Source organism: Pagrus major, chromosome 19 (genome assembly GCF_040436345.1).
Source record: "Pagrus major chromosome 19, Pma_NU_1.0".
Taxonomy (NCBI): domain Eukaryota; kingdom Metazoa; phylum Chordata; class Actinopteri; order Spariformes; family Sparidae; genus Pagrus; species Pagrus major.
In genome coordinates, this window is record NC_133233.1 from 21654983 (window position 1) to 21727071 (window position 72089).

At 41.4% G+C, this 72089-nt stretch overlaps 2 protein-coding genes across 2 annotated transcripts; both read left to right on the forward strand.

Moving 5' to 3' along the window:
• Positions 1-7468: 7468 nt before the first annotated feature.
• On the forward strand, positions 7469-21589 carry pxdc1b (PX domain containing 1b). Its single transcript, XM_073488469.1, has 5 exons — positions 7469-8096; positions 18175-18266; positions 18416-18533; positions 18626-18737; positions 20296-21589. The coding sequence occupies exons 1-5, from the start codon at positions 7841-7843 to the stop codon at positions 20417-20419; spliced, it is 702 nt and encodes a 233-aa protein (XP_073344570.1). The 5' UTR covers positions 7469-7840; the 3' UTR covers positions 20420-21589.
• Positions 21590-24911: 3322 nt separating this feature from the next.
• LOC141014410 (protein disulfide-isomerase TMX3-like) lies at positions 24912-57986 on the forward strand. The gene is made up of 16 exons (XM_073488177.1): positions 24912-24974; positions 25252-25309; positions 26531-26570; positions 28420-28543; positions 29371-29416; positions 32443-32523; positions 32977-33076; positions 33318-33395; positions 33716-33782; positions 38999-39097; positions 41954-42011; positions 42211-42264; positions 45783-45839; positions 49697-49826; positions 51312-51380; positions 56419-57986. The coding sequence occupies exons 1-16, from the start codon at positions 24941-24943 to the stop codon at positions 56683-56685; spliced, it is 1362 nt and encodes a 453-aa protein (XP_073344278.1). The 5' UTR covers positions 24912-24940; the 3' UTR covers positions 56686-57986.
• The last annotated feature ends 14103 nt before the right edge of the window (positions 57987-72089 follow it).

Sequence of the window (72089 nt, forward strand, 5' to 3'; positions counted from 1 at the left end):
AGACATTAGCTATTCCATTAGGTGGGACCTCTGTCCCCAGAGAGCCCAGTAAATCACAGACCTGTACAGTGTGCGGTTAATGCTGTGCAGTCTGGAGAACACACCGTCTGACTTAGTGTCACACAGTTTGTGATTTATAACACTGACGAAGCTTTTGTTTGTACAATGTACTCCAAGCGCTAACTCAAAAATGACGACTACAAAGTTGTATTTACTGCACGTTTCACAAACAAACACCATGTGAAGTTTGAAAACTGATGAGGAGGTAAAAAGGATTTGTTCACTACGTGTGCCGCCATCTTGCTGTGATGTCATCTGTGTAGATGTCGGCGGGTACGTGGATCTTGCCTGAGTTGGAAGTCCAGCTTGGACGGTCTTCCATCGCACTTTTCCATTGCAAGTTCTGAGTACAATGGAACGCACCATCATACGAGAAGATCAAGACCACTCTCGTCTGTGAAGTACAAGGTCTGAGCCAGGAGGCAGTTAGCTTAGCTTAGCATGAAATTAAGGGGAAACAGCTAGCCTTGACCGACACATAATCCTCTATAAAACCATAAATACTTAATTAGTGAGCTTTCAGGGTGCTGGTTGGTGGATTTTATTACTTTTGAACTAGCTCACGTTAGAGGGTTTACGCTGTCTAAAAAAAGAGGATTTTGAGGAGTTTTCAGAGAAAAAGTCACAATCGTCTGATTCCAGCTTATTAAAGGTGAATATTTTCTGGGTTCTTTACTCCTTTATGACAGTAAATTGATTATCTTTGAGGGTTGTGGACAAAGCAAGACATTTAAGGATGTCATCTTGGGCTTTGAGAACCACTGATTGACATTTTATAGACCAAACAACTTATTGATCAATCAAGACAATGAAAATGATCTTTAGTTGCTGCCCTCATGTCAGACTTTCTGCAATTGGAAAGAGTTTCCAAACGATGAATTCAAAAGTTTCAGGAGTTAACTTTGTGCTGCTGAACTAACTTGAACATTGCCCTCTGCCAGTAATTTACCACGGTATAAAAAACCATAAAGTCAGCATTTCAAGTCAGTTGGTGCAGCAAAAACTGTGCTCACATTACTGATGGAACAGCATTCACAGAGCCAACTGCATGAGATGCCCCAAACCTGCAGCTCTGATTTATGAGTCTTGTAGCTGGAACTTGGATTTCCATTGAGAGGAAATAAAGCGAGCAGACATCAGGTCTGCCGTGACTCTTATGGGGCCTCTGCTCTCCGAGCTTCACTGGCGACACAATAGGGATGGAGCCATAAAACACGAGGTCCAACAGATGCACAGTGAAGACAAGTCCATTATACAGCCTGTTAAAAACACTCGGGCAGTTCGCTAACCCACCGTCACCCCCAGCCCCTGCACTCTTCTCTGGGTTTTGTTTGCTGGTGAGGACGAGGACAGAGTTATGGCTCGGGATGACTTCCTCCGAGTGAAGCTCACAATGCTTCTCAATGAAAAAGGGAACGCCTGCATCCATCAACGCAGATGTTCTTTGTTTCCTGACAGATGTGTCCATCTTTATGTTTTTCTGTCTTTTCTCTTCCCTTTTGCTTTACGAGCCTCTGATGTTTGATTTTCTGAAAGACCAGAGGCTGGCGTAGGATTTACAAGTGCAAAGAGGACGACTCGAGCATATGGCCTTGTCCCATGTTTGAATTTATGTTTGCTTCAAGGGAATAGATGAATAAACAGGCGCACATTGTCATGGCGTGTGAGCAACAGGAGCAGTGGAGTGACTTTGAAACTGGCGACCATTTCTCTGCTGTCATCACAGGTGATTCAAATGTCGAGATCTGCAGATGTTCTTCAATCTGAGGCAGGCTGCTTGATTGGAGACATCTGTGCGAACACCATCACTGCAGGTCTAGGGTGGGGCGGTGTGAGGGAGGGACAAATTAGAAAACAGGGGATGAAGAAGGCTTTATTTTCCTCCTCTCAGCTGCATAATTCAACATAGGTGGAAAATTTTACTTGGGCGATAATCAAGGCTCCTAATGTCAGTGTTTAACTATGCTGTAGGTCCACCACCCAGGTTAAAGGTACGATGCTATAGTTTGTTTTTTGGTCAAATATTAACCTTGGGAGGTGGTAGAGACCATAAGCAGCACAAAAAGAGAGTCAATAATAGATTTAGATTCATCAAGTGGACAGAAACATGACTCCAGATGAAAGACAATGTTTGTTCGTAGCTGCTCGATGTATAATTAAATGTAAAATAGTTTGCGATATCAACTTTAAAAGTACTTTAGAGGTCTCATTTTTCACATCACGGTACAATCAGCTCACATATGGCCAATAAAAAAGTGATTAACGTGTATATTACTACAAATTGTGGCATAAAGCCCCTTTAAAGAATAGTTTATTATTCTGGGAAACACGCCTCGTCACTGTCTGGCTAACAGGTAAACGAGAAGGTTGCAACCTCTCTCATATTTGTCCAATAAATATGAAGCTGGAGTCAGGCAGTTAGCATAGCTTAGCATAAAAAACTGGAAGCAGATGGCCTGGCTCTGCCTGGGAACTACATTCACCTACCAGCACTTCTAAATATCACAGATTTAGGTTAAATCTTATGATTTAATCCATACAAAGTTACTACGGTTTTACAAGGGGTTAAATGCTTAACTATTTCCTGACTTGTGAAGACTTAAAGCTGTATATAAGTGGTATATTTTCATTAAAATAAGTGTTAAAAGGCTCTATATTGTCAGTCCAGTCTGCTCGTGGACACGCAGAGAGCAGGATCCTCCTGTTCGTTGCCATGTCTGGATCTCCGCACAGTGTTTACGTGGCGAAGTGCATTTGACAAAATGTTAAACTTTTCCGAGACTGATCAAAATTCTCATTTCTCATTTGAAACCCAGCTGCTGCACCTAAATGAGTCCATTAAAAACTCAGAGCAGTGAAACGCCTTCTCAATTTGGAGGCCATTTCCCAAATCTTTCTATCTTGAGAGGACATTTGAGCGCACACAAACAAACTATCGTCTATCTGGTGACACATCAGCCTCTCATCAAACAAACCGACCCTAAACAATCCCTCTCGCCCTCTTACTTTCCCCCCCGCAGAGTTTTGGCATCGGCTCTGTTGTAATAAGTCACGAATGTGTTTAGAATACTGCATGAGCGAGCTTTGAAGGATGAGCGGCCAGAAGTCTATTTTTCCATTTAAAGTTTACTCTTTCAGAGGAATTGTACTGGAATGGGGTATTCAGACAGAATGTGCTGACTCTGTAAATGTGGCCAAACCACAGATTGAAGCTCTGCTCAAAACAGGCAGATCCTATTATTACACAGGGGGGAGGAGGGGGTTTCTGATAATACTCACGCCGCAGCGGTTTCTCTGTGTAACGCAATCATTCTCTCATCATTAAAAAATGAACTGTGCAGCATAGACTGCAGCATCTCCACTCAAAAAGCAAACTATAATGTCAGGAAGAAACTGATCACTTCATAATAGGACATGTTTCATCTGACACTTTAGAGGTTTGGATTTGTCCAGACTGAAATATCTCAGCAGCTACTGGATGGACTGCTTTGAATGCAGACATTCATTGTCCCCAGAGACGATGACTTTTCATCTGCTGCTATCATGAAATTGATATTTTATTATTTTTTAGTGAACTCTCTAAACAACTACTAGATGGGTTGCCATGAAATTTGGTAGACATTCATGGTGCCCAGAGGATGAACCCTAATATTTTGGTGAGCTACTTACTTTCCATGGAGCAACACATTTAATTTGTCCAGGTTATGACCAAATAGCTTTAAATCTAATGATACAAAACTAATTAAGACATTTGAGGCGATTTAAACAACACATTAAAACTTAACGCTATTTTAACTATACAGTATAGAGGTCAATTTAAGACCATGATGACAAACTGCTCCGCTCTTTAATGTAACTGTTCTTGACTCTGTTCTGTTGTTGATTTTGTGCATTTATTCTGTTTTGAGTGTACCCTCTCTCACCATCATTGAAAAATAATGGCATGCCCTCAATGATGTTAGCACGTTGATGTACATTTTGCTCAAGATGCTGCCTCACAGAGCTGTTAACCTGGCTGTAGACTCATGGTTTTGTGTTATATCTTAACAAAACAACATATATCGAATCTCTTCTGTTCAATTAAAGCTTCATAAATGATGCCAAAAACACATCTGCAGAGGAAATGTTTAATTACTGGCAGAGCTCAATGGCAAAGGAGGCTTTTCAACCAATACAGAAGTTTCCACTGCCGTACCACCAGACTACAGAGCAGCTTCATCATCCGGACTCCACCATAAAAACTGTTTTATAGTTTTATTTTATGACTTATTGTTTAATCATCCATTTATATAAGTTAGGTTTTCACAAGTAGCATAAAGGGACAACAACCATCAGTTTGTTATACAATCCTGGTTATATAATGATAAATAAACTGAATCTTGAAACTTAATTGTTGAATTTCTCTTTCTGTTTTTATTCCCTCCCTGGAAGTCTTAGTCAGAAAACCACATTTTCTCAACGCTGTTCATTGGAAGTAAACTCAAACTCAACTATATATATATTAATAGATACTTTTGTACTGTTAAGGAGCAGCTAATAGCAGATAGACAGTGCAGCTCTGTATGTATATGTACCTGCATCTCACACTTCAACCACCTCACGACGAGTCAACAGTCGGTGCTGCTCTGAGCTACTTTAAATTACGGTGCATCGCAGTAATTTTCTCCCCGCTGTGTAATTTCCGCTATCGTAATGATACAGGTTAATGGTCAGTGCTGCGCGGACAGCAGCCTCTGAACCGGCTCCATGTAATATGACTCCATCTTTGCTGTAAACAACCGCTGAGCTGAGCGATCATATAATTTTGCTTTTGTGCAATGCTCCATAGTTTCCCTTTAATGTCATTTTCAATATTTAATACACTTAACTGCTCATGAAGTCCAGTGGGGATCCAAGTACAAAAGAAAAAGAGTTTAAATGTGGGAATATCTTAAACATAACTAATACAAAATTACACTAAAAGCCTGTTTAAAGCTCTCGTCTCCATTTTGAATACTGGTCAACAGTATTAGCGAACGGTACATTCAAACATGCTGGCTAACCTGCCTTTTAACTAAATTTGGGGGATATTGGAAAATTATTATGATCCGACTACAAATCTGGTTTTCAATTTCAAAGAAGTGGATCGACGCAGTTCCACTATAATTTATATGACAAACACTTTCGGTCAGCGGTCTGTCAGTGAGACATTTACACAGAAAATCAGAGGGGAAATCACATGACATGTCTGTGGTCGACAACGTGGAACTTCCAGAAAAGCAGGAATCTCTTATTCATCGATTTCACTATTTTCTGTCGCAGCATCGCATCATTTTAAAGCAGACGGCTAAGTCACCATCTAATTTCTTCTTTCTGGCAACAAGGAAGCGAACAGCTGAATATGAAACTGTCACATGCGAGGGAGCTGGCCTCTTTGGACGGTTTAAATGTGGCAGACTGAAACATTATATTTCCCCCGACTGCCTGCATTGCCCTGTTGTGACTCCTTTTCGTCTGCAGTAGAGAAACTCAAACACTCACACAGGTGTGATTGGGAGCTCAAAAGGAGCATGAAAGCAGGCTTTTGCAGCGCCCATCTGCTCCAACGCATAAAATCTAATGTGCACATTACAGCATTAATGCTTTCCTGATCTCAACTGTACAATATTCAGTTTTCTGTGCAGATTTATGCACACGTCCAGTTAGGAGCGTTTTAACAGCTTGCTTTTACTTGCAATCATCACGCTATTTCCTGAACTGCATCGCTATGAATTGCTTTTACCAGAACAATTTGCAGACGGTCCTTTTCCCCACAGTACAGCAGTTAATTACAGCTGGATTGTCATTACTTAGCATGGCTGGGACTTCCTGTAAAGCTCTTTTACTGGTCTCTTCCTCTCCACTCAGGGAAACATTAGTGTGCTGCTCAGTCGTGCAATGAAGACAAAATTGGCTCCTTTTTTTTGTTGTTTTTTTGTTTTTTTTGGTCAGTGCATCTTTTTTGCTGTGGCTAAATATTGGCTTAAAACCTACTTCTATTGTTTTGAAGTTATGTGAGGTCAGGAATGGAAAATCTTGTATAGAGAAATGTAAATTCAGTCACTATCTACTTGGCCACATGTCGATGGAAAGTCGGGGTGACGCTTCGTAGTCCACAAAATATTTCTGGAGCTTCACAGCAAAACAGTTATGCAGTAACCTCCTAAACAAAAGGAGTAGATGGGGACTTTTTTTTTGTAGAACAGATTTGCTTTAATGCTCAAAAAACACGAGTTTTCTTATACTGGCCAGTGCTGCAGCACTTTATCCTCCTCAGTCTGACACACTCTGTTTTAGCTCCTGTCGCTTTAAGACCCCCCTCCTGAATACCCAGCCCCCTCTGACTGGTCAGCTCACACATGCCTGAGCCAGCACCACTAACAACAACAGAGCAGCTGTGCCAAATCAATTATTAAGTGTAAAATTGGTCAATCGGCATAAATTATGCAGTGTCATGGTGATGTCACAAAGTCACGTAATTAAACACAGGACTTTTGATGAGGCGTTTCAGGAGCAGTATTTTCTGTAGGAGAGAGGAGCTTCTGTTGGTGCGAACTTGGACATTTTAGCTTTTGAGATCTTTTACATGCACAACATCTTATATAAAACACTGAAGGAAAGGAACAAACAGAAAAGCATAATAGAGCTCCTTCAAAATGTATTTAAAAAACGTGCTAATGCTATTAGCTCAGCAGCTAAAGTGAAGGTTTCAGCTTAAAAAGGGTGTAAATAATGTTTTTCAAATTATTTTTTGGATCTTGAGCCTTCTGGAGACTTGGATTACACTGGACGAGCTGTGTTGAGCTATTTTATGTTTTCTATTCGGTTGTTTTTTAAAACAAGTCCCCATCTACTTCAGTTGTTTTGGAAGAATGCTGCAACTTTGTTTCGCTGTGAAGCTCCAGAAATATTTTGTGGACTTACAAAACTTCACCCTTACTTTCCATCAGCATGAGAGTGAGAAGGTAAACACTGGATTTACACTTTTGGGTGAACTTATCCTTTAAGGCCTCTTAGCTGGCTGAACAACTGCTGGATTTGAGTTTTGGAGGCTTTATAAGATCACATTTCAGCAGCCTCTTCTCAGAATATTTTTTTTTTCTCCTGTGGTTTCCTCCAAACATGTCATTAAAGATTAACTGATCTGAGGTGGCCATGGCATCAACTCCAGGGTCAATAAAAGCTATAATTGAGTCAAGAAAAAGGGGGAAAATAAGTTTTTTCTCCTGATCATGAATAAGGAGATGGGGCAGCCTCTGCAGCCCCCTTTTTGCATTCTTTGCATAATAATACCCTGTTGTCAAGGAGGGAGGGAGGAAGGAGAGGAGGAGGAAACTGTGCTGACAGAAGAGCAACTGCATATCCAGACAGTGTGAAGAGAAGTGTTGTGGGTTTAGGGAAGTAGCAGCAGACAGGAGGAGGGACTCTTGAGAGATGGTCCAAAAACAAACTGTTGTTGGGATCGATACTGCCAAATCTATTCTGCAAGGGGCGGAATCTGCGACTCTAAACTCTATTTTTTTCTCTCCCTCACATCATGCCACGTTTGAGATCACGCCTGTGATGGGCTGAGCGATCATCATCCTCCTCCTGTTTTTACGCACAGCTGCAGCTCAGAGCAGACTGACCAGAAAAAGTTGCCGGAGTTGTCTTTCCCCCTTGTTTGAGAGGGGTTTTCACCAAAAACTTTCTGCGGCTCCGACCTCTGGTGCCGTCCGCCGAAACCGCCCCAGCATGCTGGACTGAAAGCGCGTCCCGAGGAATGGCATCGGCCGTGTTTGAAGGCACGTCGCTGGTCAACATGTTTGTCCGGGACTGCTGGGTCAACGGGATCCGGAGGCTCATCATCAGCCAGCGCGGAGAGGAAGAGGAGTTTTTCGAGATAAGGACAGAGTGGTCTGACAGGAACATTTTATACTTGCACCGGAGTTATTCCGATCTGGGCCGGCTGTTTAAAAGACTGGTGGAGTCCTTCCCTGAGGACAGAGGAGACCTCTCCAAGTGTCCACTGATAGAAGGTGGGTATGAAGGAAGTGGAAGTGATGGTTGAGCAGTTAATACAACAACAGAGTACAAAAATAATGTGACTTTTAATGTGTATTTTAAAGGTTAAATTTTGGACAGGGCCGTAGCTACAAATTGTGGGGACCTGTGCGCAGGAGGTGGCTCGGCCCCCCTCGACTTTTTTTTTCATCTGCAAGACAATTTTTTGATTTAAAAGCCGGAACTTGCAAATATTTTGGATTCCTACCGATCAAAATCTATGTCGACTCTATCAAGTTTCTTTCGATCGATTGATTATTACCTCTGCTAGGGTTTTGTTTTTTTGTTGGTTGGTTTGTCAGCAGGATTACTCAAAAACTACTAAACATATTTTCATGAAACTTGGATGGAGGATAGGTTTCGGCCCAGAATAGACCCCATTTACTTTTAGTGCTGATCCCGATAAAGGGGACGTCTGGAACTTTCTCTCACTTTCTTTAAAGGTGCAGTATGTAGCTTTGGGGAAGATATTGTTTTAATCAGAAGAGAAAGATCTTCATTAACTGATTTTTTTTATGCCTAAACAAACTAAATAAACAAACTCTTTGTTTTCATGACTGAATAAACAAACTCATCTTAAAAGGACAACACAATTTCATACTGCTTTACTTTGTTTATTTTTGGCGGACCCTGCCACCTTTCTAGCTTCAAACAGTGTTCTGGGGACCTTATTTTCCTCTGAGAACAGCTTGTTTATTCAGTTATGGAGAAAATAAATATTTCTGAGTTTGTATTTTTACGTTGTGCCCCTTTAACGTGATGAGGGAGGGCGTTTATTTGACAGGGACTAAAACCTAAATAAATAAAAATCCAGATCTTACTTTAAATATGTTCTATTCGATATTAGATTAGGCTTGATTGATTTAAATGTGATTGTTGGGCCTTAGCTGAGGTATGCGCTCTACTGAGGGCTGCTGTAGTTGAACAAATAGTTTCAGCCATAGTTGTAAAATCCCAAGGGAGGCAGAGGGGACACGATTCCCCCGTCCTGCGAAAATTAGGGTGTGTCCTCCCTGAATATATCACCGTCAACACAACTATAACTTCATTAACTTATAACTTAATAACGATTGAAATAGCATGTTTTTAAGTATGCAACTTCAACCAGTGTTGCAACCAGATCAGATTCAACTCAACTCGGTTTCAACTCATCACTAAACTCCGTCTCCACTTTGCTGCAACATCAGTGCATCTCCTCAAAGCAGCTATTACAACAGTTTTGATCACTTTTTATAGACTTTCTGGAAAGTTTAAGTTTTAAAACAAACACTGGCACTCACAGATAATCAGTCTTCTTATTTATTGTGAGCAAAAACATCATCAAAGTTTTGGTTTTGCATCTTTGGATTCTGGGGAGGAAACCTCTGCTTCTGCCTGCACAGGAAAACCCCCGCAGAATGATATTCCTGTTTACATTCAGCCTCAGATACCACAACAACTACTGTTTTGTGCGAATTGGGCACGTCCGTTTTCTCCACATTTTTGTGGATTATAGTCAGACCTTGTTACCTCACCAGCTGTGGGAAGTAAAACTATAAAACACGGCAGGGCGTTTATTTCCAGATACGTCAGTTTGATAGGCAGACGGTAGTATTACAGTAGCTTAGGGCAGCAGAATAAAAGAAGGGACATGCACTCATAATAATCAATAACGGTTTCGGTCTAATCTGAACCTCACAGCCTGGACTGACATGCTTTTGTTTGGACAGGTTAATATTTAACAAAGTCACATTAGCAAGACCTATCACATAGCCTGTAGGCAACAGGACCAACACGATGACATAATGTTTCCAAATCCTCGTCAATATTCGGGAGCTAAAAGGTCGTATTGTCTGCTTCCACGTCTTTGTGGCCTGATAGTTGGATTTCCCACGGGACAACAAAACGACCAAGATGGACTTCCGCGTGGAAATTTGCTCTCTGCGGCTGACTCATCACTACTCTTTCAGAAGAGAGGATGTTTTGGGCAGCTATTATCTCGTGCTCGGCTAGTCTGAAGCCGGCACTTTGATCAAATGCAATAAAAGATGACATCCTAATATCTAATGTCTTTGCAGAGAAAAGAATAAGGCTGCGATATACTGTGAGGCTAGAGTGTTCATATCTAACACTAAATCCCAGTCAAGCAAAAATGCCAAAAATGAGCTGGTTCCATCTTCTTAAATGTAAGGTTTCGCTGCTTTATTTTGTCATTTATGATACTAAATAAAGAGTCTTTTGATTTGGGACTGTGTTTGGACAAAGGACGCAATTTGAAGACGTCACTTTGGGCTCTCGGACATTGTGAAGAGCAGTTCTTACATTTTAAAGACTAAACAATTACTCGTTTAATCGTGAAAATAATTGGCAGATTAACGATAATCAAAATAGCGATATGAAAAATGTCTTTCACAGGACAGCAATGATGTGATAAAGAAATTTAGAAGTATTAAATTCAGTGATGAAATGTAACTAAGTATTTCTTACTCAAGTACTGTGCTTAAGTACAATTTTAAGTACCTTTACTTTACTTTACTTACTTTTCTGCTAGTTTATAGTTCCACGTCACTACATTTTGGAGGTAAATATTGTACTTTTTTTATTTACCACATTTATTTGATTACTTTAGTTACTAGTTACTTTGTAGTTTGCATACTGCAGAGTGAATTAATGTGTTTTATCTGCAATCAGATAAAAGAAAACTGATTCCAATAATCAAAAAACGTATGATCATCGGATCTGATTATCATCCAGGCTAATGATCAGTTGACGTATGGCATACAGTATATACACACATTTTACTTTTGTATATCTATTGCCAGAAAATTACTTTTGATACTTAAGTACATTAATATCAGATACTTTAAGACTTTTACTCAGGTATTATTTGTATGCATATCTTCACTTTTACTCAAGTATGACTTTTGGGCACTTTTTATAAGTTTATAGTATATGAAAAGGTGCTGTGATGTCTCCTGCTCATACCATCTGCACAAACTCTGCAGCAAAGTTTTCAGCCGGGCTTTGTAGAGGGCACTCGTTCGCCCCATGCGACCCAAACCTATGGCCCTCAGGGTTTGGATCTTTGACACTGTGGCACTGCCAACAGGTTTTGGCAGAGCTCCCAGCCCGTTCCGTGTGTATGGTCTCCTTGGCACTTCCCTTTTGTCTCTACCCACTGAGCCTATACGAATGTTTTGGAAACTACCCCTTTAGTGGCGACTGGAAAGCTTTGCTTCCTGCCCGTGCCCCCGAAATAGCTGACGAGGTTGTTGACAGCTCGCTGCTCTGCCGCTGCGCAGTGCATTGTGGGACGAGACATTTCAGATCTCACTTTTCAGTTCTTTTTTTTATCCTATCTGTCCCCCTTCGTATCCTGATTATAGACAGCCGTTTAAAGGTTAATAACATTCCCTAATTGCTTTCAGTATTTCTTTGCATCCCTTCTGATTTGCCGCTCAGGTTTGAAGTCCACATGAAAAAGTGTAGCTCCGGTCTTTCTCACTCCACTCTGCTCCAGTTTCTTGCCCGTGTTTTCCTGTGTCTGTGCTGCGCCTTGGCAACAACGAAGGCGTGCAGGGCTTTAAACTGATGTCATGATGAGAAAGAGAGGAGAGAGAGAGGGGCGGCCGGGAGAGAGGAGTGGACTTGCCATATTTAGTCCCTCTGGTCTGCGAAGGCCCTCGTAACACTTACCTTTCATGTGACCCCAGAGTGAGAACAGACAGGAAGCGATTGCTCACATTCCACATGAGCCGGATTCCTCAGAGGCTGAAATCACTCCTTCTCATACAGTCATGCGCCACTTCTGAAATTCATGAGAATAATGGACGCTCGTGAATCATCATTTCAGCTTGTTTTTACACATCTATGGAAGGAGAGGCTTTGAGTCATGTTTTTAGCTCCTACACATTATTTTCTCCTCTGTTTGTTGAATGGAATGATTTCATTTCCAGACTAAGGGTGTTTTAATGATGACCACTGAGTCAGCTCTGATTGGCTGACTGGTGTCGTTCCATACAGCTTCATAGTATAAACGGATTCTTTCTTTGACACGTTTGTGAGCTGTTAACAAACTTATAGGAATAGTTTGACATTTAGAGAAATAATCTAATGTGCCTTCTTTCCAAAAGTGAGATGAGAAAATCAATACCACTCTCGGGGCTGTTGGCTAAATGTGAGCCTACACCCTGCAGCTGGTTAGCCTAGCTTAGCATACATTTTGGAGGAAGGGAAAGAGCTAGCCTGGCTTTGTCTGAAAGCAGCAAAATACATCTACCAGGAGTACTTAAGCTCACCAGTTAAGGGGTTTGTTGTTTAATCTGTACAAAAAAACAATGTGTATAAACTACATGTTATCATTTTTCATTGTAGTCATGCAGTGAAATTTTGTTTGGTAGCTCTCAGAGACGAGCAGCAGTATAAAAATACACACCGAGCCGCTGCGTCTGCACGTGCTGCTATCTTAAGAAAAAGATTCCAGGAAGTTACTTTGTCGAACCAGGAAATAGTCTGGTCTTTAAAGCAACGTTATGTAGAAATGGCATTTTTGTGCTATCTGATGTGTAAAACCTGCATGTTATAATTTAACGATCCAGGAAGTTACGGTGTCGAGCCAAGAAACAACCTGGTATTTAACCTCAACGTGTTGTTTTCACATGTCGGTTTTTGTGTGGATTAAATGAACAAGTCAGTTAGTAAGTGTTGCAAATATGTTTATGCTAAGCTAAGCTAATTGGCTGCTGCCCGTGGCTTTCAATCTATCGGACAGGAATGAGAGTGGTGTCAATCTTCTCCTCTAACTCTCAACCAGAAAATGAATTTTCTTATTTCCCAAAATGAGAAACTATTCCTTTAAACTACAGGGAGGAGCAGCTACAGTGAGGCTGGGTTAAAGAGCTGTGAGCTTGTGTTTGTGCTTAGCAAGAACCTGGCCTCAAGAAACTACATAGTCAGCGTAAAAGCATTGATTTTACTCACTTAAAATGGAAACTTACATGAAATGTCATTAAGTAAATACAGTGTGCTAGGTAGTGATTTTGGACACAGACAGTACAGTACAAGAAACAGCCGTGGATGCTCACACTGAGGTTTGACACCCGCTGCATGTTGACCGAGGCCCTCCAGAAATAACACGTCGCTGAAAGTGCGGCGAGTTAGTGGTCGGGTGTTAAAGTGTCAGGCTGCTGACATGTGCTTATCAGATCCAAAGCAGAAGATTGCTTCTGCTTACAACATCTGATGACTGTTAAGATAATGTGCCGGAGGATGAAGTTCCCCCTTCTGCTGCGTTAATTCGGCTAATAGATGAAGTGGCTGTTCAACACGGCATGCTGTCACAGAAACAACAACAGACGGCTAACTTTAGCGTGCAAATACAAATCTTATGAGGAGGGCACATACATTAAAAATTCCATATGGGGTTTTGTAATTACTGTTGTTGTTATATTTTGCGAACTCATTGCTCTAAGCAGACAAATACTCGCTGAAGATGATCTTCATAAAAAGAAAGGAGATCATTTAGAGTGAATTCTACAAAGAAACCAGGATAATATTCTCTGAAAAAGTGTTTGTGGAGGACATTTTGTCAGGGATGATCTCAGAACGAAGACACAAGGACGAGTGCAGCCAGGAAGCTCATACAGGAAATAGACTCTTACACAGGAAATAGGAGGAAATAGACTTAAGAGATCCTGTTAGGAAAAAACATGGCTGCAGCATTTTGTGTCTTTGAAGATAATTTCCAAAGGGAAAACCCTGTAATTGTAACATAAATAGCAAATCTGAAATAAGACAAATGAACGTTTCATCATTTTTGGAGATGAAACTGGTGATTTACCGTGCGCCACAGTGGGAGAGGAGGCGAACTGGGACTCGTGTCACTGGCAGTTCAGCAGCGCACTGCAATTTTTGTGTCAAGACCGGTTGCAGTTTGGACCGCCTGCCTGCTCAGACTGAGTCAGCAGTGCACACCAGAGGTTTGTGTCACTTTAATCAATGGAGACGAGCCACATTAGCCTCTCCAAAATCAGCCCGACCCCTTTTATTCACTCTTTTACTCTCACTAAGCTGAATTCTGCAGACCTGTAGACATGTCTGACTGCACAGCATCACATTATTTTTTATTCTGATCATGGTAGTCGTGCCAGGAAGGCGGAGCAAAGATTAATATCCGATTCGAACCAGCACCTGTCACTGCTTATACGCTGATTAACATTCTTTATATCGTCCTTGCAGCATGTGTTGACTCTGCTGTCACTAATTGGAGATAACCACTGTTTTTACCACGATTAAGTCTTGCGCAACCAACACAACAACTGTTGCAAAAATACCAACACATACTTTTCTTTTGCATGTCAAACAGGCCTGTTGTGTCTAACACGTATTCTACACAGCCTGATAGTTTATGCAGTAAAAATAGTCCCAGCAATTAAGTCAAGTCAAGCTACTGTTTGATTCCCTGTTTGGAAATTTTGATATTTTGCACACAAAACACTGGATCTCATTCCTGATTTAATGTAATTCAATTTTATTTACACTACAGTGTTATTAATAAATTCAAATGTGGCTATTATACGATGTTATATATGAAATAAGGTTGTGCATCCTTCCACAAAACATGAACTTTCAGTATATCCAGAAATATTTATTAAAAAGGCACATCATCATCTTGTTGCAGCATATCTGTGTTGTTAAATTTCACTTGCAACTCTGTGTCCCAGACAAGTTTTCTCTTGGGACAAGCTCCTCCGGACTTTCCACTGCATGACCACACTGTCAGTGTTTTATAGTGACGTAAACAGCTTTTTTTAACGGACACAAAGCCTGGATGATAACCCCACTGCAGACAATTTAAACCGCACCCTCGTTAGTTGCTTTCCTCATAAACAGTCTAGTTTATTTTACGTAGGACAATAATGTTATGAATCAAGCACGAACGACAGCAATTTATTTACAAGGTGCAGGCACGGAGCTCGCCCAGGGTGCACATGGAAACAGGGTGGGATTAGGAAGAATGTGTTATCATACATCATGAGAGGGTGTGACAATCATCACAAGTCCTCTAATTACCTTCACTGACACTGGCTTGAAGCTAGTCAAGGCTTTTTTATCTTCGCTACCAAATAAACCATGAGGATCAGGCTTTTTCAGCAATTTTCTTGATTGGAGTTGTCTTGTTTTACGTGTGCCATCCACTTCTGTAATCCTAGATGTTCCTTCCAGAGTACAGCGACAGTCTCGACAACTTTCTCAGAGTTTCTCCCAACACTGAACAAAAAGCAAAGTATTTAGATATTTTAATATGTTAAAGTAGCAATACCACAGTGTAGAAACATTCTGTTTTGAGTCAAAGTGATGCATTTACTTAGAGAAAAGTACAAGTGTATTAACATCGAAATATGTTAAAAGGAGCACTACATTCAAAAATATTCAAAAATAATTCAAATTATTAAAGTGAAACAAAAGTTTTGGCAGTATGACGTCTGTGTATTGTGTTGCAGAGGTGTCCACTCAAGTTAGCATGCTAACCAGCTAGCCCTGTCCTGTCCCGGTCCAAAGTACCTGTGCTAGACACCAACACTCCCCTAGTGCTCCGAGCTCCCAGTCTGGACTGCTAACTGCATGGCTAACTGAGCTAACGGTAGCTACAGTTAGCATGATAATGGTGCATTTTCATCACTTCATTGTTGAAGCTGGTAAAGTGGTTTAACTACTTTATATAGTCTGTCTGCTGGGTAGCTTGTCAATTTTAACAAAGAAGAGAAAAGATAAAAAAAACAAGGAGGTTATGTTTATACCCGTGTCCGTTTATTGGCTGGTTGGTTGGTTTGTCAGCAGGATTACACAAAAAATACTGAACTGATTTCCACAAAACTTGGATGCAGGATGGGTCTCAACCCAGAATAGACCCCTTTAACTTTTGCCGCGAATCTGGATAAAAGTACGGATCCAGGAAGTTTTTTCTCACAAGATTGGGCATTTTTTGATAATTCTGTTGTATCAGACGTATTTAAGTGGCTAGGATCTATGAGTGAGTGCAAAAGGGGATTGTTGGGTCTTGGCTAAGGCATGTCTCATCGCTGCTGATGACCACAAAGCAACACAAAACATCAGGATAAGCCCTAAACATATATGATGTGTCACATCTACAGAGAAAGCTGACAAACAGCTCTTAGGAGGACTTTGTAAGTTAAACAGAAGAACATGATCCTGAGGCAGTGTGAGCCTCAGACCGGGTGGGAGTCTCACTTGCTTCCTGGTGATGATTTAACAGCCCGATCACTCCTCACATCCCCGTGGGTATGATGTCATCACCGCCCGCCCATTATAAATGGATGAGCCTGTGACTGTGCACAGTATTGCTTTAGGCTCTCAGTACTTCCATGTAACAGTAACCGCTGCGTGACCAGGTTCTGTCTGTAGCACTTATATCAGACGGAGCCTCGTCAGTGCGGCTGCGGTCTTCATCATTATTCTCCTCGCCACATCCCTTTGTCAGCATGGCAGTAAATGATGCTCTGCTGACTGCTCGCTCACATCATGGGCGGCAGTCTTGTACTCCTGAAAGTGCTGATTTTACACTCCCACTGCCTCTTAAATTGCATTCCTAGTTGTATGCAGGATGAACATCACAGACATGTACCACTGTTATTACTTTCCTCTGTTATTACTGCTGTTGTTTAATGTTTGCAATCACCCTGGCAGTGTCACCTTACACGGCGCACCGTGTTCTTGTTCTAAACACGATGATAAGTAGTCTCGTTTCTTCCTAAATATCAGGGGGCATTGTTATAAAAAGGTTAGGGTATTAAACAGACTGCTGCCTTCTGACTCGCGTTTGTGGCAACCTTTTTCAAGACAAAGTATAAATTCACACTCGTCTGGCTTTTTGTGTCCTCACCCTCTGGACGGACGGCAGTCTGATGGCAGTAAAGGTCACAGCAGCTGCCCTTTATTATCACACCGGCACAGAAATAGGTACACTAGACATTTTGATGGCGGGCCAGGTTCTTTGTATATCAGACTGTTTAGTTTAGTTATGATTGTTATGTGTATAAAAAAATGTTCATGTTATTCTCTTGGCTGTAGTTCTTGATACTGTTGCATTACAGGGCCGTACTCAGGCTGTCTAAGGGGCAGGGGCGAAAAAAATGAAAGGGGCACCAATGTACAAGTCATGATCCAAACCAGTTTTATTTCCCATAGGGTCATCTGACATGGAGAAAATGGTAGTTGGAGAAGGTTGCCTTCTTGTTGTGATTGTGCAACAAAGGACCCAAATGCAGACTCCAGGCAGGCAGATGGAGGAACCAAAAGCAAGCTTTAATGAAAAGATGATATCAGTAGAAATAAGGAAATGTTATACATTCAAAACAAACCGAATAAATCTGCAGGAACGCAGATGAAACATGGCGACCAAACACAGACAAACTGACAACTGGAAGAGGAAAAACACGTGGACTAAATACACACAAGGCTAATCAGGACAAACAAGACAAAGACAGGAAGTAACATAACATGACATATGAGGATGAACCTTACAAAATAAAACAACATCATGTGGGATCACATCCGGCAGAAAGGTTTTAGGAAGTCATGTGATGTAGTATTCAGAGCTACAAAGTAGGCATAGGGAAGTGGTTGTGGTGAATGAGTGGGTCAAACACAGGACTCACTCAGGAAACCCAAAACCAATACTGAGTTAGTGTTGTTAGACTTAGCTGACTTATTATTTTCAGCTTTTTTTAGTATTATTTTCGGACAGCAAACTTGCATGTACAGTGAAAACACCTGCCTACCACCAGTGCCACATATTAGACATTAAAAAAAATAATCTAACAGAGTGTTCACAGTTGAAAGGCTGGAATACGTGAACGGCAACTCTCCCTTGAAAGTTGCTCAGGCCTGCTGATCAAGTGTCAGGATGATCGGGGGCTGATTTGCTGGATTGCAACCAATCGGCTAATTAGGGAATAACAGGTGTATCTAATAAACTGTGTGTATTTTAAAAAATACTTACTCTTTCCATTATAGCTGGGTTGATTTTAAGATGTTCATGATTGTTTGTTTCAGGTCTTGTAAAAATCAAAGAGGCGAACGACATCGAGGAGAAGTTGAACGAGGTGGAAAGGCTACTGAAGAATGCGATCAACATGCCGTGCAAGGTCGGTCCTTCAGCTATTACCCTGCAAATAATATCATATATCAGTTATTTATCAGCTCATTAGAAGATTGCCATGAAACATCTTCCTCGGGGTTAAAGGCAGATGTTTGGAAACGTACTATGTACATTAATTGACTAAAAACTCCACAGTATTCCAGGTCAGAGGTGATGTTGACTTTCTTCGAGCGATCTCCGCTCGACCAGGTGCTGAGGAATGACAAAGTCCACAGAATCCAGCCGTGCTTTCAGAGTCCCATCAAGATATCAGGTACATATCTAACAGTCTTTTGTAACACAGACGTGGTGCAACTGCACCCCTCATGTCATGATGACTGAATACTGCACTCTGTACCTTTTTAGAAATCATGCGGTCCAATGGATTCTGTCTGGCCAATACGGAAACCATCGTATTTGATCACAGTATCCCCGAGGAGAAAGAGAGACCCTCATCCACGGACTCTGTGGACAATACGTGAGTATTAGGACCACTCCTCAGAGTTTCTGTCTCTGCCTTTGGCCTTGTCCACATATATATGGATTTTGTCCAAATGTGTCCAATCAACCTTCAATTTAAGAAGCATTTCTGTGCAGACATACTGTGTTAAAGTGAACCGAAACATTTAAACAAGCACACCGGGGCAGTAAGTCAGTCATTTGTCAAACACCAGAGAAGGACAGTCCCAGCTTGCATGTTAAGTGTATTCTATTTAAATGAAATGATCTAAAATCATCGTCATGATCCAAACCTGTTGACAACCGGTCCAATTACACAACCCAGCATCAAGTCAAAGACTGTAATAGACCTTGTCTCTGTTGCCTACCTGTCTAAACAACACGGTGTCATTCTGTGGTCGACTTTTTAATGATAAACATGCAACGTCTGGCTACATTTTCAAAATAAAGGCACCAAAACTACTTGGTTAAGTGAAGGAAAACCTCATGGTTTGGCTTAAAATAACTACTTCCTTAAAACAAACACCACTACTTGGTTTCGTTTATAAAAAGATCATGTTTTAGCTGAAAATAACAACCTCCAGAAAACAGCCACCCTTGACTATTGACTTCACACAGGACCTGAACCCTGATGGCCTATGAATGAACCACCCAATGATGCCTGACCTCTTCCTGAAGTGGACCCTCTGGCTCTTTAAAATATGCTTGTCCATTGTTATACAATATTGTCTTGTGCGTAATATAAACACAATATCAATTTTTTATTTTTTATTATCATGGTTATCGTCAATACCAGAATATTGTGACACCCCTAGTTGTAAACTTGTAATTAGACTGTTGTACCTGTTCTAAAAATGGTTAAAAATTTAAAAATCGCCTACCGGGCATGCACGAGTTGAGGGGATGACATCATTGTCTCTCAAATGCTCCATTTTACATGTTTAGTTTTGAAAAATATACTCTTTAGAAACCATTTTTAAAAGAATCTCCATTTAGTGATATAACACACCTTGGCATGTGAAGAAGAGGCTAAAACACTGAGGGAAATATTTGTTTTGCAAAATATTTGTATTCATGTGGACAAAACCTTTGTCACTTTCACTTTTATATTGATTAATCTTAAGATAGGTCCCAATTTTTAAATAAAATCATACCAAGATCAGTCAAGTTGGTTGCAGCGTACGTGAACCTGCATGTTCTCCCACGAATATTTCAACGATTGCTCTCGAGCTCACTGTTAAGTGTTTTGAAGTCCTTGAATGTGACCCAACCCTACGACCCTCCACCCGCACAGGAAGTGTGTCTGTGCACCTCTTCCTTCCCTGGGTGTGTGTGGGAAGCAAAAAGAGGAACACATTCCTCTCGGTACTTTACACAAAACAAGATGTTACATCACTCGTACAGAGCTGAATTCTTACCTCTTGCAGTGCCCTGACCTTGTACGTGCGACTGAAGTCTCTCATGTAAAGAATGAACACAGGGCCTTAAATCAGATGTGTCACGCTTTTTAATTCCTAAATCACACCACTCAGGTTCATCCTGTCCTTGAGGTAATGAGTCTTTCATTTTATCGCCAGATACGAGGATGGAACAGAGTTTTTGCCGATGGAGGCAGACGTGTGTGACGAGGAAACAGAAGCGTACGTCACCAACCTTTCCTACTACCATCTGGTCCCGTTTGAAACTGACATCCTGGAATGAAGACCTGTTGGACATCATCATCATCATCAGTGAGGACTCTTCAGTGGAACCAAGCTATGCAACTCTGCACATAGCTGCTCCGAGTGAATGCTGCTGCTGCTTATTCTAGAAACCTCCACTTTGTTTTTCGCCACTTTAAGCAGGCGTCACCGGTGTGCCTCATTCAGAGCCTTAGTGTCAAGAAAATAAACACATGACGGGATTGTTTTCGTACTGACTGGCTTTCAGGTGTCGTAACACACCTGTGGCGGCGACAGTGGAGTCTGACAGACGGATGCAAACAGCTGGAGAGGTTTCGCAACATGCGGCTCGACCACTTCAAAAGACTTTTAATAGCATCTGATGCATCGATGTCTGAGGTTTGGAGTGTGACTGAGGGGAGCGAGCCGCGCCTCAACGTATATTTGAAGATAGATTTACAGTATTGGACCACTCACTGTTTCTTCAAAGGTTTATTTTTTCTATCTTAAAGGTGCAATATGTAAGAATTGGCTTGCTGTCGAAGTTTTACTAGAGTAGACTAACTGCTAACTGCTGCTGACTGTAGCTGCCGTGAGCTAGGTTAGCCGTGCAGCTGGAGGTCCGGACTGGGAGTGTATATGTTGCTAGCACAGGAGCTTTGGACCAGGACAGGCTGAGGTTAGCCGTTAGCATGCTAACTTCAGTTGGTTTGATATCTCTGCAAAACAATAGATAGAAGTCCTAACGTCAAAACTGTTATTTCTTCCCATTCTGTAGAGAATCTTACATATCGCACCTTTAATGTTTTTATCTTTCACATTTATTCTTCATGATGGCATCGGCCTGGTTTTGCTGGGAGATACGCGATGCAGCTGCAAAAGCCTGTTGCCGTCTCATTTAAAGTGTTACCCACGGCGTCACCACTCTGGTTTTTACTCCTGTGGGAACACAGGAAGCCGCCACGAAGCTTTGTGTATGATATTTTGTTTACGCTGCAGTTTCCACCAGCATTGAGGAACTTTTTTTGTTTGTAAAAAAACAGCTTGAAACTCATTCACTTCCTCGGTATTTTTTGCTGTGATGCACAGTTGGATCTTTAGCGTGAGAGTACCCCAAGGTCCAAGTGAAACTAGACTGCCAGGGTTTGATAACATAGTTTGGCCTAGTGTTCATATTTCAAAATAAAACTAAAATAAATGAGTAATGAAGCTTTTTGTTGTTGTTTTTTCTGTTTCACTTGGCTCTTGGATTACTGTCAAATTAAAGAATATTAAAAAAAAGTGTCATTATTTTGTCAGAACACTCTTTCCAAAGTGAGACCTTAAAGCTGCCTTTATGGATGTCTGTAAAACTTTTATTTTGTCTGAATAATACTGTAATATGTGTTTGTAATGTTGCTTATTTTCTGTTCATAAACATAATTTTAATCTATTAGAGCAGAGCATCGAGCGTTGCCGCTGCGTGGATCATCTCGCCGCTCTCTTCCCCCATGTGACGAGTGATGAAATGGGGCAAAGGAAGCTTTGTTTATGGGTCAGTCGAGGTCACATCTGAGCCCTTCTGTAAGATGACGTGCGTGGGTTCAGTCAGACGGCTGAATGTGGGAGTCTTCTGCTCGGCCTGTGATGGGGGGAACAAGTCCCGTCTTTATTTGAAGGAGACAAACGACCGTGCTGTACTAAAAGTTTCTATAGGGAAAGTTGTGTGAACTAGGCAAACATGGGGTCCTCCCACCATGAGGAGGCTGCTTTCACTTCTCGTTTTATACGTAAAGGGTGAACTCTGAGGAACATTGTCTATGTTTTTGCAGAAATGTTACTACTTCTGAGGGATTAACTGCAAGGAAGTCCGGTGATGTTCATTGTTTTGACACTTTTATTAATGCAAAAGTCATTGTTGCCTCACAATGCAGGCTGCCAGCTTCTCTGCCCCTCCAAATACAAAGGCGTTCAAGCCTCACAAACTTGGCACACGAGGCTCAGACAGAACGGTCCTCCGCATGAGTCTATTTAGTAACACAGTCATGATCACCATTCATCTCATGAGAAAGTGCAGCTCTTTCTCAGGCTGCGAAACTATTTCTCTTTTCTCCGAGGATGACGTCTTGAATTGATGGATATTCTTTGGACAAACAACCCACGAGAAGATTAGTATGAGTCAATAAAAGGAAACTGGAATTTCTGATTACAATTTTCACGCCATCGCATCTAAAGATCAAATATCTATTCAGACCTTTATCTACCATACGACCCTTTGCAGGCTGTGTAATGCATTATGAATGGACTAAAAATGGTACTCAGCTGATTTATTGAAGTGAAGTTTCAGTGAAGTTATGAAACATCAGTATGCCCATCGTGCCAGCAGAGGACAGTGTGACAGAAAACATGAAAATAATGTAACACAAAAGCTTTAATTTATTTTATAAACTTCCTCCACTCTCAAGCTAACCATTCTATGCCTTGTTATTCATTTTTACAGAAGCTCCGAGGGACAAGTGAGATGTTTTTTTTCTTCTGGTAATCCATTTTTGTCAGATCTAAATTATTAACTTCTTTTTTATTTCAGGAGAATTTTGTTTTTTTGTTTTTCAGTGAAAATGTTTTGGGGTTTTTTCACCAGAAGTTGTTTTTCCGTGTGTGGAGTGAAGTGAGAACCGAGTGACCAAAACATTTCAGAAGAAAAAAAATATTATTTTCAGGAGAAAATAATATTTTTTCTCCTGAAAATTAAAAAAAGAAACATTTCCTGAAAAAAACAAAAACTTTTTTTTCTCCTGGAAAAAATAAATAAATAAAAAATTCTCCTGAAAAAAACAATTATTTTTTTCTGCTGGAATTTTTTGATTTTTTTTCTCCTGGAAAAAAGTTTTATGTCATCACGTTTTCACAGATGGAAAAATAATTTAGGAACTTACAAACATTATCAAAAATGGCAAAATATTTTTCCCCCCACCAGATCGCATGTTATAAACACAGGAGAGACGATAATTTAGATCAGACTTCAAAAGTGGATCAACAAAGAAGGAAAAACATTTCTCACTTGCCCCTCGGGGCTTCCGTACATTTTCTATGCGCTCATGTGTGATGTATTAAGATGTTTTTATGTGTAAATGTGTAAAAGGACTGAATGAAGATTAATTATAACCTTTAAAAAAATGAAGTTTATGTTGGAAGAGGTTTGATAACTTTAAAGCTATTCAGACAGTATTAGATACAAATTATTATTCTCAAAGCTTCTCAAAATAAAAATGTTTGCAATAAAAGAAACTTTCATTCTTTGTTCGTTTTGTTGTGGAAATCACTGAAAATACATGAAGTGGCAAAAACCAGGTGCAGATTACACTCGACAAACTCGGTACTTTATGCCTACAGGACAACATTCAGAGGGAGTATATTGAAATTTTAACCCCCACATTTATCTGACAGTTACAGTTAATAGTTACTACACAGATCACTTACATGTTTTTGCAGATTTACATACAAAACATGTTTTCATCTTATAAAATATAACACAGTACATATACAGTTTGTTGGCCTGCTTGTAATGAAGTATTTTTATATACAAATACATAATCATATGTTTAAAAACAGTATATCCCTGTACAGAGCACCTTTAACTAACTCAATTTGAGTTCAGGAAGCACTCCTAACCTTACTATTTTTTATTTAGACCTTTCTTTTTTGAGTTTGACCTTTCTTTCTTTCTTTCTTTCTTTCTTTAATTCTTTCCTTTATATATTAGTATTATTACGTCTTTCTTTCTTTCTTTCTTTAATTCTTTCCTTTATATATTAGTATTATTACGTCTTTCTTTCTTTCTTTCTTTCTATATCAGTATTATTGTGTTTTTCTTTCTTTCTTTCTTTCATATATCAGTATTATTGTCTTTCTTTCTTTCTTTCTTTCTTTCTATATCAGTATTATTGTGTTTTTCTTTCTTTCTTTCTTTCATATATCAGTATTATTGTGTTTTTCTTTCTTTCTTTCTTTCATATATCAGTATTATTGTCTTTCTTTCTTTCTTTCTTTCTTTCTTTCTTTCTTTCTTTCTTTCTTTCTATATCAGTATTATGTTTTTCTTTCTTTCTTTCTTTCTTTATTTATCAGTATTATGTTTTTCTTTCTTTCTTTCTTTCTTTCTTTCTTTTATATATCAGTATAATTTTACGTTTACCCACAGTCAGTGAAGCGGTTGGCCTGCTGCCCATTATAATTATCTTAGAGCGCCACCTTGTGGTGAGAACCAGCAGTCAACACTAGTGTCTCTTCATCACTCCTTAATGTAAAACACTTTGATGCAGCGCACTGTTTCTTGATAAATAAACACGGTTAAATAATATAAAATTCAAACTATGTCAATAAAATATTATAATCTATTAATTTCAGATGCTTTATGATCGTGCTCGCAGCAGTTTTGTGTGTTTTTGTGTGTCTCTTGTGTTAAACAACATGCAGCTGTTGGCGCCTGACGCCTCCAGCAGCCTGCGTGACCCCCCCGCGCATGCGCACCACCTCCCGATTTAGCAGCTGTATTTCCTGCTTGCTGTTTCCACTCGAAGCGATGGCAGAAGTGAAAGCTTCCCTGTTTTGTGGAGGTACGTTCACCTTTTCCTCTTTATTGCACCTCGTTCACGCTCGACACAAGCCTCTACACGTTAGCACGGCGTCTGTTTGAACGAGGAATAAAGCTCCTGCTGTAGAAACCGAGAGGAAAAAAACCTGAGGCACAGTTAGCTCGGACAGCTTTAGCAGGGGATGCTTCAGTCAGTCATGAGGTTTGAGGAGACACGGTTGATGAAAGGAAAAAAGACGAGCTGGTGTTCACGTTGAGGTAACATGTGCTGCGTCTTCTTCTCTGTTTCCATGTCACAGTTGTAGCTGCTTTCCTCGGTTCGGCGGTGTTTGGGTTTGTGGAGGATCTGGATGACACGTAAGTGATGCTCTGCTCCAACATGTTCACCTTCCTGTCTCTGCCACACACACACACACACAAACATGGACTTCCGAGTTTAGCAACACACTGGATGTGGATGCAGTTCAGTTTTAATCTCAGTTTAAGTCGGTTGCTTGCTTATTTGTTCCTCCCTGTAAGAGGGAAAGCATTAATCAGTGTGGTTTAGCTGAAAGTGAGTGAGGGGTGCTGGGATATGGGTGCAGACATGCATGTGCAACTAAAAACCTATATAAACTTAATTTATTTAGTTTTTATCATAGCCCTATATTCTTCTTGCTATATTTTATATAGATTATACTGTTCTTGTTCTTTTATTTTATTTCTATCCTCATACTTATTCCTTGTTTTCATCTTTTCATCTTTATCTTGTATTATTTTAACTTTAAATTGTATTCTCTAAACCACGTTTCTTCTTTTTTTCAATCACCCGTGAAGCATTTTGACTTGTTCGCAAGCAGCGATATAAATTAAGTTTGATTGCTTCTCTGATTGTTTTCGTGGGGATCGAAAATACTCACAAACCACAGAATAAACAATCAAGTGATACACTAAAATATCCCTAACTAATTTGAGATTTTATGCGTTAAAGGGGCACTAACTGCAGTTTTGGAGAAGAAATTCAAACTCAGACATATTTATCTTTTCCATAACTGAATAAACAAGCTGTTCTCAGAGGAAAATAAGGTCCCCAGAACACTGTTTGAAGCTAGAAAGGTGGCAGGGTCCGCCACATATAAACAAAGTAAAACGGTATTAAATTGTGTTGTCCTTTTAAGCTCAGTTTGTTTATTCAGTTTATTCAGTCATTAAAATGAAGAGAGTTTGTTTAGGCGTAAAAAATAATTCAGTGAAGTGTCAGTAATATTTCTCTTCTGATTTAAAATTTCTTCTCCAAACTACGTAGTGCACCTTTAAACATATTTACAATGGGCTAAAGGCCTACAGGGTTATTTAAAGCAGGAGAAGATGGGGGTAGTCTTGATTTCATCTCAGGTTTCCAGTTGCACAGGGCTTTTTTAATTGGATGCCTTCGCTGGGAAGTCTGTAGAGATTGTGTCTCCTGTGTTCTTGTGTTTGTAGTGTCCTCTAACCTGAATGTTTTTGTAATCTGCAGGCTTTTTCTGTCCACATACCTTAAACAGTAGCTGCTCTTTTGTCTCATATATTTTTATTCTTATTCATTCTTCTTTTTGACAGATTCAAAGACACCAGGGTGAACGATATCTGGCTGGTTGATGTGAGTCTAACATTAAACACACACACGCCCACTAAACCCAGTCTGGGTCCATTCAGCCGTGCTTTACTTTATATCCCGCACGCCACTGTCCGGATCATCCCTTGCGGAAGTGGCAGCAGTCATGATGGGATGCAGGAAGGCGAGGGGGGGAGGTGGCAGGGAGTGTGCAGACTGTCCTCTGTGTTTGTGATTAGTGAATGAGAAGTCATGCATGCAGGGCAAAGCCAGGGGGCTCGGAGGGGGTTTATATCAGAGGTTGTGTCTGGGTCCATATAAACAAATCAAGCTTGAGCACTCAAAGCTGATTTCACTCTCAGTTTGAGCTGCAGGAGTGCTCAATGTAGGCACGCTGGGTGTAATATCTTGGAAAATGTGTTTTTAAAGATCTAGGGTTGATTTAGCAAAGAATTTTCTATTTCTTTAGATCCCGGGGAGTCAGTTTTCACATTTAATGTGGCAGTGAAGCTGCAAAAAATCTTGTTTTCTTCTATAAGTGTTGAAGCTTGAGAGATCTGACTCTCTAATTGATCTAATTCATTTCACTTAATTGTCACTTCACTGCTTGAATCTTATTAAATTTGTCTTGCATCCCAAGACTTACATTTACATTTCTGCAACAGCAAGCAGTTCTGTCACCCAGTGTACACCACCTGCCCAGCACCAAACAACAGACAGACACAGTTAGAGACTAGCTGGTGAACACTGTGGAGCGTTCAGCAGCTAAAGAGCCAAATGTTTCCTTTAGGAGCTGATGGAGAATAAAAACAGAGCTTAACTAGAGATCATCCTCCGATGGGATCATGCCAGCCGTCACACCCAGTGTATTTGTACACTTACAAGGAATCTGACTGAGGTTTACGTTGCGTTCAATGTGTTACACATAAATAGACATACAGTTAGAAAATGAGGACAACAAAAAGACTGAGGAAATGAATGAAAGTTAAAGAATAGAGGATGGTGAGTAGTATAGGGCAGAATTATACAGTAGCATGTGTGAAGAAGTAGGTGTGCGTATACAGTATTTTAAAAACACCAATGACCAGTAACATCAGCAGAAAATACCAAAGAATCTGTATACAAGTCAGCTGCTCTGTATGTTGTAAATAGTAGAAGTAGTACTATTTATTTCATGAGACCACACCCATCTTTAAAGGGGCACTATGTAGTTTTGGAGAAGAACTCAAAATTTTATAACTGATAAACAAGCTGTTCTCAGAGGAAAATAAGGTCTCCAGAACACTGTTTGAAGCTAGAAAGGTGGCAGGGTCCGCCACATATGAACAAAGTAAAACGGTATGAAAAAAAATCAGTTGTTGCAGGTTTATGATGCGTCTTAAATAGCCCCTCATCTGGTCCTAGTTAGCAGCAGTGTATTTAAACTAGCGCGGCTGCAGCTGTGACCATTATTCACACTTGTTGTCGAAACATTTCAGAGATGTCACTAAAATAAAAAACATTCCAGAGGTTATACACAATATCAGACAATCTTTTTAAAGTGCGAAATAGCGACGGTTCAGCCCAAACCAGTTCTTAAAACACTTCAAGGTCACAGACGCAGAAAGGCGAGACAATAATAAATGTGTGTGTGAATGTGGCGAGCGTTGTAGAGCGCCTTGAGTCGTCTGTGGACCAGAAAAGAACTATATAAATGTCCATTTGCCATTTCCAAGTGCCACTGTCAAATAAGGTGAAACTAAATTGGAGATTCTGTGTGATTATAAAAGCCAGAATTTGTTTTTTTACTATATAAATAAAGTTATATTTTGTATGATCATACGTTAAAATGTTGACAGGATGTTGCACATGATCTAATGGTTATCTAATCTTATCTCCTCCTGGTTATTTTCAGTTCTATGCACCCTGGTGCGGCTACTGTAAAAAACTTGAGCCAGTATGGCACGATGTGGGAGTGGAGCTGAAGACCTCCGGGTCGCCGGTCCGCGTGGGAAAGATGGATGCCACTGCTTACTCTGGTGAGTAGATGATGAAGCTCTTTAATGTCGTCCTCTGGAGCCTGTTTGTCCCCCAGGTAGCTCATGTGCTGGAGACAAAGATTGAACCTAATTGACTGTGTTGTTCAACAACATGATGATGACTCGATGATGATGATGTAGGGAAGGATGAATTTTGAGTGTTATTTAAATACGTCTCATGTGACGTTATCATGATATCTTGATGTTATTGTAATAGTTTTTACTGCAGAAATAATAGAGTGAATATCTTGTATAGTAAAAGACAAACTTTAAGAGTTTCTATTGTTATTTATTGTTTCCTTTCAGCTGCGCCCTGCTTTGATAATAGCTGACAAGAGATTCTAAAAACAGACTGGATGACAGGGAAATGAGAGAAGTAAATGAACAATAAAAAGATGAGCGGTCATTGCTCAGTAATTTTGTCCCTCCGTATAGCTTATTGTAGTCTGGAGATGTTAAATCACCCATAATAAACGAGCCCTGTGAAAAGTCGGCGTTCCACAGCGCTGCGGGGTCCAAAAACTGAAGACACGAGCACAAAAAACGAAAGCTCATCGTCTTGTTTGCATGTGCGCTGCAGGTGTTAGTCAGTTTAAAGTTGCATTCAGCTGCACATTTGCTCCACGAGTGGTCTATGTTGTGTTCAACGCAGCCAAAGAGTTAGCCACGGGGTAGACAGGTTTATAGGTATGCTTTTAACCCCCCACCCCCTTTTAGTATTAAATGAAGGTGGTATTTTCAGAAGTTGACAGGAAACCTAAAACCTTTAGAAAAATAAAAAGATTTGTTGTCTGAGATGCTGAATGTGTTTTCTTTCTAAATTGCAGGAATGGCTTCAGAGTTCGGTGTCCGTGGTTACCCCACAATAAAACTGTAAGTGACGCTCTTAAGTTTTATTCCACAGTTGATTCAAAACTTGTCTCTCAAATTGCTGTAATTTTCTTCAACTCTCAGTGCAGCTTTGAATTTGGCCTGGAGAAATCCGTATGAGATTATGAGGGTTATTGAATTTCTTTGGACCTGTGGGGTCTGGACACAATATGAGTCAATATTTCTGCTAATACACTATTTCTGTGAAGCTTCTATTGTTCAGTATTTAGGCATTTATTCATTTTGTAGTTGTATTATAGTGTCTACTTTCCCTTCACCTCCTCTATCCCACGTGTATTTACTTTTTTGTTTGCATAGTGTTATTATAAGGATCCCTTTACCACGCTCTTGAGGTTTGGCCTGTCGAGATGACTTATTCATTGGGGGACAAGGTGTTGTTGCGGCTTCCTTGAGACATAACTAAGTGTTCACACCTTTTGAGCTTAAATTATATTATGTGTAGCACTCCCTGATGCTGTTAATTATACATTAATTGGTGGATAAACTGTGTTTTACCTCTTACTTTTCTCAGGTATGTTCCAAATCACCTAAATTCATCTTGTGATCTAATGATTAACAAAAGGTTTATTACTTTTTCCACCTGTAAACTACTCCAGCTGATTTTTTCCATTTATCTCTTCTTTGAAGTGCAAGTGACATTTTTATATGAAATTAATGAATTTAGGTAGACGCCAGCTGCTCTACAGCGGGGCTCATGTTGACTTGAGAGAAATGATCGTCTTACATTGCACAGTTTCCTCCATATATTTGAAACAGAATCATTTATCTGCGTGCCGCCATAATGGGCTCCCCATTTGGTTTCATCAGGCTCATTTGGGAAACTGCCACGGGATCACGGCAGGGTTCATAACATTAAACCAAGAAAGTGATGAAACATCCATCGAGGAACATGAGATACCTCCCCCCGGAGACAAGAAGGAGCCTTGATTTAGAGCTCTGTTTCCCCCGGAGTTCATTAAACCCCGTGGGCTGATGCAACCTTCGCAATCCTTAATGCATTCGGCTTGTTGTAGGAGCTCCAGCGGTTTTTCTTGGCTGGGATAGTCTAAAACTGCGGTTTGTTTTTGCATTGGAGGTGCGATGATTTGGATTACATTGACCTTTTGTGGTGAAGGAACTTTCCATGGCATTTCATCAGAACAGCTTGTAAGAGACGGGTTGTCGTTGCTGTACAAAAGGCTTTATACTAACTTTTTCACATATACAGTCATAGTCCCAAAAACCCTGTAAACACACTTTAATGTGTGAAATCGATGGAATTGACCTTCAAAGTAGGGCTGCAACGTTTTAATTTTCTCAATCTAGAAATTATTTGTTTGACTATCGATTATTTAGTCTCTTGTTTATGCCTCCTAATAAGTTTTGAGAGCCCCGGGTGATTTCTTCAGCTGTCCAAACCCAAAGATATTCTGTTTGCAATGATACACTCAGTGGCCACTTGATTAGTTACAATGCATAAAAGCATGCAGACTTGCTCAAATATCAGAATCGAGAGGAAATGTGATCTAAGTGACTTTGACGTGGAATGATATCTGGTACCAGACAGGGTGATTTGAATATCTAAGAAACTGCTGATCTCCAGAGGTTTTGTGAAAAACATCCAGTCAGTGGCAGTTTTTCGGGTGAAAATGCCTTTTACGTTTACGTGAGAAGTCAGAAGAGAGTTGTCGGATGGGTTTAAGCTGACAGGAAGGCGACTAACTCAAATCACCGAGTGTTACATCAGTGCTATGAAGAAGAGCATCTCTGAATGCACAATCTTGTTGAGTCTTGAAGTGGATGGGCTGAGGCGGCCACACCGGCTTCCACTCCTGTCAGCTAACAACAGCGGGCACAGCCCTGGAGAGTAGAAGATTGGAACAACATGTCCTGTTCAAACATCCGTTTTTCCTGCCGTTACATGCAGATGTTCGGGTTTAAATTTTGTATTTTGGACTACACCACATGAAGAATGTGTCAGGGGCCAGTATGAGGGTGAGAGCCCCCGGTGTGCCATTTCCAACCTCTTTTAAGCCTTCAAGCAGGGTGTCGTCGCACCCTGATTGGCTGGGAGGGAAATACCCCAAGCTGCTTCCACTCCTCAATCAATCCATCAACACAGACTAACTATTTTCTGTTGGCTACCTCCAGTGGGATTAACGCTCCATGTCACAAAGCACTTGTCATCTTAGGCTCCTTCCACCAAGATGCCATGACCTCGACAGTCATCAGATCTCGGCCCAATAGAGCACCCTTGCGATACGATGTAACAGGCGATTCACAGCCTGAATCTCCAGCCGACAAATCTGCAGCAACTGCTTGCTGCTATCGTGTCAGCGTGGAGCAGAGTCTTTAAGGAGTGTTTCCAGCTTCTAGTTGAATCCATGCCACAAAGAATTCAGACTGTCCAGGCGTAGTTATTAAAGTGGTCAATGAGCGCCTTGTTTGATTAAACTTCTACACTAACTCAATTGTCAGAATGGTTGCTGAAAGGGCTGAACACTTAATCAAAATGGAAAATGTGGAATATTGCAATATCCAAATGTTTTTGGTCAAATGTGTCACAACACGGCATTATAAATGAAGCACTGTGGTGCTACAGAGATGCCTTTGCCTACAGATCATGTCCTCCAGATGTAAGAGAACATCATTGTTTGGTCACAGACACCAACAAACATAATTTTTTATATTTTTTTCAGTGAAAATTAAATGCAGAAATTATCGTTCTCACTAAAATCATGACTCGTATCACAATATCTGTCAAAATAATAATGTTCAGCTCTAGTTTCTGATTAATTTTCTGTTTATTGACTAGTCAGATATAATTTGAATCTCTTTCCCTTTTGCTCATTGAATGAGGTTTTTAAAATGAAAAGCAAAAAAATACGGCGAATACAAAGTTAAGTGTCACACAGTTGATTTCCGTTTAATTTTATTTTCACATGAATATTTCGCTCAGTGTCTTCACTGCACAAAACATTGAATTAAAATATCTGCCTTTCACTTTCATTCCTGTCTCTCCTTCTCAGGTTGAAGGGTGATCTCGCTTACAATTACAAGGGACCAAGGACAAAAGACGACATTGTTGAGTTTGCCAACAGGGTGGCAGGGTAAGTCACAGCCTTCAATCACTTCAAGAAGAAATAACATGCAACTGATAAATAAACAGAACTCCACTCATTTCAAAGGGAACGCATGCTGTGTTAATAAGAACCTTCAAAGCCCGGCTTATCAATGCAGGCCATATTTGTTTCATAGCTGAATGGATTCCTCCTCTGATGCTCCAGTTTAAGCCACTGTATCAACTGAGCCTGACAGATTTCTCCTCCTTGAGGGAAATCAAGCTAGATCCGTGACAGAGGGGCTGATCAAAAGCTTGGCTCTGACTTGAATCCACGGCTGCGGGTTGTTGAGTCTCCACTAGGTGGTGCCACTAGCGCAGAAATCAAGAAACCAAAAATGTTGGGAGTCCTTACATCACATCAGTGTGGCATGTGTGTGCTGCGTGAGATTGCACTCATTTAAGTCAACTTATCTCTGCCGTTTTTTTATTTCTTTTTCAGACCGGCAGTCCGGGCACTTCCCAGCAAGCAGATGTTTGAGCACATGCTGAAACGGCATGACGTGCTTTTTGTGTACGTCGGCGGGGAGTCTCCCCTCAAAGTAAGCTCCATTTATGTCACGCAAACATGAATCAAGATAGCTGCAGTTTCCTCAGAACTACTGCAATGCTAAAAGCGTGTATGGATTGAATGATAGAACAGCAGCTGAGCAGTCCTTCTGACATCTTTCAACAGAGCAAATGTTGTATGTAATGCCTTCTATTGACTGCCCTCACAACTGTTAAACATTGGTTTATCGAAAGCTATTGTGCCCATGCTGAAAGACCCATTTGCCATTGCAGGAGAAGTACAATGACGTAGCCTCCGAGCTCATCGTCTACACTTACTTCTTCTCGGCTTCAGAGGAAGTCTTTCCAGAGGTAACTCTTTGAATATGCATCCCTTTTGAATTACAGGAAAAAAAGCTGAAATCACATCATTATTTCATTGCACAGTAGCTTATTGATACTCTGGAGCCATGTGTAGTTGATTTTCTATCCTTTCCAGTGAAGTAAAGTTCTTAATCACAGTCTTTTGGCATAATCTTCCCATATACCATGCTGGATATGCAGTGTGCAAAAAGGTAGAAGTTTGCTGCAAAGCCCTGCTGCCACTCTTGTCCCACATTTTGCAGGTGCAGAGTGAAAAATGATTTATGGAACTTTTGTCAGAATAAACTTATCTTTTGTGTTTTCCACAGTCGGTAACTTTGCCGGAGCTTCCTGCGGTTGTAGTCTTTAAGGACGGAGGTTACTTTACCTACGATGGTGAGTGCTGTGTGACCATGTCTTCCTCCACTTTTGTTCAATTAATCATAAAAAGAAAGACATAAGAAATTAATTAAGGAGCCAGCAGGGTGCCACTGTGTCTTGCTCCTCGTCTTTTTCCTCTTTCCTTTCCTACACTCCTTGTTTTCTCTCGCTGTGTCCCTCTAGTTTTCCCATCCCTGCTGCTGTCCTTTCATCTTCCTCACCACACTGAGTTATGGTGTGCTTGGACCATCATAAAGCACCCGGGGCTCTGCCCACTATTGTGTGTGTGTGGTGAGACCAGTGATGTTGTGGCGGTTTGTCTTTGGGCGGACATGCATAGCAGGCCGGGGTGGATGGGCGTGAGAGACCACAGTTTGAGCCAAGCCTGGAAGCGTACACACAGGCATTTAAAGCTAAGAATTGAATCACTGAAGCAGCCATAAAAAAAAAAAAAATTATCATTTCTGACAGAAGGCTTCTGGAGGAACTGTTTTCTTTCTTCAAAAAAATGTAATTTGAAGCTTCTCACCGCAACAGCGTGAGTTCACCGCCTCCCTCCATGATTTCTTGTATTTTGCTGCCGTTGTCGGCCTCAGCCGGGAGGCGGAAGCGGAAGGGAAGAGCATCGAGGCACAGCGCCAACACAAACGGGCCCCAGTAGTGGCTATTAGGCAAGTTTGGTGCGCGGTGTAGCACCCGGAGAACAAAATCCATCTCCGCCACCGCCTGCGACCTCACATCCATCTGCTCCACCTGACCATTACGGAAGGGGGGCTTCCTGCACCAAAATCGTAGCAGGAGAGGCTCGCCACAGTACACGCTGATGACAAAAACTCCACACTCGGCAGAGTCCTCCAGGACCTTGATACGGAGGATGTGGTGAATGTCTATCATTGCCATGGTGACGGTGTATTAAGCTTGTCAAGGACTGGGAAGGTGAGCAGCATGGCAAATTGACATGGTTGTGTCCATCCTTGGGTGCCCCTTTCAAGCTTTTCCTTACAAACTGTGGAGGGAAAAACACCCGTATTGTCTGGTACTGTTGGTGAAAACGGATGAAAAACAATCAGTGTTGCTAATTAAGAACTTACCTACAATGATGGCAGAAAAATACACGTCTCCACTCTGGCCTGTTTTCGTTTTATACCACCTGGGGTTTTCAGCATCTGTTTTGCCTCCAGCTGTGTCCTGCTGCGTTTCTCAGAGGACTGGCCTCACTGAAAAGGCGCTGACTGGATGCTGGATTAATGGATGTGGGGATAAATAAGGCTGAGGCACCATATGTGGTTTTTTATGACACCCACTTTGCATGATGTCCTGTCAGAACCGTTTTATCGAATCTTGTTTGGTTAAACTTCTGAGACACATTTGCATCAGCAGCAAGTGACACTGTTTTATAGCGGGGTATGACGTTTATTCAAGTGTGTGTATGAATAACGCTCATTTTTTATTTTTTTATTAGCTGTACTGTTTTTATGTACCAGCTACAGAGGCCAACAGTTCCCAGAATATACAAGCAAACTTTATCGCATCCCCCCCTGGTACTTGTGTCTTGTGAAGATGCAGAATCAAAAAAACACGTATTAGAAATTCAGCCCACATACAGTCCTGACTTGTTGTGTCTTTAAAGGATACCACTGAGAAGAGCCACACTGTCCCAGGTCGGCCTCTCGCTCCGTGTAAAATGATATTTGACGTATTGTTGTCGAGCTTTGATTGGTTTGCTGCACATCACAAACAGCGGCATCTCCTTTGATGAGCGCTGTTAAAATATAGTCCAGCACAGAGGTTCATGCATATTTAATAACTGAAGTCCTCAGTTTCATACTGCTTTACAGGTCCGCACTGTTATTGCGCTTCAAGAGCTAAATGGTTTTGATCATTGCTGGTGTGCAGTGAAACCTGCTGGGCTGCACGAAGACAAAGAAATATAATTATCATGTTGGTTTGTTGTTTGCAGAGAGGAATATCAAACATGTTTTTGGAGCTTTCATTCACATTAGTTAGTGGTTTTTCTGTTTGGCCTTGCCACTCCTTGTATGGAAAGGTGCATTAACGCAGCCAGCTGTGAGGCAGCACTATTTTGCCTATGCTTATTTGGAGCGCTTGAATGACAGGCTGGTTAACAGTCCATGAATGTGGCGACAAGATGAGATCACACTTACAAAAGGTGATAGGACACTGAGGACACTTTGTGCAGGCTCACATGGACATTATTCACTTTGTAGGTTATTTGAATTGGTAAAGACAGCAAGGTCAGCGTGGATGACTTTCTGATTAAAAGTGTAATAACTGGTGTTTCCCCCAACATGTAATATCCCCACTGTGTCATTATCCAGTTACATGTTGCTGTAGCTTTAATTTCAGAGTCGTGCTAAACATTTGGATGGGATAACTCCACCACTTTGGTCCAGACTGATGTAACTCAATAACTATTCAGCATATTGCCATTAAATTTGGTTCAGACATTCATGTTCCCCAGAAGATGACTGTAACTGACATCAGTGAGTCACTGACTTTTTCCTAAATTAGTTTGATATTTTGGGTTTTAAAAAATATCTAGCGCCATCATCAGGTTAAAATTTGAATCTGTTCAGTACTTTGGTTTATGGTCTGCAAAACTAACGACATTCAACCTCAGCTGTATTTTGTGTCAAGTGCCAATTAGTAGATATAAGCATGCTAAAATGCTCAGCTAAGATAGCATGCATGATAACCATGCTTAATATCAGCAAGTTAACATTAGCTGTGTTTACATGGAGCTGCATCCCCACCGTCTTGATGTAAATGCGTCGTGACGTACGTTGTCCCACTTACCAAAGGAAAATACTGTGCTGAATAGATGATGGATATCCATCTTTAGGACGGGGAGCTGATCAAACACGTGCCAAAATGAATAAAATATCAGACGAGGAAGAAGACTGCATGATGTGACATCACTTTTGTGCATGTCAAACAGCTGGTCCGATTAAATTCATTGTTGATTGTAAACACCAGACCCTATTAATCCCATTTCATGTAAACAGTTGACCTGAAATCTTCAATTGGAGTGAAGAGTATTGTCCATGTAATCATAGCTATTGTTATTTTTTAAGCATGCTGATGATGGCATTTAGCTCAAGGCACCACTGTGTTCAAGTACAGCCTCAAAGAGCCGCTAGAAAGCCTGAAACCAAAATGTTTGATTAATTGAAATGTTGACCCTATGAGGACACTAGAGGAAAAGACAGGGGCTCACCAGCATTATTACAAATCATCTTGAGGGGAAGAAGCTGAGAAATGAACCCAAAATGCCCTCATAGCTCCTAGTGCTTTTAATTAGTGTTGTTTAAATCTAACAGAGATCTTCAGCACATTGTCAAAAAATCATCCTCAGGGGAACATGAATGTGTGTCCCATGTGTGTCCCACCCTATAGTTGATGAAACATTTCACTTAAAACCCCTTTCTTTTTTCAGTGTAGCAAGAAAGTGAGTTGTGCTTTCAATTTCTTTCACCATATGCTTTTCATCCTCCGCTAACATCTGTGTCTCACCCTGTTTTGAATTATCTTTGATGATGTTACCTACCTCCTCGCCCTCTCTTCTTTGTTCCCCTCTCTGCTTTTGTTTCTGCGCCATTTGCATCGTCTTGGAGGTCTTCTGTACCATTAACCTTCATCCTTGAGATGTGTCAGAGCTGCCTCCTCCCTCCGCTCACAACTCTGACACTGGATCATCCTCGCTCCACCCACTGTCTGTTTCTATTCCCCCTCCTGCCCCTCATCTTTTCTCTCTTGTCTCCCGCTGCGTGAACTCTGGGGCTGACAGGCTCCTGTAGGGCAGTATGGAGATAGCGAGCTCGGCGCCCAGGAAGAGAGAGCAGCTCTAATTTGTTTCAAGGTGAAGCGGGTTCATTCGGTGTAGAGGTTCATCAGGCTTTATGATCCCAGTATGGGGCCTTCAGCTCTCTCTCTTCTGGGAGAAGAGAGTCGGGCAGCTGCGTGCTGTCTATAAAGCCAAAACATCTGTGGAAGGAAGTCTCTGGAAGCTCTACCAGATTGACTGAGTCAGCAGCCCTAACAACAATGCCGCCGCCGTGCCTTTGCACAGTGGCGGCACTGACAAATGTAGTGCGCTGCCTTAAGGTCGTTTTGATTCTAATACTAGTATAAGTTACGACCTTGGGGCTTAAAAAGCGTGTTCAGGTTTTCGGTTGTCATGTTCGGTGTTCCACTCCCAGCTCCTTTGGGGCCCTGCAGCTTAAGAACCATGTAAAAGTCATCAGTGTTCGTGTAATTACTGTAATAGCAGCAGAAAGGTCATGATAACTTATTAACATGTCATAATGAGGTCCCAGCTACATTTGACATCAATTATGTGCATCCTGTAGCCTCTCTCAGCCGGAGAGAGCGGTGGTGTTTAAGCAGCTTCACGACACCCTGTTCATACTCTGTAGGGACAGGCACGTTGCCTCCAGATGTTAGGGTAGCAACAACATGTGGTTCACATTCAGGAAGCAATCCTTTATTTTGCTCCAGCGAAGTTATTTATTTATTTGTCGCACTTTATCTTTTTTGTTTTTTGCTTAATGCATCTGTTGAATTATGCATTGGCTCCAAATGTGTAAAAACCTGCCAAAACTGTGTCCTGAAAATGAATGTACGTATGTGTGGAGAATAATTTACAAACCAAATGAAAGGCATAATAGTTATGAAAATGAGGTCAGGTGAGCCAGCATCCCAGATAAAAAAACAGCATCTATTGTGAATGAAAAATTACAGCTTTTTATTATTCCTGACAAGCGGCTACTTGATGAGTAGCGTATTAATCTTTTGCAACGTGCTTAATGTGGACGATCCAGACCGAACAAAGTGTTCTTTCATTTGTGTCTTGACAACCACACTGATACCATTGATTGTTTACTTCTGGATTGATTTCCAATCTGCTCTGTGAGTCACAATCCGTCGTGCTGTTTCACACCCAAAATAGCCTCTCGGGCTACTTAACCCTCTGTCACAACCATTTCTGATCATTGCTTAACAGACCTCTGTCCATGGATGCGCAGCTTGTGTCCCGATCTTTGTTCCCCAGAGAGTGCACAGGTGGTAAACACTGTGATCTTCTTACCATCCAGGCATCAATACGCTGCTCCCCTTTGCTTTTAATATAGACAGGCTGTGTGCTGAATGTCAATGGCCTTTTTCTTTTTTGTGCTTCTGCCTCTGAAGATTTCTGTCTCTCTGTGTTGCAGAGTATGAAGACGCTAGTTTGTCATCATGGGTGAATAAGGAGCGCTTCCAAGGATACCTCCAGATTGATGGCTTTACATTATATGAGCTCGGAGAAACAGGTGGCGTATGCATAACTTCTGTCGTCCAGAATGTGTTCTTTACTTGCAGATTGCATTTTACTTTTATTTTATTTTTGGGGCTGTTTTTCCAGGTTTTATGTGTATTTCTCTCCAAAATGTGTTTAATCATGACTTGTTCCAAATAACTATGAATAATTTAATTTAATTTAATAATAAAGTAAATATAGTTTAATTTTAAGGCTGCAACAAAATATTATTGTCGTTATCAGTTTTCCAAGGTCCAAGGCTACATCTTCATAGGGCTCTGACAGACCAGGCTGACGGTCGGCTGTCATGATATCAGATTTTCACTACACGATTATTGATATTATAATATAATAATATTAATGCGATATCTATAGAAATTTGAAAAAAACATGCTAACAATCAAATCTATCTTTAACTTTGTTTACTGTGCGTTTTTTGTTTCTTTTTTGGAAAATAAATTACCCTCAAAATACGAGTCTATAACCATAACTGTAAAAAATAGTGTACAAGAACAATTACCATCAACCACTCAATTACTAGTGAAGAGGAAACCAGATGAAATCAAAAGATGCACAAGGCCAAACATCTTCGTTGGATTTTCATGTGTATTATTAACACAATATCAAGATTTCATTTTTTAATATCACAGTATCATGGTGAATATTGCAATATTGCGACACCCTGAGGTGCATCCCACACTAGATGACCCATCTGTGAGAGAAGTCACTGATTGGCTGTTCAGAATAGTGAATCAGTTCACGAGAAGAGCAACACAACTGGAAAGGGAAAGCCCCTCGAGTCTGCCACTGTAGCATCCATGATTTTTACCCATTTAGTGCGGTTTCTCTTCATCTTTCGCCTCGGGCTCTGTGCAGATACCATTTCCAACTTTCTATCAGACATGTTCTCGACAGAAGTGGCTATATTAGCGATATAACAACCACCACCTGGTAGGATTGAGTTATTTCCTCTCACGCAGGCGCAGAAAGCACAAGCTAGTTAGCCGTCGGCTGTAGTCTGTGCGTTGTAGAACCCAAAATATATTAGTTTATTATCACATAAGACAAAGGAATGTAGCTGATCTTCTCTTTTGAGAGGCTGGAACATTTTTAGGTCAAAAATAACTTAAACATTTATCCTAATAGCAGCCTATTAACAAATACACTTGAAATATTTATGATTCATAAATGAGCATCATCTGTTCTCTCCTATGTACTTTTAATGATTATGGAACCAAACTTAAACTAGCTAAGTACCAGCATATGTAATGTGAAGTGCATCAGCGCCGTGCACACAGCTTTGCTCAGCCTGCCCCCTTAATTCCATGTCACACTAAAATCCCTAATATTTAGCTTCCCACCGCCAAATATCCAATCTACCACAGATTGACTTTGGGATTAAAAATCAGTCATTTCACAGCAGCTCCTGTCAACAGTTCCTTGTAAGAACATCACGTGTTAATTGACAGAAGGATTTAGACCGTACTTTATTTACATACACTTTCTCTCCCCAGGAAAGGGAGTAAGTGAAGCGCACAGTGTCTGCTAAAGGCAGTAAATAGATGCTGCTGTGTGCAGAGAAAGCTGTGCTCTCTAACATTAGACACAGTATTTTACCTCTTTATGTGCAGTTTACTGAGAGCCGGTGATGCCCAACGGTTGGATTTCGCTTACATTTGTCGCTGCTTACAGTCAGTTTTTGACCCATTTACAGCACATTTGCTGCTTAGTGTTGCTAGTTCTGAACACAAAAGAGTCTGTAAAGCATCTTAATTGGATAAACCCTGTGTGACTGATTAAAGAGGACAGAGTCTGAGGATTCAGTCTGGTACAATAACTTAGCAGAGTTCAGTTTGAAGTGAATTTGCGAAAAAAAAAAAAAAACGGTATAAACGGCCTCGTCTCTGAAGTCTTTCTAGTTAAGTATCAGTTTTCATGGACTTGGGCTCATTGTGTGGCGGTGGAGTGATGTTTTAAAGGAGACCTATTATTTTTTTCTGTCCTTTCAGTGTTTTATATAGGTTCCTGTGCATGTAAAAGATCTTGAAAGTTCAAAAAGTCTGCACCAACAGAAGCTCCTCTCTCCCACAGAAAACACTGCCCCTGAAAGGCCTTGTCAGTAGTCCCGCCTTTTAATTCCGTTACTTTGTGACATCACACTATGTCACCATGTCACACATTTGCATCATTTATTACCAACTAACAGTTATATTATATTCTGTGGTGTAACTGAACATTTGGAGGCTTTCCTCGAGAGGCAGATGGGGGATAATATGTCTGAAAACCACAGTACAAAACAACCCCTTTAAAAGAAAATCACCGCACTGCGTACTTTTGTGCAAATGCTCAGTGAAAGAACATTACAATCACACCAAAAAAATTGAATTTCTCTCTCTCCATGATGCCAGAACGTCAGCTGTCTTTACATAACCTCAACCTTGCCACATCACCACCATCAAGTGGCCACCAGGGGGCAGGCTGGCACTCTCATCCAAACAACGAGGGGTTTTAAACCTCCAAACCATAAAAAGTCTGAATAACAGACCTTTTTTTTTAGTTGTGTAACAGTTTTTTCAAGTAGCCCTTTTTGTCATGTAGTGGGTTCGGGATTTGAATGGCACCAAAATAGCTCCTCTACCAGAAAGTGACCACTTGTTTCCTGTTAAACCAACTAGAAAAGCCTAAGCTAGTAGCTCAGTGTTTTTGAGTGATGAATGAATAAAGGGCTCCCGGTGACTCTCTCTTTCGCTTTCCCCCTGTTGAGGGGTGATTTGTCTCCGGAGCCTCTTATCTGCCCGACCATTGTCTTCACACCCTCTCTTTGTGTGCGTGTGATTGTGATTTGTAATCCCTGTCCTGCCACCTCCAGGCAAATTGGTGGCGATTGCAGTCATCGACGAGAAGGACCCCACAGAGGAGAGTGGCAGGTACAAAGAACGCTGGAATTAAAAAGCATGGCTCTATATAAATTACACCCACAGTTACCACAAGAGTTGAGCCTAAGTGCACAGCTCTCAAATACAGATAAGACTGTTATTGTTTGAATGTTCCCACAAATTGCAGGCAGCAGCTTTGAAAAAAGGTTTGACTTATGTGGTATTTCACTCTCTTCTCATTTGCTTTTAGATTAAAGACCTTGATTCAGAGGGTGGCGAAGGAATACAGAGAACTTTTTAACAGGTAAGGCACGGATACGCGACGAGGTGAACGATGAACATCCAATTTAAACATTTATTCTGGGATGGCGCTTTCACTGGGGAGCGCCGCCTGTCTATTCGCGAGCAAGTGTATGCCTTTGTCAGGGCACGTCTGTTTTCGTCGAGGTTCAGTAGAAAGGTAATTATGCAAAATGTCAGCTTCCAAATATAGGTGTTCTTTTCAGCTGTCAGTCAAAAACTCAGCTCGGTTCGTATTAATGCATAATGTTCTGTTTTCTCCGACAACAACCGGCGGAGATGGGATGTTTATGTTGCGTACCGCCTTGCTCGACCTGCTCCGTCACTGGAGAGGAACCAATTAAACAAGGACGCTGAATACAAAAAGGAAATGCACTCACAGTCTATAAGTGTTCATTGTTATTTTTTGCTGTTACCGCACAGTAAAGGGGTTGGTGGAGGAAAACAGAGATGATGCAAGAACACGAGACACCCAACAAACCCACTGATGTGAAGCTGCAAACATGCGCTCAGCTGAAGTGGCTTGAATTCAAATCAGCCATAAGGTCACTTGTTCTGTAGCCGACCCTCATCTCTGATAACTCCCAGCAGGGCGGCGGGGCGACGAGAGGATTTCCTCAAAAGGATTAACCAGAAAAGAAAAATCATTACGTTGTGCTTAAGTTGCTCACTCTCCCTCATCATTGACAACTTTGCTTCATCACATAGATTTCTGCTTTTGAAAGAAGAGGTGTATCTCAAACCGCCGTGATCAAAGTGTTTCCCGCTCACCACGCGTTCCCATTAGGGCTGATTGAATTACACAGATCCCTATCATCAATTAGACTGCGATCCGCCGCAGTACCCACTGCTGCGTTCTCTCTGAAGACATTTGAGTTCGAGATCCCCACTGTGATCAGAGCCGCCTGCAGCGCTCTGACACACCTAAACGGCGCTTGTAATTACAAGTCGAGGGCTTGACTATCGCCCCCGGTGGTGGGCGGAGGCAGCGCACGGAGTCAGTGGGACCATAGGTGACGAGTGACGTTTGAATGAGCCGATTGACGGAGTAATAAATGTCGTGGTATTCAGCTCGCCCACCGTTTGTAGCTTTTTGACAGAACAATGGATGTAAATCTCACATCTTTAGAGAGAGCGAGTCTGTGTGCGTGTGTGGGATAAAAGGCACATACCTACATGTGCGCAAATTGCACTTGTGGGAAAGTCAGATTTTGTCAGTTAGAGGGTGTGTATTGGGTTGAAATTCTGCACCAGTCATTATTGTCTCGGCTTTTATGTGCCAGCTGTGGCACAGAAGGCTGCTGCAACAAGACTATACAAGCAGCCTTGTCACACAGAGTTTCTGCACAAACTGAAACCTTTGACTCATTACTTTCTGTCCGTAGATGGTCCCCAGGTTTCAGATGGTACTTGCCTTATGAAACATTTCTTTCTTCTCTGAGAACACTTTTAGAACACGTCAGGGCTGCACTGATGAATATCTTTATTTACAAACGAGAGAGACCAGCGAACTCAGTCCCTGATTGTAGTCCCCGCTGCTACTGACGTGCTTACTGACCCCTGACCCTGCCACAATCCCCATACTGGCCCTACACTACCCCTATTGTTCATGCGCATAGTCAATCTTGCAGACGCTGAGAGTTAATTTCTGAGTACGTGCACCAACGACACTCCAAACAGGCTCCAAACACACTTTAAAAATGGCTGTCATAATCGTTTTTAGTCGGACCTAGGTCACGATAAACCCGCCCCCAGCCCATGATGTAAGCCGCCGCTTGTTCTTGGCCAGAAAGGCCAGTTTTCATGGCCAAGAACCGGTTCTTTGGCGGCCGAAATGCAAAGAACTGGTCCCAGAGTAGGCACTGTATCTGACCACGACATTTATTGCTCCATCAAATGGCATTTAGCAGCTAAAGAGCCAGCTATCAAACAGAGCTAAATCAATGCTAATGTGTTTGCCATATAAACTTTGTAAGGTCTGCACCAAGTAGCCAGAATAAATCGACTCATATAAATAAAAGAAAATCTTAAAGTTGCTATCAATTTGAAAATTTCCAGCTACCCCTCAGTGGTATCATCAAAAAAGACAACAATAATTTGAAAGATGCATAAATCACATGATATATTACAGATAGTAGCTTTAAGTTTGGTGTTTATTAATATTGCATGTGTGATTTAAATCCTGTCCAGAGTTAACGTGTGGGTGATTTTTCTCCCCATAGCCTCGTATTTATCATAGCTCCACAAACACGCAGTTTATTACATGATCAATGGTTGTTCAATAATTAATTCCTTTCCGTTAAGCCACCTTGTATTTTAAAGTTCATCTTTGAGAGCTTAAAGCCTGCTGGTGAAGGCAGTATCATGAATATTCTTATGAACCATCTTCTGTGATTTAGCTGTAGCTCTGTTGCCTTTCACCTCCGCCCCCACTGTCCCTGGAATATACTGTACTTTCTTTGGAAATCTGGCTTCAGAAAACACTCCTGTCTTGACACGACCGATAACATCAACTAAATTTCTTCTTTTCGGTTTGGTTGAATAAACAACTTAGGCGAAATTCCCCAGAGAACGTTTAATTAATCATCCAAAACTCTCCAACTCTGATAGTATTTACAGGAAAAGTGTGTTGCTCAAGTTTCTCAGTTGGTTGCTCACCCTATCTTGGCCGGTCTGCTCAGCCGGCTGGCCAAGAAGTGTCAGTGTGAGCAGGAGGATGGACGTAGACGAGAAGCGGGCCTGTAAATATTTAAGTTATCGAGTAGGCAAAGAATTAGTCGCAGAGTATATTTAGTTTCCACATCACATTCTGTGTCCCCAACAGTCTTGGACTGTGTCTGAACCATAACTCGGACTCAGCCGGCGCTGCAGCTTTCGGCGCAAAAGTCACGCACTGACTTTTTGATGAGCTGTATTCCCAGTCTGGCCCGCTATTGTCGGCGAGATTATCAGTAACACCGGCTGATTTTATATTGCATCCACTAGATTTATTATACAGTTCAGTCTCTTCATAATCATGTCATTGATATAAGCGCAGGAAGTATTGTGCAGCACCCACGGGACAAACGTGCCAGATGTAGCTATGATTCAGTATGAATATAATATATATGTAGAGGCCCCTATAATCAGTCATTCAGCGGGAGTCACTGGCTTCCCTGGACTTCCTTCCCCCCATTCCTCCCTGCGTCTACCCACAATACACTTTGCTCAGACATAGTGCAGCACAATGAGATACAAATTGAATTCTTCCTCCTGCCTTATCATTTTAGATAAATCACCTGAGTCTTTTTCTGTGGCAGGGAAAGATGAGAAGAAACATGAGACTCCATAGGAAGGGGGCTTTTGGGATGTTTTATTTTCCCTCCAGCGGGCGAGAACATGCGATTTTTTGATTCAACTGGGTTTCGGGAAAAGTTGGCGTCCCAGTTTGTTTGAGTCTACTGAGACATGAAAGAAAAAAAATCTTGTTTTTATTCTACTGTATGCTGTTTCTCATGCCACTGATTTGTCTTTCCTCCCCAGAGACTTCCAGTTCGGCCACATGGATGGGAACGACTACATTAACAGCCTCATTATGGGGTGAGTGTCTCGCACCGCAGCTTACCTCTCTCTTCTCATATCATCCTCCTCTTTCTCCACCTCATATTACCTGCTGTCAGCTACTTAACCAGGTCTGAACTGGCTTGTAATGCCAGCCTCTGCCATTAAAGATGCTCTCGTGTGGAGAAGTCAATTACACAGACGGACTGCCATCTCCTCTCTTTTTTAGCGCTCTTGGCAATTTTAACCCCCCTCGCCGTCACGAAAAAGAACCACACGAGCTCCCACAAATCTTCTTGTTAGAAAGCATATACGAGGAGTGTACGGATGAGGCCATGCATGGATTATATCCATCGCCGTCATGTGTTTTAATAGCGTGTCAGAGAGCAGCGCTAATGATGCAGAGAGCCCTGCTGCAGTCGCCGAGGCCCCTGCAACTGACATCCCTTACTTTTAATTAGGCAGAGCCCCACCAGTGTTACAGGCCAGCATGGCTGTAGCAGTCGGCTTGTGTGTTTTGTGTCTACGATCACACAGTATCTAATTATGTGTCTTTTGTTTAATGTTTGTGTGAGAATCTGCAAGCGTAACAGACCGCTACAGGATGTTATTTTAATTTGAGCACGCTATTGTTTGTATGAGGAGATTATAGCAGACATGGTCTCCTAAGTCGTGTGTAATTAAAAGTGTTTCAGTGAGTACAGTAGACGTTTTGGAAATGACTATGTTCAAACCGTCAGATACCCGGCGCACGGCTGAAATTAGACAGGCGGTGTTTATATTTAAGGATAAAAGAGGTGATTAGCCTTCCCTAATTTTGTATGAGTACATACAATATGTATTTCTCTGGGTTTAACAGGAGTGAATTTGGCCGCTGTAGCACAGGATTAATTGCCCTCCTTTGAGGAATGAAATCCTGGCCTGTCAATGTCCACTAATTCTCTCCCTTAGGAGAGCCATGGAAATAAATCTGATGGCTTTTTATCCCTCTTTCTGTCATCACAGCGATTACTGTGTTCTGGCAGCAGTCTGTCTGGCGTAAGGCCGCCCCTGCTCTCACCAGCGGCGCATAGACGCACACACACACACATACAACATGAGCCACTACTCTATGCCCGAGGCTGTCTCTGCCTCTGTTTAAATGTAGGATTAACGCTAACCCCTTATATGGAATGCATTGTGGGCTGCGGAGAAACTTAAAAGGGATGTGAGGTGACTGAAAAATCTGTGTGATTGTAGAAGGTGAACGACTAGAAACATTATTGGTTTTTAATTATACGTAGACTAGAGATTGTGTTGTAGAGCCTCATAAATGTCTCGGCTCGCGCACCAAGAAGTTGATTTCCGTGACTCTTTTGTTTGAATGTTTTTTAATTGGAAAATTCCAGGATACTTTTCTAAAGGGGCAGATTGGTTTAAACCTTCAGGTTTTTATGTCCACGTGAATGTAACATGTTTTTCTGGACACACTGTGATAGTCATTATCACAGCTTACAGTTCAGTTTTTTAATTAAGTGCTCTTGCGATAATTAAAGCTCAGAAAATGCCTCTGGTAACAGAAAAGTGAAACGAAAACTTAGGGAAAAAGGACTGAAGAAAGAAATGCTGCTAATGAGACAAGAGTCCCATTTAGTAAGATAAAAACAACAACAACAACAAAACGAATGAGTAAACTTCAGAATGTTTGCAATGAGTGTTCTTCATGTTCAATTCGGTTTTCACCTGGATTTGACTTGTTTATTAATTAAGTTTAACATTTTGGGTTAGATGAGAAGAACGATGCCACTCACGTGTCTCTTCGTCATGTATGGAGCTAAAGCCACGCTCACAGCAGTTTAGCATAGCACGTTAACCAAGTTATTGTTTCACCGCAGCTTCCCCTAAAACCACAAATTTTACATTTTTATGTCTGTTTGTGTTAAGAAAGGAGAGCGAAGCTAGTCAGCTAGGTAGCTTCCCCCTACTTCCAGTCTCCATGCTAATGTAGGCTAACGGACTAGCTCTAAAGCCAACGCACAGACGTGAGAGTTATATAAATCTTCTCATCTAACTCTTGACAAGAGGACAAACACGTTTATTTCCCAAAATGTTGAACTATTGCCTAAAAAAAACTAAGAACTAAGAAAAATAAATATTAAAAAATACAATTTTATGCTTATGCTAATTCAGGCTAACAGCCCACTAGTTTAAGCTCCATACTTAAAGCAAAGACATGAGAGAGGTGTCAATCTTATTCAACTTATTCAACTATTCTTTAAAAAAACATGAAATCGATGTAAAAAAATGTTTTTTTATGCTGATGTAGACTACCAGCCTGCTGGTTTAAGCTCCATACTTGGCTAAAGCACAGACATGAGAGTAGTATCAATCTTCTCATCTAACTCTTGACATGAAGGCTAAGAAATGTATTTGCCAAAATATTCCCAACTATTTCTTAACAAACATTACATCCATATGAAAATTACATTTTCTCAAAGCACAGATATGAGAGCAGTGTCAATCTCCTTATCTAATTTTTTACAATAAGGCAAATAAGTTCATTTCCCAAAATGCTGAACTAGTCTATTCCATGAAAAAATATTAAATCCACATGAAAACAAAATTTAATGCTAACGCAGGCTAACAGCCCTTTGGTTTTAGCTCCTTATATGTGGCACAGATATGAGTGCTGTTGATATTCTCACTGATTTTTCCCAATGTCAGTCTGTTCTTTCCATAATAAAAAGTAAACATGGCTAAATTTCTGTGTTTTTGAATAAAAAATGTAAGTAATTAGCTGGAATAATATGGCAGCTGTTTTTGCTAGCAGACAGGAAATGACTTAAATGTGTATTTTCTGCCAGCTCTAATTCTATGGAGTACAGTATATGACCCTTCATTATGGGCATCAAACCCCCAGGAGTCCCCACTCGCAGAGGTGAATAGGCTAATCCATATTTATTTTAAATGGGTGCCATCTGTTGGAGTAGGCTGGATGTCAGCTGGAATGCACAGTCAGAGTGTGTGTGTGTGTGTGTGTGTGTGTGTGTGTGTGTGTGTGCGCGCGCGCGTGTGTGCACATGTGATTGCAGCTCAGCTGGACAGAGTAGCGAGGCACTGATGACTCTACTGCGCGGCCGTGTGTGTTTGCACTCCGGCTCTCAGCTGGGTGGTGCACTGGGACAGTGATGGATACGTGTGCTTGTGTGTGAAATTTGTTGCCAGGTTGAGTAACACGGCGGGGATGTGAGGCGGCACCGCTGTGATGGAGTGTGTGTGCGTGCGTGCGCGTGTGTGTGCATCTAAGTGCTAGGATACCTTATCTAAGTCAGGGTTTGGTGTTGTGCAAGAGGTGTGAAAGAGGGATTGCTTGTTTATATGACCTTGTTCGTTATCTCACTGTGCTGTGTAATTCCTCCACTGATTTCTGGAAATAAGTCAGCTCTATAGTGTGCAGTCTGTTTCTGTGTTTTCTGCAAGATCACTGGACTACCAAGCTTCACTGTGTATGTTTTTTTATAAGTCTCAGCATGTATGCAGAGTTTCTTTCTTCTGGACTCCCTGCGATTCACTTGTCAGCTGTAATTTGTAAAGGTCTCTTTAACTGTGACCGGCACAGACCCATAAAGCCCCTGAGTTGCACAGTGTTTGCATAAAAGATGGAAGAAATGCCAGTCTGAGGAAAAAGGCGATGCAGTCTGGCCTATTTCAGACGGAAAAATCCTCTCTTTGAAACGGGGCCCATGGGAAAAGTTAGGTTGCTCTGAGTACAAAGGGGTTTGTTTATCTCCGTATTGCATTACAATTTGTTCTTTACCAAATCACAATTTGTTCCCATCTAATGATGCACTTTGATAATGGCAGCCCAAGGTGCCGAGGTTAAGACGATTAAACGCTGCGCTTCTTGTTTTTCTCAGCGAGGTGACGGTGCCCTCCGTTATCATCCTCAACACATCCAACGAGCAGTACTTCCTGCCCAGTGAGCCGATTGAGACCATGGAGCAGCTGGTCCAATTCATCAACGGCGTTCTGAACGGTTCTGCACAGGTCCAAATCTTCTCCTCCTCCTCCCTCTCCTGCTTTCTGTTTATGCATTCAGCTCAGTGTAGCCCTTTCCCCCCTCCTTCCCCTTGTGTTGTACCATTGTAATCACACCAGTAGTCTTCATTAATCAAGCATGTTGCCTCGCATTTTAAGTCCCCCCTGGAAAATATTTTCACCAGATGAGGTATTTTTGCAATCTCCGCTTGCATGTTTAGATTTCATATTGCTGTCCTTTCTGAATAGATTATCTCCAATAATTCTGTCCCTGAGTCAAACACTGAAATTACTACAAGACTCTGTATTGTAGTCTAATCTGGAAAAGAAATGTCATTGCCCGCCTGGTACAACACTAGAACAGCATAAAGTCACCAGATGTATGAAACCATAAGCCAAACAGCCAGAGGTCCTGTCCTTTTTTTTTTTTTTTTTTTTCCAAGAAAGGTCCGAGCTATTTTTTGCTTGTCATAACAAACCACCTCCCACCGAATAAACAGCAACAGAAACCTCCATGTTTCTGCAGTCCGGTTCCTGCCAAGGCCTCGTTTCAACCTTTTCAAGTCATGTTGGAAAAGTCTGACACGAGGAGACTCGAGGCTTCATATAGAGATGCACAGAAAACACGTTAAAATTTAAGACCATGCATACATTTAAAAAAAAAAAATAATAGCAAAAGTTACTATGAGATTTCAGGGGTGTTCTTTTTTTCTTCATTTTTGGAAATATAATATATTTTGGGAGCTGAATTTTTACTCTGGCATGACCAAAATTCTTGAATTTTTTTTTCATGAACATGAAGCATGAGCCAGCCAGAGGAAGACACAATTGACAGGCTGTGGCATCTCTCCAGCAGGTTTTTGGGGAATTGCTAGAAAGTGTATCCCCACTGATTGCTCTCGCTGGCTTCAGTTTCCTCCATCCTTTACTCCTTTGCAATTAAGAAAGAGCCACTCCAACACCGTGCATAAAAACTTCTCAAACTACTCACACAGCACAAGCATCTGTGCAACATCTGCTTCCCCCCAAATCATGTCATGCCCACCTTCAGCTCGTTCACAGAAGTCCTGCTTAGTCACAGCTCACTAATTGGCCATCCTGATGAATTAGTGTCGGGGCAGATCACTCAATGGCTGCCCAGGTGCTGTTGCCAATAAATGAGCTCTCTGGCAGAGTAGAACCGCCGGACGGTGAACAGAGAGAGTCGGACACATCAGATAGTTTTGTGCAGGGAAGCGGTTAATTAAACAATATTTTAAATGTGTAGGATGTACCAACTGGATACCCGAGGCTTCGATCATTCTGTGTGCGTATTGCGAGAGTAGTTTTTATTGATATGTAGATAATTGTTTTGTTATTTAGGGATTGTCCTCGATAATTGCATCAAATTGTACAAACGGGAGAATGGATTGAACCTGGCAAATGTACAACATAAGTGCTGGATACAAAAATTGGGATAGACTCGACGCAGTAACTCTTCTGTCTCCCCTGCAGGCGTACGGAGGTGATGGCTTCATTCAGAGGATCAAACGCGTGGCCTTTGATGCCAGATCCACCATTATGGTAAGTTGGTGAGAGTTCATACTAGGATGATATCAAGAGTTTTAACATAGAAACACAATGTTGTTGATGAAATGCAAAATGCTCAATAAGTAGCGTGTCATATTAACATCAATATATTTAATTTCAGTTTGCTAAAAACAAGCCAGGCTACTTTATATTGTTATAATAATCATTCCTGCGATATTATTAGTTTCAGTTTGAGGTTATTACAAGTAGGTAATTCAGTTAAAGCTGGAACAAGCTGTAGACACAGAACTGACTAATACATTTTATACAGCAAACTTGTTAGCATATAGTTATTTATCATTTATACATCTGGCAGACACATAACAACATTAGCATTAATATGTAGTTTCTGTCCAGCTGACGAAGTTCAATATTCACACTTATTTTAGCTCAATTTTTGGTCTCCACCATCTCCTAAGACGAATGTCTAGCTTTTAAGCAGCTTTGTGTTTACAAGCTAGTTGTTAACTTTGTCCGTCTGCCACTTGGTGCTGTAGAAGTAGCTCACAGTGGGTCAATATTAATGAGAATGGTGAGAGTGAAACAAAATGGTAAAAGTGCAACCCGTAAACCAAAACAATGAGCTGAAAGATGCCAAAACACTACGTAAAATTAAGGGGATCTGCCTACTTGCTTGATAATTCCCTGTAGGTTCGTCTGTATGACCGACCCCGTTACTGCAGCTTTAAGGTCTATTTTACATAAGCTAATTGTCCAATAATAATATTTTTATTTACTATAGTGATGGGCTACACAACAGATATACATCTGTTCTTGCCTGGCTGTTCTTTACCTTTACAGTTAAACCCATTAACCTTAGCACCTTGTGCTTGTTGATATGCGTCACACCGTGCCTCTTCTTGACTGTATTTGCCAATTTATGGTAAATCCTGTATACATGCGCGCCGCACCGAGTTCAGTAACACTGTACAACAAATGCCCGAGTGCCCTGCTCTTTCCCTCTGGGAGAAAAACAACATTCAGAGGACAACGCTGCGAGTACAACTGAGAATATGCAATGCAGGCTGTAAACACAGTATGGGGAAAGAGAAACAGGCAACGGAGCGGGAGGAGGTGGAGTGATTAGGAAAGAGTGGAGGTCAGGAGGCTGAACTTGCTTCTCCTCCCACTTTTACTCTAAGCAGTTGGTTCTTTTGGGAGAGCTGGTGTTTATTTTACCAAGGGTGTGATAGGAATGTAAATACAGCTGTGTTGAAATGCTCCTCAGCTGGCACAGTTGTCCTTAACAACATCCTTAAAGGGATGTAGAGAACTCCTAAAGGAAAATTACAGGTTTTATTCCTGAAAATGTTTATATAGAAGGTATAGTGACTTGTGAACTTAACCTTGACGAGGATAAAGGGCTTGTAGAACATTTTCATTGAAGGTTTTTACAGCTTTCAGTCCAGGTTTTTAAACAGAAGAATAAAAATCTGTCAGAAATAAGCTAAGCTTTTAATACAATATTACATTTCTTTTGGCTGTGTAAGAGCATAACGTGCAGGATTTTATCTGTTCTCATTAGCAACAAATAGTAAGCACAAAAGTAAGCCTCCATGTTTGAAGGGCTTGTCTCACACCTGTACGAGAGAGGACATGGTGTTTCTCCTCTTGCTTTCCCTGGATTTGGCGAGCTGCAAGCATCGCCACGGCTTGTCTTGCTCACAGTGACATGAAATGATACAAAGCATATAGGCAGCAGCCATCACCTTGCCCCCCCCGAAGAGCCCATCTAAATGCATGTCTGACAGGAGCATGAGGAAGCAGCCACATTAGGCTCAATGACTCATAGCCAGCTGTGTTAGCATAGCATACGCCATCTCTACCTCGTCTAGCATCACACAGCACCGGCAATTACCATCCTTCTTGCGGTGGCAATGACTGGAGGGAATGTGAATATTTCTCTTCTCCTCAGCTCAGTGGCTGACAGAAGCTGTGACAGAATACTCCCTCCTAGGTACATTGTCTCTGATGTATCCTGCTATATTAGGGCCAAATGACTCATTTGTCAGCGAGAACATTTAAAGAAGAAATTGAAAATTTGCCCCTTACTGACTCGGCCATTGTTGTGCCCGCAGGAGGTGATGGGTCGTGTTTTTGCAGGAGAGGAGTAATACACGTTTAATTTTGTATGCAGTTATGTCAGGACATGGACGTGAAAGAAAAGTCATGACCAGTGTGCAGATCAATTCCTGAACAAACTGTTGGCATTGTGCATTTAGTGTATTTTCATCTAACTGTTGACTCTTTGGGCCTCTAATGCCGAGTTCACTCTGCAGTATTGTAGCCCTGACTTTGCTCTTAGCATCAGTTTTTGAAGATCGCCGACAAAAGCTCCAAATCAGAGGCAAATTGGCACTCGCATTCACACGCAGCAATCGCTATTTGTGCTGTGAACTGTTAAAAGATGCAATCTGAGAGTTTGCAGATTTGTTAGAGGCAACCAAAAGATATCAAGCAGGTTAAATCTCTGGCTGTCTCTGGGCCGGGTCAGGGAGCCATGCAAAGACGACGACCCTCCGCCGTCATCTGCAGTAACAATCTGAACCCAGTCTTATCGTGCATTTACGTGTGAAGGGGGCACAATAACAAAGATTTCTGTCAAGAGTACACCGACATACACACAAGCTTTTCAGTATTTTTGAACTGTGTCGTCCTCGCTTGAACCACAATACCAGCAGGCAGCCAACTCTCTCTGCAGAACAGATGACCCCTGCTGTCCAAGTATAACAGTCCATTCTCTCACCCACATTTCTTTTCTTTTTTTTTCATTTGCTGCAAATCAGCGCAGAAACAACTTCACCTCCAGCGTGTTTTCTTAACAGTTTGGAGACCAGGCAGACTCAAACCAAAACGACACAAAAATTTCTGATTACAAGAGAGAAAGTCGTGTAGTCTAAACAGTGGAGCCATATGACGACTTTGATAGTCATGTAGTATGATTAAGGCAGATGTCACCAAAGTATGTTGAATATACGATCTACAGGTGGTAAATAAGAGAACGAAAGAAGTCTGAAAAAGTTTGAAGCTTGATTTGTGCTTCGCATTGAATTGGCATAACCTCTCCATTGATGTATACCCTACGTCGTTGCTTGACAGATAATACACGGCGTTGTGACATGTAGTTTCCCCAGTAAACACTCCAACCTCTTCGGCTGTTGAAGTGCCTCCGGACGGCTGTTGCTCTTCCTGGGTTATACTCCTTCAGAGCTTTTTGCTGCTGTAGTGTCTCTGGGCTAGAGAGAGCAGACTGGCTGGATGTCTGAAGGGTTGGCTGCCTCTCCATGAGCAGCCCGGTGGCAAACGCAGCCTTGACGAAAACCAAGAGCTACGTCCAAGCTCGGTGTGTATGGAGGGTCATCCATTTGGGCACTTGGCCTGTCCGCTCTGCCTAGCTCAGAGACAAACAGCTGTGAGCCGAAGAGGTCGCTGTGAATACTGGAGTACCGCTGTATCGCCACCACCAGTAACACAGACCCACCAGCGCACATGTATAAATGCTAACAATGGTGTCGGCCAATTACGTAGGTTATGGCGTAGGCCCTGCATAGAGTCTACGTGCAACCATAACTCCGCCTATCCTTACCGGTGCATGGTGAGAAATAATATATGGATGTAATTTACAATCAGGATATATCACAGTATGTGTGTGCATCACATGTAGTTAGGAGATTATAGGCGAAGGAGAAGAGTGTGTGTGTGTCTGTGCAGAAAATATCTTCAGACAGACTGGCGTATAAAGGTGGACCTTTGCTTGTGTTTGAAGTCTGAGATTTATTTATTTATTTCAGTTCAAACTGTACAATGTCAAAAGAACATGAGACCCAAAGGACTATAGATAAAAGGGTACAAGTCTCCAATCTGGTCATGAGTATAAAACAAAACAAAAACAAACAAGATGAGATGGAATACAAAGTATAACATAATACAGACATCCTAGAATTGCACAACTGAAATTTAATTAGTATTAAAATATTAAAGCCTGCCTGAGTTTCTGCAAATGATTTGTGACCTCCCTCTAAACACACTCGCGAAGCTTAATGGCGTAATGCAAATGAACGAATAAATGAATAAATGCCTTATTGCTGCTGAAAACATAAAAACCTGTTTGCGATTTTTCCCCCCACAAATATTGTTGGATGGGCCCTCTAAATGGGATTATGAAATTCATTCTACCTAACAGCTGGAAGGCCCTTTTAATATTGTAAACGCTGGCTGTTGAAAGAGATGTAACACTTCGAGGCTCACTCTACATCCATGGTGTAGTATACAGAAGAAGCAGTGAGAGAAATGAAAGAAAGGGATCAATTGGTGTGTTTGTTGTCTTATGTGTGAATTTAAGAAATAAGGTCAGGGCTGGATTAACCGATTTTCGGGGCCCGGGGCAATTATGAAGCTTCTGGCCCCTGTTGAACCCCAGTTCCTCCCAATTTATCAGCTGTGCTTGCATGCTTTTCACTTCATGAACATCATGTAGTGTGCACACACTAAACTACAGATGGCAACTTTTTAATATTTTGCCCAGAGTCCCAGATCAGTCCGTGTTAGCCGTTTTCTGTTCACGGGAGGGGATTGGGTCGTGCTCAGTTAATTTCTTTTCATTTACTGTATTTTGTGGCCATTTTTATAGCACTAATAATCATTAGTGCAGCTTTGTAGGCATCCCCATTCTTAGTGCCGCAACAACTGACCAATCAGGGCTTGGTAGGACTAAGGTCCAGGGTTTCTGAGTAGATGAAACCAGTATGTATATTTACATCAAGAGCATAGTAGCTTTTAAGAAAAGTAGAGCTCATGGTCTGATTGTGGTTGGAGTAAACAAGCTGGAATTTCTTCTGAGTAATACTTTTCATGTGTTGTTCTTTGCTTTGTCACTTCTTGCTGTCCTCATTTGTTCCATTATTTCTATATTTCCCTCAACCCACTCGCATCCCTTTCAAACTTTTCTTTTTTGTCTCCGTACTCTCCCTCCCTCACACTTCCTCTGTTTTGTCTCCCTTTCATCCTTTGTTGTCTCCTTTTCCTACATCAGTCAGTGTTTCGCAGCTCTCCTTTGCTGGGCTGCTTCCTGTTCGGCCTACCGCTGGGTGTAATTAGCCTGATGTGCTATGGCATCTGCACAGCTGAGTCGGATGACGGTTCGGATGACATCGATGCGCTCAAGAGGGAGGGCCTGACTGACGAGGAGGAGGAAGAGGAGGAGGAGGAGAGTCCACGCGCCGCTGAGCTGGAGGGCCCCGACGAGGACGAGGAAGACGATGCTGGAGAGAAGGATCCCGATGAGAAGAAAACCGATTAACACAGGGGCTCCCGTCGGATAGAGGATGATAGGCCTAGTCAAATGCAGTGACATGAAACTCAAAGACATATCAATGTATTACTGTTCTGCTTCTTTGTCTTTCATATCACTTCTCCACAAAGCCCCTCCAGCACAGACTGTCCTCCCATCTCCGAGTTCTGTGTGTCAGTTTGTAAGGTCAGCTGCTCAGCAAAGCCACTGAATCACGTTTAAAACTAACAGCCGTTTTAATGACGGAGTGTAAAGAAGAAAGGATGGCTGTGAACCAAACATACCACTTATTTATTACGATTCGACCAAACAGTGGTTTGATTCCCTGTGATGTGTGACCCTTTCTCTGGCATCGTTACACTGTTGTTTTGCAACTACTTAAAAGCCCTTATTATATCTTTTGTTTTCAAATCCCGATCTCCTTTTGTTTTTTATTTTTCCTGTTCATTATGATAATCCTAGACTTGTAGATACAGTAGAGAGTAGATGAATCTTGCCTTTCACCTGAATACAATATAATTACAGACATTTTTGCTCACATTTTCCCCCCCAACCCAAAGTGTAGGCTTAGTGAAGTGATTGACAAGTGTAGAAAGCAAAAGAAGTGCCCAAGAAGGAAAAATCTGCCATAAATTAATTGTTTTTTTTATCGTATGTCATTGCCTGAAAAATATTTTTCTTCCCTCTCCTCTAGGGATGAAAAGTGCCGAGCATTATGACTTATTACTCATGCCAGCCACCTGTTAGTGTCCATTTAAGCAGTGAGTTGATGAAAAAAGCTGAAATGGTAATTTCCATCAATTTGTCTGACACTGGAATAAGGCAAATGCATATTTTTTTTAACTCATTTCAACCCAACATGACCAACCAGCTATAAATTCCTAGTATAGAAGGTGTGTACCTGTACAGCAGACACCTATAACATGCATCAGTAGCTGCTGTGGCTTTTAACAACTCATATTCCTCAGATAGCCCGGCTCCGTCTGTTTCCGTATTTCAATCTGTCCTCCATCACTGGTTGCTATATTGAATTCAGTAGGTAGGTTAAAGTTTACATCCCGATGCACTGAGAAGTAACCGGAGCGTACAGAATATTAGGACCGTCTCCCTAATACTTAGTTTTATCATCTCTTCCCTTCGCCCCCGTTTTTTCCCCCCTTCTTTTTTTTTGTTCAAACCCACTGTTGTCAGTTTTCTAAAGGCACAGAAATCCATCTGTATCCTATTTTCATACCCTTGTGACTATAAAAATAAAACAGCTGAGATCAAGTTGGGGTTATGGCTCCCTCTTGGACTCAGTGGCCAGCCTATTTCATGAAAAGAGCAAGTGTTTCAAAAATCTGCTACAGCCAGTGTAATACCATTTTTATGAAAAATGCACAGTAGGGTCAGCCTTGTTGGATTTCGGGGTTGGTGTCGCCTTTGTGGCAAGGGAGCATATTAAGGGTGCAGTAAGCAATTCTGAAGAAAGAAAGCTGATTGTTTAGTCTCCTTTCCTAATCGTCAAATACAGACGCTTTGGGAATGAGACTCAACAATCAACTATGTTTAAAGGAGCAATATGTAAGAGTTTTACTTGAAAACATTAAAAATAATCGACAAAAGATCAACAAAATGTTAAAAAATTGCAACATTTTGACATCATAACATTGTGTTGTAGAGATATCTGCTAAAGGTAGCATGCTAACCAGCTAGCCCCAGTCCAAGCTCCTGTGCTAGCAGTGTAAACACCAACAGTTCCTTGCTGCAATGAGCTCCCAATCCGGACTGCTAGTTGCCCGGCTAACCAAGCAGCAATTAGCGGTTGCCCTGGTAATATGCTGCCCCCTTTTTTTCCAGAGTATGAATTAAACAGCTCGCTAATTCTTACGTATTGCACCTTTTAAAAGCACCTGAAAACGTGTTTCAGAAATGATTGAAAAATGCGTAGTTAACACTCAGAAACTCAGGGTGTAATTTTGACATCTTTATACCTATACTGCCACTTCAATCCAGTGAGAAGAGCACAGACAAAACACAAATACTGTATAAAACCTCTCCTGTTACATAACCAGGATGCTTCTACATTTAGCGTACGAATGTTGAAACATGTTGGACCTCATTGCTTATAGTAAGAAGCTGATAATTTAGTGATCAGTTGACATCTGGGGAAATATGCTGGTTCACTTTCTTGCCAAGAGTTGCATGAGAAGCGGAAATGTGAAGCTAGTGCCACTAGCTGCTTAGCTTAGCTTAGCACAAATACTGGAAACTGAGGGAAACAGCTAGCCCAAATCTTTCCTTCTTCTTCTGTTGAGTTTTCTGGCGGTTGGCATCCGTATGAGTTGCCTCCCGCCACACACTCAATTGTAACAGCTTCACAATCCGACACTGTCCATTCTATAACCCAGACCTAACTGTCTGAGTTGGCGCCAATCCTTCGCCTTATGTAGCATCAAGACCTTATCCAAATATGTCCTCATGGTTCAAGAATTTCCTGGCAGCGTCCTGCACCATCTCAGCCCTTTCGGACTTCCCCTGTATTTCGACATCACAGTTAATAGCCATGGAAAAAATGCCCCAAATCCTGTCTTGTCCATGCAGATACTGTGATCAGCTCCGTTTCTTTCTTGCACTTCCTTTTTCTCTCATTCAGTTTTATTTCCTAAGTTCTTTTTCAACCCCACTTGGTATTTTTCCTCACGTTGCAGGCACTTGACTTGCTCTTCGTCTTCTCTTCACTAATCCACGCAGCAATTGTCCTTCCCACATCTTCTGACTCCTTTACATACCGCAGCAATACATCAATACTCCATCTGAGATGAGCTCTCAAGATGCACTTTCTCCAACAGTTGCCCTTCAAAAGACAAGCACATTGCTGTCCTCCCCTCCTCTGTATCTTGTTGTCTTCTCGCCTCACATACACCTGCAAGATCTCGTAACGACTTGACCTACTGACAGTGGAAGGCTACCAGCTCCTTCTTCCTTACTTCTGATCAGAGTGGTAATCTTCAAGGCTCTTGCGCTTTGAAATACATTCAATGATAATCATCCTGTTTCATGTAATCCTGCTGATCGTCCGACTCCAAGTTTTCCTCCCACAAACTTTCGTACCACACGTAGATCTTTTAAAATCCCATCCGTTAGAGCCATCATCCTCACAAGATACAGTCTCCCCTGTCCTCATTTCCTGACTGGAATCGCTTGAAGAAGTACTCCTCTTTTTTATTTTCAAGTCTTCTTGTGTCCTCATCTCCAGTTTTGCTCTCCGATGCCATTTCCACCATCATCCTCCCATAGGTTGCTGCCTGCCCTGCTTTTTCAAAAGATTTTAAAAATCTACCAGCCAGAAACTCTAGTTTTATTTAGCTCACACTAAGCCAGGCTAGCTGTTTCCCCCATGGATCTAACAATTGAAATCCGGATACATGGTTGGAGACGGAGCCCTGTTCGTTCCTATAAAAGCTGCTCAGCGGTGCATGAAGCCGAAGAAGTTCGACTTCGAGGGTATAAAATTGCCTGGCTCTTCTGCGTAGTGCGCGCTAGAGACCTCCACTGACCGAGCCAGCTAACTTCCCGTTGGAATATGAATTAAATGATTGTATCGTGCAGGTGTTTTTAGACTTTCCAAATGTTCTCCAACTGAATGGCTTAAATTATGATAGAGAAACAGCTAAACAGTCGTGATTGGCATCCATCTTCAGATCTAACTCTTGGCAGGAAAGTGAATGAGCATTCTTCCCCAAATGTCGCAGCTATTCCTTTTAGAGGGACACACTGGATCATTTGCTTTGCATTTGTTTTACATTAATCATCTGAAACGTTACTGCATTATATTTAACGCACAGAGCTGCAAAGCAATTATAAGTCTGAAATGAGCAATGAAAGCCTCTTTAACAGGCTTTCTCTCAAGAGGACTTCAACACGTGGTGATGAATGAGCATTAAGTTCATTCTCGACCTTGGGAACAGCGGTACGAGCGCTTCAGTAATCTCAACTCCAGGTCCAACTCCAAACTGCTAAGCGGGACTTGAATTAAGATGATATATTCAAATGGTAATGAATGTTTTGAGGTGTCGATGCTATTACTGTGCGAAGGTAATCCCTGATCCTCACCCCCGTTCTGTAACCCTTTTTAAAGAGTGTAGCTGAGTAATAAGATGGCTACAAGGTTTGTTGTTCATCGTTGCTCATTTCATCGTGCTTCTAAAGCGCAGTAAATCTCGATCGACTTAGGCACCTCAACCTAAGCACACCTGTTGTTTTTAATATACAGAGGTTATCTGTATGATTACTGTGAAACTGCACTAAAGGAAACCATGCCCTCGCCTTGCCTTCTGGTCTTTGTAGTTGCCTACCATTCTCTGCCAAACTTCCTCTTTGGGTTTGAATTGAGATTGTCACACTTTATTACAGGTTTGAAAGATTGAAATAAAGATTGTCCTCTTTTTTTCTTCTTGACTGGTATCTTTTTTTTCCATCTGACGTATGTGCTGTTTTTTCCCTCTTTTAAATTACCTGCCCGTCTTCCATTTAGACATCTATTTCTCCATCTATCTCCAATTATCATACATATAAATGTGTTTTTTTTTCTCCCTCCACGACATTATAATCCTACGTAGGGGTGTCTACTCAATTACAGCAGATATAATCACATTTTTGGAGATCCTGGTTTAACCGCCGCTGATTGCATTAGTTGATGTGAAACTCATTTATTTTCTTCTCTTTAGGGAGTGACGGCGCTCACAAGTCAGACTCTGCAACGTGACTTTACATAATGAAAAATCACAATGTCACAGCGTACTTTCTGAAGCCCGACCCACTCACAGTTTGAGAGAGGAAAAAAAAAACATGTTGCTTTTAAGATGTATGATTTTTCAGATCTCATGAAGCAGGAGAATTTTTCCGTAGGTTGTCATTTTGGGGATAAATTACCGCGAAGGGGGAGATAATATATTACTACATCAGAATCGGTGTCATTGAGTGGCGCTGATGCAAAGTAATTCGTCGCTCAATTACCTCGCCATATATTCTGAGAACGAGCTTCATTGTGTGGCAAATGAAGGAGGCCTGCTGTCTCTCTTTCTTTTGGGGGAACCAACAATCTAGCGCACTAGACAAGGGCAATTACACTCCGCTCCTCACTCTGACGTCTGTCTTATGTTGAAATGGCAAATTAAGGCGAGGTGGCAATCATCTAATGTCTGGCTCACGTGGGAGGTGTTTAACGGTTTCCGGGTCACATGTTGGGTCAAGGTAAGAGATAGATGGTTATTTCAGTTAATGCTTCGAGCCTGCGATTCAAGGATATCTGAGCTCGGTTTGTGTCACTCAAAAAGATGTGAAACGGCTGATTAGCCTTGCTCACCATGGAAACCAACCCACACTTTTACTCTGGGAGTCTTTGCAGACCCTGTTAGAAATGCAGTATTTTTTTTTATTATGGCTGACGGATGGCTGCAGCTGTTTAAGTCCATCTGTTTTCTGCCACTAATTACACAAACAATGTAGGCAAATTTGCCCTTTTGAGATATCACCTCCCGTCAATAAGCAGCTTTTTTGTCGTGTGTTTTATTTTCTCAGCAGTTAGCTAATATCTTGAAGCCCTGTCCGCCTATTTTTCGGCGCCACAACTTCACGTCAGCAGTTCAATTGGGTTTAATAGCCGCTTGTCAGCTTGTCAGTCGATAGATGGTGCTTGTTGCTGCTGCTTTCTTCTGAATGGCCTGACATTTTGAAATGCTTTTCTTCAGGGCTGTGCGAAAATGACTGCTGCCCATCAAAAGCTGTTATAAATTCTCCAGCATCAAACGCGTCAAACACACAATCGCTCACACACAGTCCTGCCAAGGATAAGAATCTGCCAGTTGAAAGCAGGTAAGGACACCAAAGAGTCAAAACCTGTTTCGGGAGGACAAATACGACAGTGCTTATCCACCTAAATACTGACAAATACTGATAATTTAACCCTGAAAACAGAAAACAGTGCATATATTTTAAATTTTAACCATAATATCTGTTTTGATGCAGTATGGTCAACCTGAATTCTCCATTAGTACTCCCCTGTGATTGTACATTATTAAAACCAGCCCCTCACCCCTCTTCTGTCAGCTTGTCGTGCTTTCCACATCTCATTGCACATATGTAGACTCATCTACAATGAGGAGGTCATTTCCTGGCTGCAATTGCAACTGTCACTTGCAGATTTCAGGTATAACTTGCTAGCTAGCCGTTTAAGATAACGCTAGTTCCTTTGAGGTGTTTTATAACTTTGTCGAGCTGACATTTTTACAAATAAAGCTATTAGTCCGAGTATTATAAGTAAGTTTGATCAAGAAAAGTGTAAGATTAGACTTTTTATCAAAATATCAAATGAATTTTATCATACCCGTTTGGCTACTTAGCTAACGTATATGGACAGCTTAAGTTAGATTAGCTACACTCATGGTCAGCGTTGCCAGATAGGAAATGTTAAACTATCGTACCAGAGGCTTAAAATTATCAGATGTTTGGGAAATGTATTGTCCGTGAGTCGTAATGTGTAAATTGACAGTATTTAAACGAATTTCTGACATTTACGTGTCTAAAAAATGGCGGTTGCTAACAAGCGGCTAAACGAGGCTACAGAGGTTGTCGGGGACATTACACTTCATCACGCCGAATACGGAGACTCATCTACTCACTAGTACATCTTTAGTTGCAAACTTTTCTAACTCTGAAGTCATACAACCAGGACGATGTTTATTTATAGCCTAACGTTAGCTTTTCACTGCTGGCAATTCAGTTTAGCATACGTTTACTCCTAAAAATGTTAATTTGTGAAGATTATCTTGATCAAAATGTGTAACAGGTGTTTGCCACAGAGCTTGTTTTCTGCAATAATTCAAAATCCTGTTGAAAAATCCCACAGGCTTTTCTTTTGGAGGGAACCAGGGTGATGCTAACTTCCAGATTAGCCTACAAGAACACATTATCCCCGCAGCGCTCTAATGGATCAAAACAAATTTTGGTATCTCTTGCCCCTACCTGCCGTGCTGAGATTGGTTCAGTAAATGGTCGATTACAAATCACAAAATCCAGGATATGTGCAGCTCAGCGCCTCATCCAGACCTCATATCTTGGTTTGTGACAAATCTTTATTTATAGCTGGAGCGCACAAATGATGTACAGCTCTGCAGAGGATAACAAGTGCATGGCCCATATTATCCCTGTCACCTCTAAGTGCACTGTAAGCATTTCCCAGTAGAGTGTTCCTGCTTATCACTCTGCCAGGGAGCTGCTGCCACACAGCAGTCGCCTAATGATGTTGCCCGGGTCGTGATCATTTACTGAAGGGACCTGTCCCCTCAGGGGGGTCAGAGTGACTTGCAGCACCTGAGACGTAACCGAAGCGAAGCTGCCGTCGCCATCACTACCACCGTTGCCGCGGGATATTTCCATCCTCCACCCTGATTGTCCAAAGAGCTGAAAAATCAGCTTTCACAGTCGAGGAAGAACACAGGTTCATCAACACATGGATGAGCGTTTGCCTTGCATGCATGTGTGTGTCACCGCCTGCGTTTAATCTGATCCTTAGTCCCTTCACACAGATGTTCAGAGACGTTTTGTGATTTGCGTGCTGGGATCGCAGCTTACTTCCAAGCCCCCCTATAGAGATGGTATCCAGCAGGGTTTTAATGATCATACAGCAGAGCGCAGCACAGTGCAGGCACAGATGGTACAGTGCAGCCACAATACACTCCTACTGTACATGCACACACTGTTGATGTGAGCATCTTGTGCTGCTAAACGAGAAATGGGTGAGAGCTTGTGGGAACCGTCTGAATCCAGCTAGCCCTTAAAAACTGAATATCTCAGGAAATACTACTGGGGCATGAGAAGCTGAGCGCTATAGTCTGTGAAGAAGGTGGGATTTATTTAAGTTAAGAGCTTTTGCATGATAATCCTTTCTGGGGCACGTCTAGAACATTTTGAATGGGTTAGGGTCATGAGCTCAGAGGAGAGGGCTGTCGGTTAAAATGAAATATTCTGTGGATTATATACTGTCATATATATACACACAGTATATATTGTTAGACGTACCTGTGATCATAAAGCTCTCAGCAAGAGTCAAGATTCACAACAAGCCAATCATGGAGGCACCGAGCGTGATATGAAGCGAGATCAATGAATCTTCTTACAGTGATTTTAAAATATTAATGTGGCTCTTTAATTAATATAGCTGTACTATAAAGGGTATACAGTACGTGACTTATGTTTTCTGGTTTAATTAGAGTTTAGCCCCCTGTTGGTGTATTAACATATTTATTGCTGGTTTGATGTCTGATATTATCCGCTTATCCTTTTCATCTTTTGTATCAACAGCAGCGCTGCTGGTTGTTCCGGTGCCAGTTTTACCTCGTCGGTACATGATTTGATCTGGTTTGATTCTGGGCTAAACAAACAGATTTGTCCAAATATTCCCAAAACAGGGGGATGCATGACAAGATTCAATCCAACGCAGGGCACGAGAATACTTAAAATCACGACATGTAATACCTTTTTATCCTGTGTACACAAGGGCACCCAGCCAGAAGAGTATTAAAGTAGTCTGACTCACCAGATGTAGGCTGGGTGCCTATTTGTGTCTCATAAAACTTGCTGCTACCAAAATGTATCGTATGGATTAAACAAATTAGGTATAACGTGTTAATTAGTGAGCTTTAGATGTGCTGGTAGGTTGATTTTTCACCCTTCAGTTAGAGCCCGGCTAGCTGTTTTTCCTCTGTTTCCAGTCTTTACACCAGCCTAAGCTAGACTTACTGTCTCCTGGATGCACTTTCAGATTTAATAAACAGACGTGAGAGAGGTGAGAAGCTTCTCAGCGAGATCTTGACAAGAAAAGCAAAGTCTAAAGTGCAACGATCCCTTTCAGAGCTCTACTTGGTCGCCTGAATAAGGTCTAAAGAAAGAATATAGTCGTTGCACTTGTGCCAGATGACAAGTGATGAGTGATGTCCACATAATAAAGTGATAATCCTTCTGCGCTCACACCCCTGCACTGGAGAAAATGCATGTGAAATTTAGCAGATGCCTTTGAGAGTTCATGTAAACAATGACAAGTCAAGTAGAGATAACTGCTCCTGATGTGCTATTCTCTTGAACAGCGGTGCCAAAGTGCTGTTTGTGGTCATTACTGAGCCCACTTCAGCATCCAGCACCACGGAGGAATAACAACACAGCGCCTGCAGAGAGTAATAACATCTTAGTGCTCCTGTGGCCACATTTGGCTCAGGCCAGTGTTTAACTTTGCAATCTAATGGGAAATGTTTTCTTTTCAGCTCCCTCTGATAGCTTTTTAATTGGTTTTAGTGACACTGTCACCTCTTTTCCTCAATAGCCCGGAGACCATGTTGTGTTTGCAACACTAAGGGAGCCCTGTAATATAATCATGGAATAATCATAATTAGGAAAACATAATTGTGAGCAGTTATTTGGTTTAAAATGACCCAGAGGTGCAAACTAATCTCTTAAAATACATTCTCGTTGATGGTAGATGGCGTAGGAACACATCGAAACAAGCAATAATGAAGCTTGAGGCCTATTAATATTTTTTGGGGACAACAACAACAAGTCTCTCAGACTCCTCCGGGCTTTCTGTTAAAACGCCTGATAGAAATCTTCTGGGATGTAATAAAACTCTGGGTTTTTCTTGTTGTCGCACTGAAGTATTGTTATTCCATTAGGCTATGTTGAAAAGCGTCTAGTGTTTATTATTTGGCCACTTTGGGCAAGTTATTGAAAAGGACAAGTGGAAAACCATTTAGAAGCCAAAGTGATTAACTGCAAAACAAACTGTATTTTCCAAAAAAGCTGCGACACCGTGTTAAATAAATAAAATAGTACGTGGTGATTTTCTTATCCTTTTTGACACATACCCAATTGAAAAAAGTACAAACAAATTATTATGAATGTTTTACCCTCGTCAACTTCATTGATTTTTTTCAGTTTTTTAGGACTTGGCAAAGTTTGTGCACCAATAATATAAAGAGCCAAAGTGTGGTTTGCTCCATGGGACCTTATTTCGGAGAAACTTCGTATGGTAGTGAACGGAGAGAGACGAATCATTTTTTGATCTCGCTTGTGTTGTGCCATGAACTACACATATGACGTCAGTTTCAAAGATTATTTTCCAAGTCAATAAAGTCCTAGTTTGTCGTAAAGCTTTACAATGTTTAAGTTACAGGTTTTGCCGACTGTTGGCTGTGTAACAGGAGGGGAGCTACAGGCTTTTAAACCCAACAACACAGAGTTCAAAAGCCTGTAGCTCCACTCCAGTTAGTCAGAACTGAAGAAGACTCTTGGATGAGAGGTGAAACGTCTTCAAGAAACTGAAACACGTCCAGTTGTTTTTCAGTTTTTGTCACTCCATTTTTTTAAGTCAATATCAATATAAAAGCTGTGCAGTGTTGTATTCCAACAGAGCAGGCTGATTATGAGATGTGTGTTTGTTTTTTATGTGACACAGCAGCTAACAAACAGAAGCCCGCTCAGTTTCAATGGGGAAAATCTGTTACCAGGCAAACAAATATAAAAAAACTCAAACTATACTTTCTCAAAACTTCCTAAAACCTGCCTACCAGGAAAAAAAAAAAACAACCCCACAATGTCATTGTCAAGCAGCATTGCTTTAAAGGCAGTGACATGCGCTCTCTATGGGGACACAAGCAGCCTGGATGAGTGGTGCAGAAGTTGTCAACCATCCAGATAAATCTTCTCAGAGCTCCACACTGCTTAGACCACCCAGGAGGGATCTGGCCCGGAGGTTCGTCAAGGACAGCCAGAGGCAGATTCAGAACTGGCCCTCAGCCCTGTTTCTCCCAAAGTGGGTTGTCTTCTGTGACTTCAGTTCTATGTGTCTCTCTGTATGATGTGCGTGCCTGTTTGGTGTGTAGCTGCAAGTAGGGCAGAGATTGTCTGTCATGCGTTTTCCGCCTATCTGGACTCGGTTTAAACAGAGCGGAAAGCGAAAACGCTGCTCGCTGTGGGGCTGCGCGGCTCCGGCCGACGATGACAGAGGGGGGAGAGGATGGGACGGCGCACCTGGAGTTAATGAGAAAAATTTAACGCTCGTACGCAACATGAAGGGTCCTGCAGGATCACAGCCTGCCACAGCGACTTAGAGGCAACATTTGTCACGAGCGAAGAACGGGGAGCAGGCGGGCGGTATTGCCTCTTAGAGAGTCCTTTGCTGCACCAGTTTGTATCAATCAGCTTGATCTGACAGCAGCACGAGACAGAAAGAGAAACAGACGCCAAGTGTCCTCGCACAGTGATCTGAGCGATAATCAAAGAGGGGGGCAGTTTGCTATCTTTCAAGGGTTTCATTGCAAAACCTTTTCTGTCAGAAGACACAATCGTTTTGTTCCTTTGAATGTCTTCTCTGACTCGTAACTCCACAATAGCCACATTTCCTTTAAAAGCAGTAACCATTTTGTCTGAGTAGATACTAAAACAGTTTTTTTTTTCAAACAGTAGCCTCTATAACTCTGAGATAAAAATGCTTGGTATGTTACAGAGCGAGAACATCTGCAACAACGTGCGTGTTATTGGAATCTGCACTTCACGCTGATATTTTATTCATCTCTCAGAGAAACACACAAAACAAATTGCAGCGCCCGGCACTGCTGCGCCGCACATCCCTGTGTTATGTGGAATACAGCATAATAACATTAAGATGGCATTCTTCCACCCAAGTGATGAATGCTGATGCTCTTTCTCCGTTGCTTTATCCATTTATCTTTCTTTGTAAATTATATATTCGTTGCATTGATATTCTCACGCCTCTCCATCAAATGCAGCCGGAGGAAACAGGAGATATTTATTCTGTTTGGTAGCTTTTGTAGATTTCTAGCTGACCTAAGGAAAGATTTTTTTATCCTGAAAACCGACGTTCATGATTTTGAAACGTTGCACTGGAAAAACACCAACTTACGTATGTAGCTTAAAGGTCTTATTGATCACATTTTTATGTGGACAAATCATTTTTTTAAATACTAACTTGACAGAGCTTTTAGATGTTCGTATTTTGACTGTGGATTAATCGTTTGAAATGTTTTTGCCAGGTCCAAAATCATCGTTTCGTTTATCTCCGTGTATGAAATCTGGAATTTGGTTCCAGCTTCGAACAAGGTTTGTAAGACCAGAGTTAACGTCGACTCAGGTTTTGTTAGTTAAGCTAAAGTTTAGATTTGTTTGGTGGCTAGCATTAGCAACGTTAACGTTAGCTCACCGTGAGTCTTCAGCGAGTTTTATCACACTATGACTGGAATTGAACTTTTCAGTGTCTCTTTGTCTTTTACTTTAACCTGAACCGTGATCTTTCCCTAAACCTAACCAAGTGTTTATTATTATCACTGGTCACCTGACTGTTGTTACCATGACGCCGAAGGCCACATAACAATGGTCGCCTAACCTTCATACTTTCTATCACCTCCAAATACAACAACGGGCTTTAGGAGCAGAAGACTTTTTGTTTTCGGGACAACGGGCTAAAAATGGGTTCAATGTGGGACATATTTCCAATTATTGGGGTTTTGGTATAATCAGCCGTTGAAACAATGGGGAAAAATGGCGCAACCATCCATCCATTATCCGAAACAGCTAATCCTTTTCAGGGTCATGGGGGGGCTGGAGTTGATCCAAGCTGACACTGGGCGACGGGGGGGATACACCCTGGATAAGTCACCAGTTCATCACAGGGCTGACATATAGGGACAAACACACACTTGCATGCGTTTGGATTGTGGGAGGAAGCCGGAGTACCCGGTCTCGAACCCAACCTCCCTTGATAAAAAGGGAGTTTTCATACTGAAGCTTTTCATCAGTTAAAAATGTAAAGCTGCTTTTATTGTGGAGCTGTGTTCTGAGCTCAGAGTAATGCTGAAATTAAAAAATCTCAAAGTGTATATACAGTGCCAGAGAGAAACAACTAATTTGTGCAGAAGATTATATCATGCGTGCCCTCGATTCAATAACTTGTGTGCACAAATTGCTTAATAATACCAAGTCAAGGTTATCCACACAGAACATCCACTTTAATGTTTCTATAAAACCCCAAGTGTCATGTGAAGATAATTGGGAAGATTTAGAAATTTAACAACAAAGTGAAAGTGAAAGTGAATGTATTTTTGTGACTTTAGAGAGGTCTCTGTGTGCACCCCTGCTGATAAACTGAAGCTATTTTCCTCTGTAATGTTATGGAAGAGCTGAAAATGCGAGAGAAAAAGCCCAGATAAGATTTCAGGTTCTGTATATTTTTCATCAAGAAGTTTCTCTGAGGCTTCCTTTTACTCTGAGTGAGATTTGTTTGGGTTTTAGATTGTGAGCCAGAGCCTGAAAGCGAGAGTGCTTCACGCCATTAAATGCTTTTAAATCAAGGGCCTGTATTGAGTCATCTGCGCACACAAATAATTAAATTGAGAGCAAAAAATGATTAAATTGAGCACACAAATTAGTCTTTTTTTCCCCTCCGTGACACCTCCTGGGCTCAGCATCAATGTTTCCAGCCAACGTATTCATTTCTTTTTTTGGATCACCCTCAGCTGCCACTAAGGTAGCAGCCACCTGTCAATAAAATGTTCTGTGAAAGGTTCTACGCACATTATGCCCACATAATACACGTATAATGTGAAAGATAGAGGATGAAGCTGTATGTCCAACGCAGAAAGACAGCATCCTTTGTTGTTGCATGTAGACAAGACAGATAGTTGATCTTGAGTCTCATTCTCAGGTCGTCAAAGAGCAACCTTACATTACACAATTACATTTTTAATCAGCTTTTGCAGTTTAAAAAGATTCGTTTATGAGTAAATATTTTCTGTTTTATGGCTCGACTAGTCTGCGTGGTTGCCACTGTGGATGGAGAACAGAAGGCTGCAGAGAAACCTGTAACTGTAAATATGATTTAAGGCTTCCTAAAATGAATGTGACACAAACAAAATTGTCCATTTTCATGGTATGTGCGACTATCAGAAAGCACCTTAACTCCCTTATTCACGTGGGGACAACACACCTAACGACTGAGACTTTCCTTTGGTTTATGGTAGATGTCACGTCCACTTTATAATGCTGTCGGAAACCCCCATTTAAAAAAAAAAACACAAAAAAACTTACTACCTCGCAGCTTCCCGTGCTGAAACAACCATCCGACCAGCCAACTGTCTTCTTTAACCTCAGAAATGCTTCACAAAAACTGTATTTAAATGACCCCAAACCAGCTCATGATGCACTTGTGCAGACACACAAACCAGCTCTGGCTCTCAATAATTCATCCCCCCCCCATCGTTTGCTTTCTGTCAACAGTGTCTGATATCAGAATGAATCTGAAAAGTTGCTATTCTTGGCCTGTTTAGCATGCGGCGGGGACGCCATCTTTTTGCATGTGAATAAACAGTTATTAAAATTACAGCCTGAATCTCAAGAGGATCAGAGATTAGACGGTTACACTGACTGACACTTTCTGATCCCATTTTAAAGTACATACATTTGAATAACCGAGTGTTTATTTTAATCTCGGCGCAGTAGGCACTTTAGGCAGCAGACTGAGTGGTGATAACCTTCAACTGGACGACCCAAGCTCCATTACTCATGTTGTCAAGTGTCAGTCCTGCTGCTGAAGCTTTACTGTCGCTGTACAGAATCACCGTTTTCACCTTAAATCAGCAGCACTCTTACATCCAATTATTCTATAAACATCACTTTGTATAATTAAGTCTGAAGAACATAAAAAGTTAAACTTGTTAGGACTTCATAATGAGGACTGTGGAGAGCTTATACATTTTACAAATGAAATTATATGGTTTGAAAATCATTTATTTCTGCTTTATAAATCTGTAATAATCTGTACATAATTAAGTTGCCACGCTGCAGATTTGTCTGTATTCTCTTCTAACTAATTAACCTCGCTACATCTACTTTTCTATTTCTTGACGTCCTTCAATAAATAGCTCACCGCTCAGACAGATTTCTCCTCAAGCTAAAAAAGGCAAACCAAGTTAAATTAACAGCGTGCTCACACCAACCAGAGATTCTTCACTTAATCATGGCATGTTTTATAAATGCTTTATCTGAAATGTTAAGGATTTCTCAATAATTGATAAACTTTTATAAAGGAGTTGATACAACTTTTTTCTGTGCAGCGTGCTTGCCGGGGGATAATGGCTTTTGCTTGAAAAGCTGCAAATAAATGAGCGACTGAGGAAGAATGAGCTCTTGGAATGGTGTTAATTCAGGTAAAAAAATGACGAAAAAACTCAGAGAAATAAGAATATACAAATATATGTTGATATGTGAGCAGTGAAAGGAGCTGAAGAGTCATTTAAAGTTTAGTTGTATGGTGAGCCTGTGAAGCGGTGTCCAAAACTCTGTTGGTCAGCGAACTTGATGACATACAA

What these genes read in the sequence shown, in the direction of transcription:
- LOC141014410 (XM_073488177.1), top strand. Translation starts at nt 24,941, where the DNA reads ATGGCAGAAGTGAAAGCTTCCCTGTTTTGTGGAG. An exon ending in ACGATATCTGGCTGGTTGAT is followed by an intron (nt 26,571 to 28,419) that starts GTGAGTCTAACA and finishes GGTTATTTTCAG; the next exon opens with TTCTATGCACCCTGGTGCGG. An exon ending in GGTTACCCCACAATAAAACT is followed by an intron (nt 29,417 to 32,442) that starts GTAAGTGACGCT and finishes TCTCCTTCTCAG; the next exon opens with GTTGAAGGGTGATCTCGCTT.
- pxdc1b (XM_073488469.1), top strand. Translation starts at nt 7,841, where the DNA reads ATGGCATCGGCCGTGTTTGAAGGCACGTCGCTGGTCAACATGTTTGTC. An exon ending in CAAGTGTCCACTGATAGAAG is followed by an intron (nt 8,097 to 18,174) that starts GTGGGTATGAAG and finishes TGTTTGTTTCAG; the next exon opens with GTCTTGTAAAAATCAAAGAG. An exon ending in GAGTCCCATCAAGATATCAG is followed by an intron (nt 18,534 to 18,625) that starts GTACATATCTAA and finishes GTACCTTTTTAG; the next exon opens with AAATCATGCGGTCCAATGGA.